This window comes from Festucalex cinctus, chromosome 19, assembly GCF_051991245.1.
Source record: "Festucalex cinctus isolate MCC-2025b chromosome 19, RoL_Fcin_1.0, whole genome shotgun sequence".
NCBI lineage: Eukaryota > Metazoa > Chordata > Actinopteri > Syngnathiformes > Syngnathidae > Festucalex > Festucalex cinctus.
In genome coordinates, this window is record NC_135429.1 from 21,548,196 (window position 1) to 21,620,284 (window position 72,089).

General features: G+C 43.2%; 6 non-coding genes across 6 annotated transcripts; all 6 read left to right on the forward strand.

Annotated features, from left to right (window-relative positions):
• The first annotated feature begins 22,393 nt into the window (after positions 1-22,393).
• Positions 22,394-22,466, forward strand: trnav-aac (transfer RNA valine (anticodon AAC)). The gene has a single exon. It is a non-coding gene; the product is annotated as a tRNA-Val (tRNA).
• A 4,797-nt stretch (positions 22,467-27,263) lies between these two features.
• trnai-aau (transfer RNA isoleucine (anticodon AAU)) lies at positions 27,264-27,336 on the forward strand. The gene has a single exon. It is a non-coding gene; the product is annotated as a tRNA-Ile (tRNA).
• A 1,865-nt stretch (positions 27,337-29,201) lies between these two features.
• On the forward strand, positions 29,202-29,274 carry trnai-aau (transfer RNA isoleucine (anticodon AAU)). The gene has a single exon. It is a non-coding gene; the product is annotated as a tRNA-Ile (tRNA).
• A 3,167-nt stretch (positions 29,275-32,441) lies between these two features.
• trnav-aac (transfer RNA valine (anticodon AAC)) lies at positions 32,442-32,514 on the forward strand. The gene has a single exon. It is a non-coding gene; the product is annotated as a tRNA-Val (tRNA).
• Positions 32,515-36,974: 4,460 nt separating this feature from the next.
• On the forward strand, positions 36,975-37,047 carry trnai-aau (transfer RNA isoleucine (anticodon AAU)). Its single transcript has one exon. It is a non-coding gene; the product is annotated as a tRNA-Ile (tRNA).
• A 1,865-nt stretch (positions 37,048-38,912) lies between these two features.
• trnai-aau (transfer RNA isoleucine (anticodon AAU)) lies at positions 38,913-38,985 on the forward strand. Its single transcript has one exon. It is a non-coding gene; the product is annotated as a tRNA-Ile (tRNA).
• Positions 38,986-72,089: the final 33,104 nt, after the last annotated feature.

A 72,089-nucleotide genomic window follows, 5' to 3' on the forward strand; every position in this document is an offset into this window, starting at 1 on the left:
ACTTTTCGAAATACTATATGATGAGGGCGTGGCATCAAAATTTGTGTTTCGCAATGAAAAAGGATATGCTTGATAACTCCCCGGTACATGCTCCAAAAAATCCCAAACTTGACATGTATGTTTATCGTCAAGGCCTGAAGTTATCTCTATGACAACATTCAGTTATATATGCAGCGCCACCTAGCCCTTGAGGCATAAAAAAAAAAATACCCCACATACGGTATTTTGTACAAAAAATGTAAACTCATTCTAAGTGTGATAACTCAGTCATTTATGAATATTCTTTTAGTTTCCACCACTCAAAATGTTCACTGGCATCAGACTTATCCAAACATATATATATTTTTATTTATTTTTGATAGCCTCTATGGACATTAAAAGCAATATCGTGAATGAAGGATATGCTTAATAACTCCACGGTACATGCTCCAAAAAAAATCCCACACTTGACATGTATGCTTATAATCAAGGCCTGAAGGTATCTCTATGACAACATTCAGTTATAAATACAGCGCCACCTAGCCCTTGAGGCTTATATAAAAAAATAAATAAATATCCCACATACGGTATTTTGTACAAAAAATGTACACTCATTCTAAGTGTGATAACTAAGTCATTTATGAATATTCTTTTAGTTTCCACCACTCAAATTGTTCACTGGCTTCACACCGATCCAAACGTATGTACGTTTCCATTTTGTTTTATTCATTTTTGATTGCCCCTTTGGACAATAAAAGTAACATTGTGCAATGAGTACAACGAGCGATGATGTGTATATACACTTTTACAAAAAAATACCAATCAGGGCAACTCATTGCCTAAAAATAAAAAAGGACGCTGATTTTTGCAGGTCTTAACAATCACCAAAACCCGTTGAGCTTGACACACACTGGCAAAAAAAATATTCTACATGTAAACGTTTATTATGCCATTTTCAAAGAAATTTTGCTTCAAATATGACAGTACCCCAATGTGCCAGTACCCCAACGTGGCCCGGGCTGCGAGGGCCCTTTATAGCTGCTCGCAGCTCTAGTTATTATTATTCTTCTTCTTCTTCTTCTTTATTCTCCGCAAACGATCGCGATTTTGGGTACCTAAACATTCACGAAAACTCACCGAACTTTGCAGACTCCTCAGGCCCGGCGAAAAATTTGATATTATTAAGTCGTCATAACAATGCGACTCGATAGCGCCCCCTAGCGTAGAAAAATAAAAACCAAGCCCGGCACGTTTGAGCTAGAGCAAGAAAAATTGGCAGGCACGTGTAGCACCCCGAGACGCACAAAAAAGTCTATTGGGACCATGTAGCTAAAATGTACAGGAAGTGAGCTATGAATTTTTTTATGTCCAATTTTGGCCTATTTTGGCACATTCACTGTGGTCATGCTTTTTCCCCCTTTGCAAACATTTTTCATCCAATTGACTTCAAACTTGGCATTTATCATCTCAAGACCTGAGAGAACAACTGGGCAAAACATCTTGCTTTTTTGAAATACTATATGACGGGGGCGGGGCATCAAATATTGCCTTTAAAATTTCATTTGTCCAGAAAGAGCAAATGCTTAATAACTCCCATGTTCAAGCTCCAAAAAATCTCAAACTTCTCAGGCAACGTAATAGTCACGGCCTGAAAACATCTATATGATAAAATTCAGTTATACATATAGCGCCACCTAGTGGTAACAATAAATGTCATACTTTACGTTTTTAGCTACTGTGCTGAGCTCGTTGAAGGGATCCATTTGAAAATTGGTCAGAAAAGCCTTAAGATGTTGATCATGCCCCACACCGAATATTGTAACTTTTCGCCAAAGGGCGTGGCCGCTACGGTGACGCAAAGTCTGAAGATCTTTCGTGAAAATAAAAGCTGCATTAACTTGACCGAGATGATCCTATCTTCTCAAAATTTCACACATTTGATGAGAGTCCAGCCCTAAAGACATCTACTGACTTATATTTCATCTAACTGATAGCACCACCTAGTGGCAATTTTTTTTTATTACGAATTTTCTTCTACGTTTTTCTCCAAACACGTTAACTGGACCTACCTCATATTTGCTCAGATGAGGGTTTCGGCCTTCATGATGTCACAACATGAAGTTTGTGAGTTTTCGCGAATTGCTGTGGGCGTGGCTAAGCGCTGTTCGCCAAGAAAACAACGCCAGTTTTGAGGGTCTAAACATGCACAGAAACTCCTGAAACTTGGCACACACATCTGGCCTGGTAAAATGAGCAATATTTTATTGTTGATTGTGCTATTTTTACAAAAATGACTCAATAGCGCCCCCTCGAAATTTTTAACGAAGCAGCCCCGGTTGTACGTTTAAGCAAGAACGACGAATATTTTTAGGTGTATGGGGGAGCCCAAGACCTACAAAAAAGTCTCTTGGACCCTTATGCTAAAATGAACAGGAAGTGAGCTACGAATTATTGAATGTCCCATTTTTGACAATTTTTGCACATTCACAGGGGGCAGACTTTTGCCCACTTCTCCTACACGTTTCATCTGACTGAGTTAAGACTTGACCTGGACCATGTCAAGACCTGAGCCAACGACAGGGGGGAAAATCTTGACCTTTCGAAATACTATATGATGAAGGCGGGGCATCAAAATTTGTGTTTCGCAATGAAAAAGGATATGCTTGATAACTCCCCGGTACATGCTCCAAAAAATCCCAAACTTGACATGTATGTTTATCGTCAAGGCCTGAAGTTATCTCTATGACAACATTCAGTTATATATGCAGCGCCACCTAGCCCTTGAGGCATGAAAAAAAAATACCCCACATACGGTATTTTGTACAAAAAATGTACACTCATTCTAAGTGTGATAACGAAGTCATTTATGAATATTCTTTTAGTTTCCACCACTCAAAATGTTCACTGGCATCAGACTTATCCAAACATATATATATTTTTATTTATTTTTGATAGCTTCTGTGGACATTAAAAGCAATATCGTGAATGAAGGATATGCTTAATAACTCCACGGTACATGCTCCAAAAAAAATCCCACACTTGACATGTATGCTTATAATCAAGGCCTGAAGGTATCTCTATGACAACATTCAGTTATAAATACAGCGCCACCTAGCCGTTGAGGCTTATATAAAAAAATTTAAAAAATACCCCACATACGGTATTTTGTACAAAAAATGTACACTCATTCTAAGTGTGATAACTAAGTCATTTATGAATATTCTTTTAGTTTCCACCACTCAAATTGTTCACTGGCTTCACACCGATCCAAACGTATGTACGTTTCCATTTTGTTTTATTCATTTTTGATTGCCCCTTTGGACAATAAAAGTAAACATTGTGCAATGAGTACAACGAGCGATGATGTGTATATACACTTTTACAAAAAAATACCAATCAGGGCAACTCATTGCCTAAAAATAAATAAGGACGCTGATTTTTGCAGGTCTTAACAATCACCAAAATCCGTTGAGCTTGACAGACACTGGCAAAAAAAATATTCTACATGTAAACGTTTATTATGCCATTTTCAAAGAAATTTTGCTTCCAATATGCCAGTACCCCAACGTGCCAGTACCCCAACGTGCAAGTACCCCAACGTGCAAGGACCCCAACGTGGCCCGGGCTGCGAGGGCCCTTTATAGCTGCTCGCAGCTCTAGTTATTATTCTTCTTCTTCTTCTTCTTCTTTATTCTCCGCAAACGATCGCGATTTTGGGTACCTAAACATTCACGAAAACTCACCGAACTTTGCACACTCCTCAGGCCCGGCGAAAAATTTGATATTATTAAGTCGTCATAACAATGCGACTCGATAGCGCCCCCTAGCGTAGAAAAATAAAAACCAAGCCCGGCACGTTTGAGCTAGTGCAACAAAAATTGGCAGGCACGTGTAGCACCCCGAGACGCACAAAAAAGTCTATTGGGACCATGTAGCTAAAATGTACAGGAAGTGAGCTATGAATTTTTTAATGTCCAATTTTGGCCGATTTTAGCACATTCACTGTGGTCATGCTTTTCCCCCCTTTGCAAACATTTTTCATCCAATTGACTTCAAACTTGGCATTTATCATCTCAAGACCTGAGAGAACAACTGGGCAAAACATCTTGCCTTTTTGAAATACTATATGACGGGGGCGGGGCATCAAATATTGCCTTTAAAATTTCATTTGTCGAGAAAGAGCAAATGCTTAATAACTCCCATGTTCAAGCTCCAAAAAATCTCAAACTTCTCAGGCAACGTAATAGTCACGGCCTGAAAACATCTATATGATAAAATTCAGTTATACATATAGCGCCACCTAGTGGTTACAATAAATGTCATACTTTACGTTTTTAGCTACTGTGCTGAGCTTGTTGAAGGGATCCATTTGAAAATTGGTCAGAAAAGCCTTAAGATGTTGATCATGCCCCACACCGAATATTGTAACTTTTCGCCAAAGGGCGTGGGCGCTACGGTGACGCAAAGTCTGAAGATTTTTCGTGAAAATAAAAGCTGCATTAACTTGACCGAGATGATCCTATCTTCTCAAAATTTCACACATTTGATGAGAGTCCAGCCCTAAAGACATCTACTGACTTATATTTCATCTAACTGATAGCGCCACCTAGTGGCAATTTTTTTCTTACGAATTTTCTTCTACGTTTTTCTCCAAACACGTTAACTGGACCTACCTCATATTTGCTCAGATGAGGGTTTCGGCCTTCATGATGTCACAACACGAAGTTTGTGAGTTTTCGCGAATTGCTGTGGGTGTGGCTAAGCGCTGTTCGCCAAGAAAACAACGCCAGTTTTGAGGGTCTAAACATGCACAGAAACTCATGAAACTTGGCACACACATCTGGCCTGGTAAAATGAGCCATATTTTATTGTTGATTGTGCTATTTTTACAAAAATGACTCAATAGCGCCCCCTAGACGTTTTTAACGAAGCAGCCCCGGTTGTACGTTTAAGCAAGAACGACGAATATTTTTAGGTGTATGAGGGAGCCCAAGACCTACAAAAAAGTCTCTTGGACCCATATGCTAAAATGAACAGGAAGTGAGCTACGAATTTTTGAATGTCCCATTTTTGACGATTTTTGCACATTCACAGGGGGCAGACTTTTGCCCACTTCTCCTACACGTTTCATCCGACTGAGTTAAGACTTGACCTGGACCATGTCAAGACCTGAGCCAACGACAGGGGGGAAAATCTTGACCTTTCGAAATACTATATGATGAAGGCGGGGCATCAAAATTTGTGTTTCGCAATGAAAAAGGATATGCTTGATAACTCCCCGGTACATGCTCCAAAAAATCCCAAACTTGACATGTATGTTTATCGTCAAGGCCTGAAGTTATCTCTATGACAACATTCAGTTATATATGCAGCGCCACCTAGCCCTTGAGGCATAAAAAAAAAAATACCCCACATACGGTATTTTGTACAAAAAATGTAAACTCATTCTAAGTGTGATAACTCAGTCATTTATGAATATTCTTTTAGTTTCCACCACTCAAAATGTTCACTGGCATCAGACTTATCCAAACATATATATATTTTTATTTATTTTTGATAGCCTCTATGGACATTAAAAGCAATATCGTGAATGAAGGATATGCTTAATAACTCCACGGTACATGCTCCAAAAAAAATCCCACACTTGACATGTATGCTTATAATCAAGGCCTGAAGGTATCTCTATGACAACATTCAGTTATAAATACAGCGCCACCTAGCCCTTGAGGCTTATATAAAAAAATAAATAAATATCCCACATACGGTATTTTGTACAAAAAATGTACACTCATTCTAAGTGTGATAACTAAGTCATTTATGAATATTCTTTTAGTTTCCACCACTCAAATTGTTCACTGGCTTCACACCGATCCAAACGTATGTACGTTTCCATTTTGTTTTATTCATTTTTGATTGCCCCTTTGGACAATAAAAGTAACATTGTGCAATGAGTACAACGAGCGATGATGTGTATATACACTTTTACAAAAAAATACCAATCAGGGCAACTCATTGCCTAAAAATAAAAAAGGACGCTGATTTTTGCAGGTCTTAACAATCACCAAAACCCGTTGAGCTTGACACACACTGGCAAAAAAAATATTCTACATGTAAACGTTTATTATGCCATTTTCAAAGAAATTTTGCTTCAAATATGACAGTACCCCAATGTGCCAGTACCCCAACGTGGCCCGGGCTGCGAGGGCCCTTTATAGCTGCTCGCAGCTCTAGTTATTATTATTCTTCTTCTTCTTCTTCTTTATTCTCCGCAAACGATCGCGATTTTGGGTACCTAAACATTCACGAAAACTCACCGAACTTTGCAGACTCCTCAGGCCCGGCGAAAAATTTGATATTATTAAGTCGTCATAACAATGCGACTCGATAGCGCCCCCTAGCGTAGAAAAATAAAAACCAAGCCCGGCACGTTTGAGCTAGAGCAAGAAAAATTGGCAGGCACGTGTAGCACCCCGAGACGCACAAAAAAGTCTATTGGGACCATGTAGCTAAAATGTACAGGAAGTGAGCTATGAATTTTTTTATGTCCAATTTTGGCCTATTTTGGCACATTCACTGTGGTCATGCTTTTTCCCCCTTTGCAAACATTTTTCATCCAATTGACTTCAAACTTGGCATTTATCATCTCAAGACCTGAGAGAACAACTGGGCAAAACATCTTGCTTTTTTGAAATACTATATGACGGGGGCGGGGCATCAAATATTGCCTTTAAAATTTCATTTGTCCAGAAAGAGCAAATGCTTAATAACTCCCATGTTCAAGCTCCAAAAAATCTCAAACTTCTCAGGCAACGTAATAGTCACGGCCTGAAAACATCTATATGATAAAATTCAGTTATACATATAGCGCCACCTAGTGGTAACAATAAATGTCATACTTTACGTTTTTAGCTACTGTGCTGAGCTCGTTGAAGGGATCCATTTGAAAATTGGTCAGAAAAGCCTTAAGATGTTGATCATGCCCCACACCGAATATTGTAACTTTTCGCCAAAGGGCGTGGCCGCTACGGTGACGCAAAGTCTGAAGATCTTTCGTGAAAATAAAAGCTGCATTAACTTGACCGAGATGATCCTATCTTCTCAAAATTTCACACATTTGATGAGAGTCCAGCCCTAAAGACATCTACTGACTTATATTTCATCTAACTGATAGCACCACCTAGTGGCAATTTTTTTTTATTACGAATTTTCTTCTACGTTTTTCTCCAAACACGTTAACTGGACCTACCTCATATTTGCTCAGATGAGGGTTTCGGCCTTCATGATGTCACAACATGAAGTTTGTGAGTTTTCGCGAATTGCTGTGGGCGTGGCTAAGCGCTGTTCGCCAAGAAAACAACGCCAGTTTTGAGGGTCTAAACATGCACAGAAACTCCTGAAACTTGGCACACACATCTGGCCTGGTAAAATGAGCAATATTTTATTGTTGATTGTGCTATTTTTACAAAAATGACTCAATAGCGCCCCCTCGAAATTTTTAACGAAGCAGCCCCGGTTGTACGTTTAAGCAAGAACGACGAATATTTTTAGGTGTATGGGGGAGCCCAAGACCTACAAAAAAGTCTCTTGGACCCTTATGCTAAAATGAACAGGAAGTGAGCTACGAATTATTGAATGTCCCATTTTTGACAATTTTTGCACATTCACAGGGGGCAGACTTTTGCCCACTTCTCCTACACGTTTCATCTGACTGAGTTAAGACTTGACCTGGACCATGTCAAGACCTGAGCCAACGACAGGGGGGAAAATCTTGACCTTTCGAAATACTATATGATGAAGGCGGGGCATCAAAATTTGTGTTTCGCAATGAAAAAGGATATGCTTGATAACTCCCCGGTACATGCTCCAAAAAATCCCAAACTTGACATGTATGTTTATCGTCAAGGCCTGAAGTTATCTCTATGACAACATTCAGTTATATATGCAGCGCCACCTAGCCCTTGAGGCATGAAAAAAAAATACCCCACATACGGTATTTTGTACAAAAAATGTACACTCATTCTAAGTGTGATAACGAAGTCATTTATGAATATTCTTTTAGTTTCCACCACTCAAAATGTTCACTGGCATCAGACTTATCCAAACATATATATATTTTTATTTATTTTTGATAGCTTCTGTGGACATTAAAAGCAATATCGTGAATGAAGGATATGCTTAATAACTCCACGGTACATGCTCCAAAAAAAATCCCACACTTGACATGTATGCTTATAATCAAGGCCTGAAGGTATCTCTATGACAACATTCAGTTATAAATACAGCGCCACCTAGCCGTTGAGGCTTATATAAAAAAATTTAAAAAATACCCCACATACGGTATTTTGTACAAAAAATGTACACTCATTCTAAGTGTGATAACTAAGTCATTTATGAATATTCTTTTAGTTTCCACCACTCAAATTGTTCACTGGCTTCACACCGATCCAAACGTATGTACGTTTCCATTTTGTTTTATTCATTTTTGATTGCCCCTTTGGACAATAAAAGTAAACATTGTGCAATGAGTACAACGAGCGATGATGTGTATATACACTTTTACAAAAAAATACCAATCAGGGCAACTCATTGCCTAAAAATAAATAAGGACGCTGATTTTTGCAGGTCTTAACAATCACCAAAATCCGTTGAGCTTGACAGACACTGGCAAAAAAAATATTCTACATGTAAACGTTTATTATGCCATTTTCAAAGAAATTTTGCTTCCAATATGCCAGTACCCCAACGTGCCAGTACCCCAACGTGCAAGTACCCCAACGTGCAAGGACCCCAACGTGGCCCGGGCTGCGAGGGCCCTTTATAGCTGCTCGCAGCTCTAGTTATTATTCTTCTTCTTCTTCTTCTTCTTTATTCTCCGCAAACGATCGCGATTTTGGGTACCTAAACATTCACGAAAACTCACCGAACTTTGCACACTCCTCAGGCCCGGCGAAAAATTTGATATTATTAAGTCGTCATAACAATGCGACTCGATAGCGCCCCCTAGCGTAGAAAAATAAAAACCAAGCCCGGCACGTTTGAGCTAGTGCAACAAAAATTGGCAGGCACGTGTAGCACCCCGAGACGCACAAAAAAGTCTATTGGGACCATGTAGCTAAAATGTACAGGAAGTGAGCTATGAATTTTTTAATGTCCAATTTTGGCCGATTTTAGCACATTCACTGTGGTCATGCTTTTCCCCCCTTTGCAAACATTTTTCATCCAATTGACTTCAAACTTGGCATTTATCATCTCAAGACCTGAGAGAACAACTGGGCAAAACATCTTGCCTTTTTGAAATACTATATGACGGGGGCGGGGCATCAAATATTGCCTTTAAAATTTCATTTGTCGAGAAAGAGCAAATGCTTAATAACTCCCATGTTCAAGCTCCAAAAAATCTCAAACTTCTCAGGCAACGTAATAGTCACGGCCTGAAAACATCTATATGATAAAATTCAGTTATACATATAGCGCCACCTAGTGGTTACAATAAATGTCATACTTTACGTTTTTAGCTACTGTGCTGAGCTTGTTGAAGGGATCCATTTGAAAATTGGTCAGAAAAGCCTTAAGATGTTGATCATGCCCCACACCGAATATTGTAACTTTTCGCCAAAGGGCGTGGGCGCTACGGTGACGCAAAGTCTGAAGATTTTTCGTGAAAATAAAAGCTGCATTAACTTGACCGAGATGATCCTATCTTCTCAAAATTTCACACATTTGATGAGAGTCCAGCCCTAAAGACATCTACTGACTTATATTTCATCTAACTGATAGCGCCACCTAGTGGCAATTTTTTTCTTACGAATTTTCTTCTACGTTTTTCTCCAAACACGTTAACTGGACCTACCTCATATTTGCTCAGATGAGGGTTTCGGCCTTCATGATGTCACAACACGAAGTTTGTGAGTTTTCGCGAATTGCTGTGGGTGTGGCTAAGCGCTGTTCGCCAAGAAAACAACGCCAGTTTTGAGGGTCTAAACATGCACAGAAACTCATGAAACTTGGCACACACATCTGGCCTGGTAAAATGAGCCATATTTTATTGTTGATTGTGCTATTTTTTACAAAAATGACTCAATAGCGCCCCCTAGAAGTTTTTAACAAAGCAGCCCCGGTTGTACGTTTAAGCAAGAACGACGAATATTTTTAGGTGTATGAGGGAGCCCAAGTCCTACAAAAAAGTCTCTTGGACCCATATGCTAAAATGAACAGGAAGTGAGCTATGAATTTTTGAATGTCCCATTTTTTACGATTTTTGCACATTCACAGGGGGCAGACTTTTGCCCACTTCTCCTACACGTTTCATCCGACTAAGTTAAGACTTGGCCTGGACCATGTCAAGACCTGAGCCAACGACAGGGGGAAAAATTTTGACTTTTCGAAATACTATATGATGAGGGCGGGGCATCAAATTTTGTGTTTCGCAATGAAAAAGGATATGCTTGATAACTCCCCGGTACATGCTCCAAAAAATCCCAAACTTGACATGTATGTTTATCGTCAAGGCCTGAAGTTATCTCTGTGACAACATTCAGTTATATATGCAGCGCCACCTAGCCCTTGAGGAATAAAAAAAAAATACCCCACATACGGTATTTTGTACAAAAAATGTACACTCATTTTAAGTGTGATAACGAAGTCATTTCTGAATATTCTTTTAGTTTCCACCACTCAAAATGTTCACTGGCATCAGACATCCAAACATATATATATTTTTATTTATTTTTGATAGCCTCTTTGGACATTAAAAGCAATATCGTGAATGAAGGATATGCTTAATAACTCCACGGTACATGCTCCAAAAAAAAATCCCACACTTGACATGTATGCTTATAATCAAGGCCTGAAGGTATCTCTATGACAACATTCAGTTATAAATACAGCGCCACCTAGCCCTTGAGGCTTATATAAAAAAAAATAAAAAATACCCCACATACGGTATTTTGTACAAAAAATGTACACTCATTCTAAGTGTGATAACTAAGTCATTTATGAATATTCTTTTAGTTTCCACCACTCAAATTGTTCACTGGCTTCACACCGATCCAAACGTATGTACGTTCCCATTTTGTTTTATTCATTTTTGATTGCCCCTTTGGACAATAAAAGTAACATTGTGCAATGAGTACAACGAGCGATGATGTGTATATACACTTTTACAAAAAAATACCAATCAGGGCAACTCATTGCCTAAAAATAAAAAAGGACGCTGATTTTTGCAGGTCTTAACAATCACCAAAACCCGTTGAGCTTGATACACACACTGGCAAAAAAATATTCTACATGTAAACGTTTATTATGCCATTTTCAAAGAAATTTTGCTTCCAATATGCCAGTACCCCAATGTGCCAGTACCCCAACGTGCAAGTACCCCAACGTGCAAGGACCCCAACGTGGCCCGGGCTGCGAGGGCCCTTTATAGCTGCTCGCAGCTCTAGTTATTATTATTCTTTATTCTCCGCAAACAATCGCGATTTTGGGTACCTAAACATTCACGAAAACTCACCGAACTTTGCACACTCTTCAGGTCCGGCGAAAAATTTGATATTATGAAGTCGTTATAACAACGCGACTCTATAGCGCCCCCTAGCGTAGAAAAATAAAAACCAAGCCCGGCACGTTTGAGCTAGAGCAACGAAAATTGGCAGGCACGTGTAGCACCCCGAGACGCACAAAAAAGTCTATTGGGACCATGTAGCTAAAATGTACAGGAAGTGAGCTATGAATTTTTTTATGTCCAATTTTGGCCTATTTTGGCACATTCACTGTGGTCATGCTTTTTCCCCCTATGCAAACATTTTTCATCCAATTGACTTCAAACTTGGCATTTATCATCTCAAGACTTAAGAGAAAAACTAGGCAAAAAATCTTGCGTTTTCGAAATACTATATGACGGGGGCGGGGCATCAAATATTGCCTTTAAAATTTCATTTGTCCAGAAAGAGCAAATGCTTAATAACTCCCATGTTCAAGCTCCAAAAAATCTCAAACTTCTCAGGCAACGTAATAGTCACGGCCTGAAAACATCTATATGATAAAATTCAGTTATACATATAGCGCCACCTAGTGGTAACAATAAATGTCATACTTTACGTTTTTAGCTACTGTGCTGAGCTCGTTGAAGGGATCCAGTTGAAAATTGGTCAGAAAAGCCTTAAGATGTTGATCATGCCCCACACCGAATATTGTAACTTTTCGCCAAAGGGCGTGGCCGCTACGGTGACGCAAAGTCTGAAGATCTTTCGTGAAAATAAAAGCTGCATTAACTTGACCGAGATGATCCTATCTTCTCAAAATTTCACACATTTGATGAGAGTCCAGCCCTAAAGACATCTACGAACTTATATTTCATCTAACTGATAGCGCCACCTAGTGGCAATTTTTTTTCTTACGAATTTTCTTGTACATTTTTCTCCAAACACGTTAACTGGACCAACCTCATATTTGCTCAGATGGGGGTTTCGGCCTTCATGATGTCACAACACGAAGTTTGTGAGTTTTCGCGAATCGCTGTGGGCGTGGCTAAGCACTGTTCGACAAGAAAACAACGCTAGTTTTGATGGTCTAAACATGCGCAGAAACTCATGAAACTTGGCACACACATCTGGCCTGGCAAAATGAGCAATATTTTATCATGTATTGTCCTATTTTTACAAAAATGACTCAATAGCGCCCCCTAGAAATTTTTAACGAAGCAGCCCCGATTGTACGTTTAAGCAAGATCTACGAAAATTTTTAGGTGTATGAGGGAGTCCAAGACCTACAAAAAAGTCTCTTGGACCCATGTGCTAAAATGAACAGGAAGTGAGCTATGAATTTTTGAATGTCCCATTTTTGACGATTTTTGCACATTTTCAGGGGGCATACTTTTGCCCACTTCTCCTACACATTTCATCCGACTGACTTTAGACTTGACCTGGACCATGTCAAGACCTGAGCCAACTACAGGCAGAAAAATCTTGACTTTTGGAAATACTATATGATGAGGGCGGGGCATCAAATTTTGTGTTTCGCACTGAAAAAGGATATGCTTAATAACTCCCCGGTACATGCTCCAAAAAATCCCAAACTTGACATGTATGTTTATAGTCAAAGCCTGAAGGTATCTCTATGACAAAATTCAGTTATATATGCAGCGCCACCTAGCCCTTCAGGCGTGAAAAAAAAATACCCCACATACGGTATTTTGTACAAAAAATGTCAACTCATTCTAAGTGTGATAACTCCCATGTTCAAGCTCCAAAAAATCTCAAACTTCTCAGGCAACGTAATAGTCACGGCCTGAAAGCATCTATATGATAAAATTCAGTTATACATATAGCGCCACCTAGTGGTAACAATAAATGTCATACTTTACGTTTTTAGCTACTGTGCCGAGCTCGTTGAAGGGATCCAGTTGAAAATTGGTCAGAAAAGCCTTAAGATGTTGATCATGCCCCACACCGAATATTGTAACTTTTCGCCAAAGGGCGTGGCCGCTACGGTGACGCAAAGTCCGAAAATTTTTCGTGACAATAAAAGCTGCATGAACTTGACCGAGATGATCCTATCTTCTCAAAATTTCACACATTTGATGAGAGTCCAGCCCTTAAGACATCTACGAACTTATATTTCATCTTACTGATAGCGCCACCTAGTGGCAATTTTTTTTCTTACGAATTTTCTTGTACATTTTTCTCCAAACACGTTAACTGGACCAACCTCATATTTGCTCAGATGAGGGTTTCGGCCTTCATGATGTCACAACACGAAGTTTGTGAGTTTTCGCGAATCGCTGTGGGCGTGGCTAAGCACTGTTCGCCAAGAAAACAACGCCAGTTTTGAGGGTCTAAACATGCGCAGAAACTCATGAAACTTGGCACACACATCTGGCCTGGTAAAATGAACAATATTTTATTGTTGATTGTACTATTTTTACAAAAATGACTCAATAGCACCCCCTAGAAATTTTTAACGAAGCAGCCCCGATTCTACGTTTAAGCAAGATCTACGAAAATGTTTACGTGTATGAGGGAGCCAAAGACCTACAAAAAAAGTCTCTTAGACCCATATGCTAAAATGAACAGGAAGTGAGGTACGAATTTTTGAATGTCCCATTTTTGACGATTTTTGCACATTTTCAGGGGGCATACTTTTGCCCACTTCTCCTACATGTTTTATCCGACTGACTTATGACTTGACCTGGACCATGCCAAGACCTGAGCCAACAACAGACGGAAAAATCCTGACTTTTGGAAATACTATATGATGAGCGCGGGGCATCAAAATTTGTGTTTCGCACTGAAAAAGGATATGCTTAATAACTCCCCGATACATGCTCCAAAAAATCCCAAACTTGACATGTATGTTTATCGTCAAGGCCTGAAGGTATCTCTATGACAACATTCAGTTATATATGCAGCGCCACCTAGCCCTTGAGGCATGAAAAAAAAATACTCCACTTACGGTATTTTGTACAAAAAATGTAAACTCATTCTAAGTGTGATAACTAAGTCATTTAGGAATATTCTTTTACCTTCCACCACTCAAAATATTCACTGGCATCAGACCTAACCAAACATACATATTTTTGTTATTTAGTTTTATGTATTTTTGATAGCCTCTATGGACATTAAAAGCAATATCGTGAATGAAGGCTATGCTTAATAACTCCCAGGTACATGCTCCAAAAAATCCCATATTTGAAATGTATATTTAGAGTCAAGGCCTGAAGGTATCTCTATGACAAAATTCAGTTATAAATACAGCGCCACCTAGTCCTTGAGGCATAAAAAAAAATGCCTCACTTACGGTATTTTTGCAAAAATTGTAAACTCATTGTAAGTGTGATAACTAAGTCATTTATGAATATTCTTTTACTTTCCACCACTCAATATGTTCACTGGTATCAGACCGATCCAAACATACGTATTTTTTATTTAGTTTTATTTATTTTTTTTATCGCCTCTATGGACAATAAAAGCAACATTGTGCAATGAGTACGAGCGATGATGTGTGTATATATACTTTTACGAAAAATACCAATCAGAGCAACTCATTGCCTAAAAATAAAAAAAAGACGCTGATTTTTGCAGATCTTAACAATCACCAAAACCCATTGAGCTTGACACACTCATCACACCTGGCAAAAAAAAAAAAAAAGTCCACATGTTTATCATGCCATTTTCAAAGAAATTCTGCTTCCAATGTGCCAGTACCCCAATGTGCAAGTTCCCCAACGTGCAAGTACCCCAACGTGGCCCGGGCTGCGAGGGCCCTTTATAGCTGCTCGCAGCTCTAGTTATTAGGGCCCGAGCAGCGACCGCTGCGAGGTCCCTATTGTTTTTCGTTCGAATTATTATTATTAGGGCCCGAGCAGCGACCGCTGCGAGGTCCCTATTGTTCCTGAAGGAATTCTTATTATTCTTCTTCTTCTTCTTCTTTTTCTTTGTTATTATTCTTTTCCGCAAACAACCACATTTTTGAGGCACTAAACATGAACGAAAACTCACCAAACTTTACACGCAGATCGGGTCTGGCGAAAAATTTGATATTTTAAAGTCGCCATACATGATAACAGAAAAATGGCTCTGTAGCGCCACCTACATAGGTTTAACGGATCCCTGTCCCGCTACGATTGTCCTATGGCTACGAAAATTGTGTGGCACCTGTAGCACATCCAGATGAACAAAAACCTCTTTGATATGTGTACCCTAAAATAGACAGGAAGTGAGGTATGAGTATTTGAATGTCCAATTTTGGCCCATTTTTGCACATTTACAGGGGTCATACTTTTGCCCGCTTCTCCTACACGGTTAACCCGATTGACTTCAAACTTGGGCTGTACAATCTCAACACCTGGGACAACATCATGGTAAAAAAATCTAAAGTTTTTGACATACTATATGACGGTGGCGGGGCATCAAATTTACAGTTTCAAAATTCTTACTTAACGAAGCATTGCCGGTGGTACGTTTAATCTAGAGCTACGAAAATTGGTACACATATGTAACAGACTATGATCTACAAAAAAGCCTGTTGGTGCCATATGCTAAACCTAACAGGAAGTCCGCCAGAGGCGAGGCATCAAATTTTGTGTTTCAAAATTCTAACTTAATGAAGCATTCCCGGCTGTACATTTCACCTAGAGTTACCAATATTTGAAGACATATGTAACAGCCCTCAAGGTACAAAAAACTCTTTTTGAACCATATGCTAAACCGAACAGGAAGTCCGCCATTTTGATTTACTTTGGAACGTGTTGCCATTTTTTGGGCCATTTCATAGGGGTCTTATTTTAACGAACTCCTCCTACAGAGTTTATCCGATCATCTCCAAACTTGGTGTGATTCATCTTAAGATGTTGAAGATGAAAAGTTATTGAAAGCTTTTTATTTTGTCGCACGCTGTTGCCGTGGCATGCACAGTTTGCAAAGGAAAAAATTCCTTCTTAATGAAGCATTCCCAGTTGTACGAAGCAGCTAGAGCTACGAAAATTTGGAGACAAATGTAACAGCCCACGATGTACAAAAAAGTCTCTTGGTGCCATGTGCTAAACCCAACAGGAAGTCCCGTAGGGGCCGGGCATCACATTTTGAGCTAAAAACTCCTCTTTAACGAAGCATTCCCGGTTGTACGTTTCACCTAGCGCTATGATAATTTAGAGGCATACATAAGAGCCCACGATGTACAAAAAAGTCTCTTGGAACCATGTGCTAAACCAAACAGGAAGTCCGCCATTTTGATTTATGATGGGATTTGTAGCCTTTTTTGTGGCCTTTTTTAGGGGTCATATTTTAACTCCTCCTACAAAATTCATCCGACCGTGTTCAAACTTGGTGTGTTTCATCTTAAGATGTTTAAGATGCAAATTTATCGAAAGTTTTTTATTTTGTCGCACGCTGCTGCTATAGCGATGCATTGGTTGCCAAGTAAAGTGCTGCTTTGTTTTTTTTTATCTATACATGTGTGAAAACTCGTGAAACTTTGCACACACATCAGACTTGTCATTAACATGAATTTTTAGAGATTTCTTGTGCAATTTGCAATAAATCGCACCCTCTATACATTTTTTATGGAGCATTTCCGATTGGATGATTCAAGCGCGAAATAACTAAAGATGACTTGACTTGACCTAGATTTGTGAAAACTCAGAGGCATACCTATTATATTATTATTATTTTTTGTACCTTACAAGATTATCTCTTGTGCCACATTAAACCCCTTTGCAGGCCTGAGCCAAACCACGGTCCATACATTTGATACCACTGCTTTATTTCAATGGTCAAGTACTTCATAACCACACCTACTTATGCTTGTCCTTGCATATATAGTAGACAACAAAGAGCTCTTTCAACAAAAGACATTTCCATCTACAAAGTCATACAAGGTAAGCACTCTATAAATTCTGCATCCACTACACTTCTATTCCTAAATTATCACTTCAAATACCAACAATGGTTAATACAGCTACAAATTTCTTGTATGTTTATGAAGTATGATACTGTATTTATTTCTACTCCTTTGCTTTTCTACAGAACATGAACAAATCACCAAGCAAATTCTCTTTTGATAAAGACCCTCTAATCATCTCCATACGCAAAGATTGCCAACTTTTTTCCGTAAGTATACAATACATAAACTAAACAGGACAACTTTCTCAATCATTTACAGTATGCCATACATATATGTATTAAGTTCTCATTTATTAACAGGTTTGTTAAAGGCACCTTTAGTGTGTTTTTCTGTTTGTAATGTTTCTCCACGAGCACGTCTAGCCATTGATATCATGTAGAACACATATGCTAACCTTTTAGAGACAATTGAAGCTTACTTGCACAGTAGCCACTATCTTAACCACTTAATTCACATGTCTACTTGACAACTTATTACATGTAGTGAAATGGTACTTTGTGCGTCTTATGCTTTTTTCTGAACACTGCTTTTCAACTCTTTCCTTAAAACCAATACATGCGGTACTGTTATACTGTATAAATATATATGTCCGTGTGTATATATTTGTATATTCTTTCAAATAAACTCGTTTTGACACACACAGCCATTGAGTAACATGCAACACGACCACAACGTTTTGCACCAACACGTTACCTCTGCTATTTAGAATCATGGAATCTAACATGACTGATTTTATACATATAGCGCCACCTAGTGGTTATTTTTTTATTTTTCGTGACAATAAAAGCTGCATGAACTTGACCGAGATGATCCTATCTTCTCAAAATTTCACACATTTGATGAGAGTCCAGCCCTAAAGACATCTACGAACTTATATTTCATCTTACTGATAGCGCCACCTAGTGGCAATTTTTTTTCTTACGAATTTTCTTGTACATTTTTTCTCCAAACACGTTAACTGGACCAACCTCATATTTGCTCAGATGAGGGTTTCGGCCTTCATGATGTCACAACACGAAGTTTGTGAGTTTTCACGAATCGCTGTGGGCGTGGCTAAGCACTGTTCGCCAAGAAAACAACGCCAGTTTTGAGGGTCTAAACATGCGCAGAAACTCATGAAACTTGGCACACACATCTGGCCCGGTAAAATGAACAATATTTTATTGTTGATTGTGCTATTTTTACAAAAATGACTCAATAGTGCCCCCTAGAAATTTTTAACGAAGCAGCCCCGATTGTACGTTTAAGCAAGATCTACGAAAATTTTTACGTGTATGAGGGAGCCAAAGACCTACAAAAAAGACTCTTGGACCCATATGCTAAAATGAACAGGAAGTGAGCTACGAATTTTTGAATGTCCCATTTTTTGCGATTTTTGCACATTTTCAGAGGGCATACTTTTGCCCACTTCTCCTACACGTTTTATCCGACTGACTTATGACTTGACCTGGACCATGCCAAGACCTGAGCCAACAACAGATGGAAAAATCTTGACTTTTGGAAATACTATATGATGAGGGCGGGGCATCAAAATTTGTGTTTCGCACTGAAAAAGGATATGCTTAATAACTCCCCGATACATGCTCCAAAAAATCCCAAACTTGACATGTATGTTTATCGTCAAGGCCTGAAGGTATCTCTATGACAACATTCAGTTATATATGCAGCGCCACCTAGCCCTTGAGGCATGAAAAAAAAATACCCCACTTACGGTATTTAGTACAAAAAATGTAAACTCATTCTAAGTGTGATAACTAAGTCATTTAGGAATATTCTTTTACCTTCCACCACTCAAAATATTCACTGGCATCAGACCTAACCAAACATACATATTTTTGTTATTTAGTTTTATGTATTTTTGATAGCCTCTATGGACATTAGAAGCAATATCGTGAATGAAGGCTATGCTTAATAACTCCCAGGTACATGCTCCAAAAAATCCCATATTTGAAATGTATATTTAGAGTCAAGGCCTGAAGGTATCTCTATGACAAAATTCAGTTATAAATACAGCGCCACCTAGTCCTTGAGGCATAAAAAAAAATGCCTCACTTACGGTATTTTTGCAAAAATTGTAAACTCATTGTAAGTGTGATAACTAAGTCATTTATGAATATTCTTTTACTTTCCACCACTCAATATGTTCACTGGTATCAGACCGATCCAAACATACGTATTTTTTATTTAGTTTTATTTATTTTTTTTATCGCCTCTATGGACAATAAAAGCAACATTGTGCAATGAGTACGAGCGATGATGTGTGTATATATACTTTTACGAAAAATACCAATCAGAGCAACTCATTGCCTAAAAATAAAAAAAAGACGCTGATTTTTGCAGATCTTAACAATCACCAAAACCCATTGAGCTTGACACACTCATCACACCTGGCAAAAAAAAAAAAAAAGTCCACATGTTTATCATGCCATTTTCAAAGAAATTCTGCTTCCAATGTGCCAGTACCCCAATGTGCAAGTTCCCCAACGTGCAAGTACCCCAACGTGGCCCGGGCTGCGAGGGCCCTTTATAGCTGCTCGCAGCTCTAGTTATTCTTCTTCTTCTTTATTCTCCGCAAACAATCGCGATTTTGGGTACCTAAATATTCACGAAAACTCACCGAACTTTGCACACTCCTCAGGTCCGGCGAAAAATTTGATATTATGAAGTCGTTATAACAACGCGACTATATAGCGCCCCATAGCGTAGAAAAATAAAAACCAAGCCCGACACGTTTGAGCTAGAGCAACGAATATTGGCAGGCACGTGTAGCACCCCGAGACGCACAAAAAAGTCTATTGGGACCATGTAGCTAAAATGTACAGGAAGTGAGCTATGAATTTTTTTATGTCCAATTTTGGCCTATTTTGGCACATTCACTGTGGTCATGCTTTTTCCCCCTCTGCAAACATTTTTCATCCAATTTACATCAAACTTGGCATTTATCATCTCAAGACCTGAGAGAACAACTGGGCAAAAAGTCTTGCCTTTTCGAAATACTATATGATGGGGGCGGGGCATCAAATATTGTCTTTAAAATTTCATTTGTCCAGAAAGAGCAAATGCTTAATAACTCCCATGTTCAAGCTCCAAAAAATCTCAAACTTCTCAGGCAACGTAATAGTCACGGCCTGAAAACATCTATATGATAAAATTCAGTTATACATATAGCACCACCTAGTGGTAACAATAAATGTCATACTTTACGTTTTTAGCTACTGCGCTGAGCTCGTTGAAGGGATCCAGTTGAAAGTTGGTCAGAAAAGCCTTAAGATGTTGATCATGCCCCACACCGAATATTGTAACTTTTCGCCAAAGGGCGTGGCCGCTACGGTGCCGCAAAGTCTGAAGATTTTTCGTGACAATAAAAGCTGCATGAACTTGACCGAGATGATCCTATCTTCTCAAAATTTCACACATTTGATGAGAGTCCAGCCCTAAAGACATCTACGAACTTATATTTCATCTTACTGATAACGCCACCTAGTGGCAATTTTTTTTCTTACGAATTTTCTTGTACATTTTTCGCCAAACACGTTAACTGGACCAACCTCATATTTGCTCAGATGAGGGTTTCGGCCTTCATGATGTCACAACACGACGTTTGTGAGTTTTCGCGAATCGCTGTGGGCGTGGCTAAGCACTGTTCGCCAAGAAAACAACGCCAGTTTTGATGGTCTAAACATACGCAGAAACTCATGAAACTTGGCACACACATCTGGCCTGGCAAAATGAGCAATATTTTATCATGTATTGTCCTATTTTTACAAAAATGACTCAATAGCGCCCCCTAGAAATTTTTAACGAAGCAGCCCCGATTGTACGTTTAAGCAAGATCTACGAAGATTTTTAGGTGTATGAGGGAGCCAAAGACCTACATAAAAGTCTCTTGGACCATGTGCTAAAATGAACAGGAAGTGAGCTACGAATTTTTGAATGTCCCATTTTTGACGATTTTATGTCACTAAAATCGGGAATGCCAGACAGCTATGCTGTTTGCCAATCCTGCCAACAGGGTAAACGCCAGTGTCTGTTTCCATGGTGTAGTGGTTGTCACATTCGCCTCACATGCGAAAGGTTCTAAACCGGGATTAGAAACCGGGTGGGAAACAGGGCAATTTTCTTTGTATTTGCAATGAAAACTGAGTATCCAAAAAGTTAATTGCACCTGCACTCACCTCCCTGTCAGGGAATCTAACCCCAGTCTTGCACGTGGCAGGCGGAGATACTATCTACTATACTAACGAGGAAAGGACTCTGCGCTTGCTACCTGGACAGGCGTAGAGGGAAAACTGTCACTAAAATCGGGAATGCCAGACAGCTATGCTGTTTGCCAATCCTGCCAACAGGGTAAATGCCAGCGTCTGTTTCCATGGTGTAGTGGTTATCACGTTTGCCTCACGCGCGAAATGTCCCCAGCTCGAAACCGGGTAGAAACAGGGCAATTTTCTTTGTATTTGCAATGAAAACTGAGTATCCAAAAAGCAAACAGCACAGGCACTACCTCCCCGTTGGGGAATCGAACCCCAGTCTTCCGCATGACATGCGGAGATACTATACACTATACTAACGAGGAAAGGACTCTGTGCTTGCTACCTGGACGGGCGTAGAGGTAAAACTGTCACTAAAATTGTGAATGCCAGACAGCTATGCTGTTTGCCAATCCTACCAACAGGGTAAACGCCAGCGTCTGTGTCCATAGGTGTAGTGGTTATCACATTTGCCTCACATGCAAAAGGTCCCCAGCTCGAAACCGGGTGGAAACAGGGCAGTTTTCTGTGTATTTGCAGTGAAAACTGAGTATCCAAAAGTTGAATTGCAAATGCACTCACCTCCCCGTCAGATAATCGAACCCCAGTCTTCCGCATGACAGGGGGGGACACTATCCTCTATACTACCGAGGAAAGGACTCAGTGTTTGCTTCCTGGACAGGCGTAGAGGGAAAACTGTCACTAAAATCGGGAATGCCAGCCAGCTATGCTCTTTGCCAACCCTGTCAGCACGTGAAACTCCAGTGGCTGTTTCCATGGTGTAGTGGTTATAACATTCGCCTAACATGCGAAAGGTCCCTGGCTCGAAACCGGGTGGAAACAGGGCAATTTTCTTTGTATTTGCAATGAAAACTGAGTATCCAAAAAGCAAACAGAATAGGCAGAAACTCCCCGTTGGGTAATCGAAACTCTTCCGCGTGACAGGAGGAGATTCTTCCCACTATACTAACGAGGAAAGAACTCTGTGTTTGCTACCTGGACAGGCATATAGGGAAAACTGTCGCTAAAATCGGGAATGCCAGACAGCTATGTTGTTTGCCAATCCGGCCAACAGAATAAATGCCAGTGTCTGTTTACATGGTGTAGTGGTTATCACATTCGCCTAACACGAGAAAGGTCCCTGGCTCGAAACCGGGTGGAAACCGGGCAATTTTCTTTGAATTTGCAATGAAAACTGAGTATCCAAAAAGCAAACAGCACAGGTACCACCTCCCCATTGGGGAATCGAAACCCAGTCTTCCATGTGACAGGCGGAGATACTATCCACTATACTAACGAGGAAAGGATTCTGTGCTTGCTACCTGGACAGGCGTAGAGGGAAAACTGTCACTAAAATCGGGAATGCCTGACAGCTATGCTGTTTGCCAATCCTGCCAACAGGGTAAAAACCAGCATCTGTTTCCATGGTGTAGTGGTTATCACATTCGCCTCACGCGTGAAAGTTCCCCAACTCGAAACCGGTTGGGAAACAGGGCAATTTTCTTTGTATTTGCAATGAAAACTGAGTATCCAAAATTGGATTGCACCTGCACTCACCTCCCCGTCAGGGAATTGAACCCCAGTCTTGTGCGTAACAAGATACTATCCACTATACTAACGAGGAAAGACTGTGCTGCCGACCTGGACAGGTGTAGAGGGAAAACTGTCACTAAAATCGGGAATGCCAGCCAGCTATGCTCTTTGCCAACCCTGTCAGCACATGAAACTCCACTGTCTGTTTCCATGGTGTAGTGGTTATCACATTTGCCTAACACGCGAAGGTACCTGACTCGAAACCGGGTGGAAATATGGCAATTTTCTTTGAATTTGCAATGAAAACTGGGTATCCAAAAATACAATTGCACAGGTACCAAGTCCCCGTTGGGGTATCGAACCCCAGTCTTCCGCGTGACAGGAGAACGTACTATCCACTATTCTAACGAGGAAAGGACTCTGTGTTTGCTACCTGGACAGGCATAGAGGGAAAACTGTCACTAAAATCGTGAATGCCAGACAGCTATGCTGTTTGCCAATCCTGCCAACAGGATAAACGCCAGTGTCTGTTTCCATGGTGGAGTTGTTATCACATTCGCCTCACACCCGAAAGGTTCCCAACTCGAAACCGGGTGGGAAACATGGCAATTTTCTTTGTATTTGCAATGAAAACTGAGTATCCAAAAAGCAAATAGAACATGCAGCAACTCCACGTTGGGGAATCAAAACCCAGTCTTCCACGTGAGAGGCGGTTATACTATCCACTATACTAACGAGGAAAGGATTCTGTGTTTGCTTCCTGGAGAGGCGTAGAGGGAAAACTGTCACTAAAATCGGGAATGCAAGACAGCCATGCTGTTTGCCAATCCTGCCAACAGGGTTAACACCAGCGTCTGTTTCCATGGTGTAGTGGTTATCACATTTGCCTCACACGCGAAAGGTCCCCAACTCGAAACCAGGTGGGAAACAGGGCAATTTTCTTTGTATTTGCAATGAAAACTGAGTATCCAAAATTGGATTGCACCTGCACTCACTTCCCCGTCAGGGAATCAAACCCCAGTCTTGCGCGTAACAAGCGAAGATACTATCCACTATACTAACGAGGAAAGGACTCTGTGCTGCCGACCTGGACAGGCGTAGAGGGAAAACTGTCACTAAAATCGGGAATGCCAGCCAGCTATGCTCTTTGCCAACCCTGTCAGCACATGAAACTCCAGTGTCTGTTTTCATGGTGTAGTGGTTATCACATTCGCCTAACATGAAAAAGGTCCCGGGCTCGAAACCGGGTGGAAACAGGGCAATTTTCTTTGAATGTGCAATGAAAACTGAGTATCCATAAAACAAACAGCAAAGGCACCACCTCCCCTTTGGGGAATCAAAACCCAGTTTTCCACGTGATAGGCGGATATACTATCCACTATACTAACGAGGAAAGGATTCTGTGTTTGCGACCTGGAGAGGCGTAGAGGGAAAACTGTCACTAAAATCGGGAATGCCAGACAGCTATGCTGTTTGCCAATCCTGCCAACAGGGTAAACGCCAGCGTCTGTTTCCATGGTGTCGTTATCACATTCGCCTCACACGCGAAAGGTCCCCAGCTCGAAACAGGGCAATTTTCTTTGTATTTGCAATGAAAACTGAGTATCCAAAAATTTAATTGCACCTGCACTCACCTCCCTGTCAGGGAATCGAATCCCAGTCTTGCACGTGACAGGCGGAGATACTATCTACTATACTAACGAGGAAAGGACTCTGCGCTTGCTCCCTGGACAGGCGTAGAGGGAAAACTGTCACTAAAATCGGGAATGCCAGACAGCTATGCTGTTTGCCAATCCTGCCAACAGGGTAAATGCTAGCGTCTGTTTCCATGGTGTAGTGATTATCACGTTTGCCTCATGCGAGAAAAGTCCCCAGCTCGAAACCGGGTGGAAACAGGGCAATTTTCTTTGTATTTGCAATGAAAACTGAGTATCCAAAAATTGAATTGCAAATGCACTCACCTCGCCGTCAGGTAATCAAACCCCAGCCTTCCACGTGACAGGCAGAGATACTATCCACTATACTAACGAGGAAAGGACTCTGTGGTGGCTACCTGGACAGGCGTAGAGGGAAAACTGTCGCTAAAATCAGGAATGCCAGACAGCTATGCTGTTTCCCAATCCTGCCAACAGGCTAAACCCCAGCGTCTGTTTCCATGGAGTAGTGGTTATCACATTCGCCTCACATGCGAAAGGTCCCCAGCTCGAAACCGGGTGGAAACAGGGCAGTTTTCTTTGTATTTGCAATGAAAACTGAGTATCCAAAAATTTAATTGCACCTGCACTCACTCACCTCCCTGTCAGGGAATCGAACCCCAGTCTTGCACGTGACAGGCGGAGATACTATCTACTATACTAACGAGGAAAGCACTCTGCGCTTGCTACCTGGACAGGCGTAGAGGGAAAACTGTCACTAAAATCGGGAATGCCAGACAGCTATGCTGTTTGCCAATCCTGCCAACAGGGTAAATACCACCGTCTGTTTCCATGGTGTAGTGATTATCACGTTTGCCTCATGCGAGAAAAGTCCCCAGCTCGAAACCGGGTGGAAACAGGGCAATTTTCTTTGTATTTGCAATGAAAACTGAGTATCCAAAAATTGAATTGCAAATGCACTCACCTCGCCGTCAGGTAATCAAACCCCAGCCTTCCACGTGACAGGCAGAGATACTATCCACTATACTAACGAGGAAAGGACTCTGTGGTGGCTACCTGGACAGGCGTAGAGGGAAAACTGTCGCTAAAATCAGGAATGCCAGACAGCTATGCTGTTTCCCAATCCTGCCAACAGGCTAAACCCCAGCGTCTGTTTCCATGGAGTAGTGGTTATCACATTCGCCTCACATGCGAAAGGTCCCCAGCTCGAAACCGGGTGGAAACAGGGCAGTTTTCTTTGTATTTGCAATGAAAACTGAGTATCCAAAAATTTAATTGCACCTGCACTCACTCACCTCCCTGTCAGGGAATCGAACCCCAGTCTTGCACGTGACAGGCGGAGATACTATCTACTATACTAACGAGGAAAGCACTCTGCGCTTGCTACCTGGACAGGCGTAGAGGGAAAACTGTCACTAAAATCGGGAATGCCAGACAGCTATGCTGTTTGCCAATCCTGCCAACAGGGTAAATACCACCGTCTGTTTCCATGGTGTAGTGGTTATCACGTTTGCCTCACGCGCCAAAGGTCCCCGGGTGGAAACAGGGCAATTTTCTTTGTATTTGCAATGAAAACTGAGTATCCAAAATTGGATTGCACCTGCACTCAATTCCCCGTCAGGGAATCAAACCCCAGTCTTGCGCGTAACAAGCGAAGATACTATCCACTATACTAACGAGGAAAGGACTCTGTGCTGTCGACCTGGACAGGCGTAGAGGGAAAACTGTCACTAAAATCGGGAATGCCAGACAGCTATGCTGTTTGCCAATCCTGCCAACAGGGTAAATGCCAGCGTCTGTTTCCATGGTGTAGTGATTATCACGTTTGCCTCATTCGTGAAAGGTCCCCAGCTCGAAACCGGGTGGAAACAGGGCAATTTTCTTTGTATTTGCAATGAAAACTGAGTATCCAAAAATTGAATTGCAAAGGCACTCACCTCGCCGTCAGGTAATCAAACCCCAGTCTTCCACGTGACAGGCAGAGATACTATCCTCTATACTACCGAGGAAAGGACTAGTTGTTTGCTACCTGGACAGGCGTAGAGAGAAAACTGACACTAAAATCGGGAATGCCAGCCAGCTATGCTCTTTGCCAACCCTGTCAGCACGTGAAACTCCAGTGTCTGTTTCCATGGTGTAGTGGTTATAACATTCGCCTAACATGCGAAAGGTCCCTGCCTCGAAACCGGGTGGAAACAGGGCAATTTTCTTTGTATTTGCAATGAAAACTGAGTATCCAAAAATTGAATTGCAAAGGCACTCACCTCGCCGTCAGGTAATCAAACCCCAGTCTTCCACGTGACAGGCAGAGATACTATCCTCTATACTACCGAGGAAAGGACTAGTTGTTTGCTACCTGGACAGGCGTAGAGAGAAAACTGACACTAAAATCGGGAATGCCAGCCAGCTATGCTCTTTGCCAACCCTGTCAGCACGTGAAACTCCAGTGTCTGTTTCCATGGTGTAGTGGTTATAACATTCGCCTAATATGCGAAAGGTCCCTGGCTCGAAACCGGGTGGAAACAGGGCAATTTTCTTTGTATTTGCAATGAAAACTGAGTATCCAAAAATTGAATTGCAAATGCACTCACCTCTCCGTCAGATAATCAAACTCCAGTCTTCCGCATGACAGGCGGGGATACTATCCTCTATACTACCGAGGAAAGGACTCGTTGTTTACTTCCTGGACAGGCGTAGAGGGAAAACTGTCACTAAAATCGGGAATGCCAGCCAGCTATGCTCTTTGCCAACCCTGTCAGCACGTGAAACTCCAGTGTCTGTTTCCATGGTGTAGTGGTTATAACATTCGCCTAACATGCGAAAGGTCCCTGCCTCGAAACAGGGCAATTTTCTTTGTATTTGCAATGAAAACTGAGTATCCAAAAAGCAAACAGAAAAGGCAGCAACTCCCCGTTGGGTAATCGAAACCCAGTCTTCCGCGTGACAGGAGGAGATTCTACCCACTATACTAACGAGGAAAGAACTCTGTGTTTGCTACCTGGACAGGCATATAGGGAAAACTGTCACTAAAATTGGGAATGCCAGACAGCTATGTTGTTTGCCAATCCGGCCAACAGAGTAAATGCCAGTGTCTGTTTACATGGTGTAGTGGTTATCACATTTGCCTCATGCGCGAAAGGTCCCCAGCTCGAAACCGGGTGGAAGCAGGGCAATTTTCTTTGTATTTGCAATGAAAACTGAGTATCCAAAAATTGAATTGCAAATGCACTCACCTCGCCGTCAGGTAATCAAACCCCAGTCTTCCACGTGACAGGCAGAGATACTATCCACTATACTAACGAGGAAAGGACTCTGTGGTGGCTACCTGGACAGGCGTAGAGGGAAAACTGTCGCTAAAATCGGGAATGCCAGACAGCTATGCTGTTTCCCAATCCTGCCAACAGGGTAAACCCCAGCGTCTGTTTCCATGGAGTAGTGGTTATCACATTCGCCTCACATGCGAAAGGTCCCCAGCTCGAAACCGGGTGGAAACAGGGCAGTTTTCTTTGTATTTGCAATGAAAACTGAGTATCCAAAAATTTAATTGCACCTGCACTCACCTCCCTGTCAGGGAATCGAACCCCAGTCTTGCACGTGACAGGCGGAGATACTATCTACTATACTAACGAGGAAAGGACTCTGCGCTTGCTACCTGGACAGGCGTAGAGGGAAAACTGTCACTAAAATCGGGAATGCCAGACAGCTATGATGTTTGCCAATCCTGCCAACAGGGTAAATGCCAGCGTCTGTTTCCATGGTGTAGTGGTTATCACGTTTGCCTCACGCGCCAAAGGTCCCCGGGTGGAAACAGGGCAATTTTCTTTGTATTTGCAATGAAAACTGAGTATCCAAAACTGGATTGCACCTGCACTCACTTCCCCGTCAGGGAATCAAACCCCAGTCTTACGCGTAACAAGCGAAGATACTATCCACTATACTAACGAGGAAAGGACTCTGTGCTGTCGACCTGGACAGGCATAGAGGGAAAACTGTGACTAAAATCGGGAATGCCAGACAGCTATGCTGTTTGCCAATCCTGCCAACAGGGTAAATGCCAGCGTCTGTTTCCATGGTGTAGTGATTATCACGTTTGCCTCATGCGTGAAAGGTCCCCAGCTCGAAACCGGGTGGAAACAGGGCAATTTTCTTTGTATTTGCAATGAAAACTGAGTATCCAAAAATTGAATTGCAAATGCACTCACCTCGCCGTCAGGTAATCAAACCCTAGTCTTCCACGTGACAGGCAGAGATACTATCCTCTATACTACCGAGGAAAGGACTCGTTGTTTGCTACCTGGACAGGCGTAGAGAGAAAACTGACACTAAAATCGGGAATGCCAGCCAGCTATGCTCTTTTCCAACCCTGTCAGCACGTGAAACTCCAGTGTCTGTTTCCATGGTGTAGTGGTTATAACATTCGCCTAATATGCGAAAGGTCCCTGGCTCGAAACCGGGTGGAAACAGGGCAATATTCTTTGTATTTGCAATGAAAACTGAGTATCCAAAAATTGAATTGCAAATGCACTCACCTCCCCGTCAGATAATCGAACTCCAGTCTTCCGCATGACAGGCGGGGATACTATCCTCTATACTACCTAGGAAAGGACTCATTGTTTACTTCCTGGACAGGCGTAGAGGGAAAACTGTCACTAAAATCGGGAATGCCAGCCAGCTATGCTCTTTGCCAACCCTGTCAGCACGTGAAACTCCAGTGTCTGGTTCCATGGTGTAGTGGTTATAACATTCGCCTAACATGCGAAAGGTCCCTGCCTCGAAACCGGGTGGAAACAGGGCAATTTTCTTTGTATTTGCAATGAAAACTGAGTATCCAAAAAGCAAACAGAAAAGGCAGCAACTCCCCGTTGGGTAATCGAAACCCAGTCTTCCGCGTGACAGGAGGAGATTCTACCCACTATACTAACGAGGAAAGAACTCTGTGTTTGCTACCTGGACAGGCATATAGGGAAAACTCTCACTAAAATTGGGAATGCCAGACAGCTATGTTGTTTGCCAATCCGGCCAACAGAGTAAATGCCAGTGTCTGTTTACATGGTGTAGTGGTTATCACATTCGCCTAACACGAGCAAGGTCCCTGGCTCGAAACCGCGTGGAAACCGGGCAATTTTCTTTGAATTTGCAATGAAAACTGAGTATCCAAAAAGCAAACAGCACAGGTACCACCTCCCCATTGGGGAATGGAAACCCAGTATTCCACGTGACAGGCGGAGATACTCTCCACTATACTAACGAGGAAAGGATTCTGTGCTTGCTACCTGGACAGGCGTAGAGGGAAAACTGTCACTAAAATAGTGAATGCCTGACAGCTATGCTGTTTGCCAATCCTGCCAACAGGGTAAAAGCCAGCGTCTGTTTCCATGGTGTAGTGGTTATCACATTCGCCTCACGCGTGAAAGTTCCCCAACTCGAAACCGGGTGGGAAACAGGGCAATTTTCTTTGTATTTGCAATGAAACCTGAGTATCCAAAATTGGTTTGCACCTGCACTCACCTCCCCGTCAGGGAATCGAACCCCAGTCTTGCGCGTAACAAGCGGGGATACTATCCACTATACTAACGAGGAAAGGACTCGTTGTTTACTTCCTGGACAGGCGTAGAGGGAAAACTGTCACTAAAATCGGGAATGCCAGCCAGCTATGCTCTTTGCCAACCCTGTCAGCACGTGAAACTCCAGTGTCTGTTTCCATGGTGTAGTGGTTATAACATTCGCCTAACATGCGAAAGGTCCCTGCCTCGAAACCGGGTGGAAACAGGGCAATTTTCTTTGTATTTGCAATGAAAACTGAGTATCCAAAAAGCAAACAGAAAAGGCAGCAACTCCCCGTTGGGTAATCGAAACCCAGTCTTCCGCGTGACAGGAGGAGATTCTACCCACTATACTAACGAGGAAAGAACTCTGTGTTTGCTACCTGGACAGGCATATAGGGAAAACTGTCACTAAAATTGGGAATGCCAGACAGCTATGTTGTTTGCCAATCCGGCCAACAGAGTAAATGCCAGTGTCTGTTTACATGGTGTAGTGGTTATCACATTTGGCTCATGCGCGAAAGGTCCCCAGCTCGAAACCGGGTGGAAACAGGGCAATTTTCTTTGTATTTGCAATGAAAACTGAGTATCCAAAAATTGAATTGCAAATGCACTCACCTCGCCGTCAGGTAATCAAACCCCAGTCTTCCACGTGACAGGCAGAGATACTATCTACTATACTAACGAGGAAAGGACTCTGTGGTTGACCCCTGGACAGGCGTAGAGGGAAAACTGTCACTAAAATCGGGAATGCCAGCCAGCTATGCTCTTTGCCAACCCTGTCAGCACGTGAAACTCCAGTGTCTGTTTCCATGGTGTAGTGGTTATAACATTTGCCTAACATGCGAAAGGTCCCTGCCTCGAAACCGGGTGGAAACAGGGCAATTTTCTTTGTATTTGCGATGAAAACTGAGTATCCAAAAAGCAAACAGAAAAGGCAGCAACTCCCCGTTGGGTAATCGAAACCCAGTCTTCCGCGTGACAGGAGGAGATTCTACCCACTATACTAACGAGGAAAGAACTCTGTGTTTGCTACCTGGACAGGCATATAGGGAAAACTGTCACTAAAATTGGGAATGCCAGACAGCTATGCTGTTTGCCAATCCTGCCAACAGGGTAAATGCCAGCGTCTGTTTCCATGGTGTAGTGGTTATCACGTTTGCCTCACGCGCCAAAGGTCCCCGGGTGGAAACAGGGCAATTTTCTTTGTATTTGCAATGAAAACTGAGTATCCAAAATTGGATTGCACCTGCACTCACTTCCCCGTCAGGGAATCAAACCCCAGTCTTGCGCGTAACAAGCGAAGATACTATCCACTATACTAACGAGGAAAGGACTCTGTACTGTCGACCTGGACAGGCATAGAGGGAAAACTGTCACTAAAATCGGGAATGCCAGCCAGCTATGCTCTTTGCCAACCCTGTCAGCACATGAAACTCCAGTGTCTGTTTTCATGGTGTAGTGGTTATCACATTCGCCTAACACGAGAAAGGTCCTGGGCTCGAAACCGGGTGGAAACAGGGAAATTTTCTTGGAATGTGCAATGAAAACTGAGTATCCAAAAAACAAACAGCACAGGCACCACCTCCCCTTTGGGGTATCAAAACCCAGTTTTCCACATGATAGGCGGATATACTATCCACTATACTAACGAGGAAAGGATTCTGTGTTTGCGACCTGGAGAGGCGTAGAGGGAAAACTGTCACTAAAATCGGGAATGCCAGACAGCTATGCTGTTTGCCAATCCTGCCAACAGGGTAAACGCCAGCGTCTGTTTCCATGGTGTAGTTGTTATCACATTCGCCTCACGCGAAAGGTCCCCAGCTCGAAACAGGGCAATTTTCTTTGTATTTGCAATGAAAACTGAGTATCCAAAAATTGAATTGCAAATGCACTCACCTACCTGTCAGATAATCGAACCCCAGTCTTCCGTATGACAGGCGGGGATACTATCCTCAATACTACCGAGGAAAGGACTTGTTGTTTGCTACCTGGACAGGCGTAGAGGGAAAACTGTCACTAAAATCGGGAATGCCAGCCAGCTATGCTCTTTGCCAACCCTGTCAGCACGTGAAACTCCAGTGTCTGTTTCCATGGTGTAGTGGTTATAACATTCGCCTAACATGCGAAAGGTCCCTGGCTCGAAACCGGGTGGAAACAGGGTAATTTTTTTTCTTTGTATTTGCAATGAAAACTGAGTATTCAAAAATTGAATTGCAAATGCACTCACCTCCCCGTCAGATAATCGAACCCCAGTCTTCCGCATGACAGACGGGGATACTATCCTCTATACTACCGAGGAAAGGACTCGTTGATTACTTCCTGGACAGGCGTAGAGGGAAAACTGTCACTAAAATCGCGAATGCCAGCCAGCTATGCTCTTTGCCAACCCTGTCAGCACGTGAAACGCCAGTGTCTGTTTCCATGGTGTAGTGGTTATAACATTCGCCTAACATGCGAAAGGTCCCTGGCTCGAAACCGGGTGGAAATAGGGCAATTTTTCTTTGTATTTGCAATGAAAACTGAGTATCCAAAAAGCCAACAGAAAAGGCAGCAACTCCCCGTTGGGTAATCGAAACCCAGTCTTCCGCGTGACAGGAGGAGATTCTATCCACTATACTAACGAGGAAAGGATTCTGTAATTGCTACCTGGACAGGTGTAGAGGTAAAACTGTCACTAAAATCGTGAATGCCAGACAGCTATGCTGTTTGCCAATCCTGCCAACAGGATAAACGCCAGTGTCTGTTTCCATGGTGGAGTTGTTATCACATTCGCCTCACACCCGAAAGGTTCCCAACTCGAAACCGGGTGGGAAACAGGGCAATTTTCTTTGTATTTGCAATGAAAACTGAGTATCCAAAATTGGACTGCACCGGCACTCACCTCCCCGTCAGGGAATCGAACCCCAGTCTTGCGCGTGACAGGCGGAGATACTATCTACTATAATAACGAGGAAAGGACTCTGTGCTGCCGACCTGGACAGGCGTAGAGGGAAAACTGTCACTAAAATCGGGAATGCCAGCCAGCTATGCTCTTTGCCAACCCTGTCAGCACATGAAACTCTAGTGTCTGTTTCCATGGTGTAGTGGTTATCACATTCGCCGAACACGTGAAAGGTCCCCAACTCAAAACCGCGTGGAAACAGGGCAATTTTCTTTGTATTTGCAATGAAAACTGAGTATCCAAAAAGCAAATAGAACATGCAGCAACTCCCCGTTGGGGAATCGAAACCCAGTCTTCCACGTGAGAGGCGGTTATACTATCCACTATACTAATGAGGAAAGGAATCTGTTTTTGCTACCTGGAGAGGCGTAGAGGGAAAACTGTCACTAAAATCGGGAATGCAAGACAGCCATGCTGTTTGCCAATCCTGCCAACAGGGTTAACGCCAGCGTCTGTTTCCATGTTGTAGTGGTTATCACATTCGCCTCACATGCGAAAGGTCCCCAACTCGAAACCGGGTGGGAAACAGGGAAATTTTCTTTGTATTTGCAATGAAAACTGAGTATCCAAAATTGGATTGCACCTGCACTCACTTCCCCGTCAGGGAATCGAACCCCAGTCTTGCGCGTGACAGGCGGAGATACTATCCACTATACTAACGAGGAAAGGACTCTGTCCTGCCGACCTGGACAGGCGTAGAGGGAAAACTGTCACTAAAATCGGGAATGCCAGCCAGCTATGCTCTTTGCCAACCCTGTCAGCACATGAAACTCCAGTGTCTGTTTCCATGGTGTAGTGGTTATCACATTCGCCGAACATGCAAAAGGTCCCGGGCTCGAATCCGGGTGGAAACAGGGCAATTTCTGTGAATGTGCAATGAAAACTGAGTATCCAAAAAACAAACAGCACAGGCACCACCTCCCCTTTGGGTAATCAAAACCCAGTCTTCCACGTGATAGGCGGATATACTATCCACTATACTAACGAGGAAAGGATTCTGTATTTGCGACCTGTAGAGGGAAAACTGTCACTAAAATCGTGAATGCCAGACAGCTATGCTGTTTGCCAATCCTGCCAACAGGATAAACGCCAGTGTCTGTTTCCATGGTGGAGTTGTTATCACATTCGCCTCACACCCGAAAGGTTCCCAACTCGAAACCGGGTGGGAAACATGGCAATTTTCTTTGTATTTGCAATGAAAACTGAGTATCCAAAAAGCAAATAGAACATGCAGCAACTCCACGTTGGGGAATCAAAACCCAGTCTTCCACGTGAGAGGCGGTTATACTATCCACTATACTAACGAGGAAAGGATTCTGTGTTTGCTTCCTGGAGAGGCGTAGAGGGAAAACTGTCACTAAAATCGGGAATGCAAGACAGCCATGCTGTTTGCCAATCCTGCCAACAGGGTTAACACCAGCGTCTGTTTCCATGGTGTAGTGGTTATCACATTTGCCTCACACGCGAAAGGTCCCCAACTCGAAACCGGGTGGGAAACAGGGCAATTTTCTTTGTATTTGCAATGAAAACTGAGTATCCAAAATTGGATTGCACCTGCACTCACTTCCCCGTCAGGGAATCAAACCCCAGTCTTGCGCGTAACAAGCGAAGATACTATCCACTATACTAACGAGGAAAGGACTCTGTGCTGCCGACCTGGACAGGCGTAGAGGGAAAACTGTCACTAAAATCGGGAATGCTAGCCAGCTATGCTCTTTGCCAACCCTGTCAGCACATGAAACTCCAGTGTCTGTTTTCATGGTGTAGTGGTTATCACATTCGCCTAACATGAAAAAGGTCCCGGGCTCGAAACCGGGTGGAAACAGGGCAATTTTCTTTGAATGTGCAATGAAAACTGAGTATCCATAAAACAAACAGCAAAGGCACCACCTCCCCTTTGGGGAATCAAAACCCAGTTTTCCACGTGATAGGCGGATATACTATCCACTATACTAACGAGGAAAGGATTCTGTGTTTGCGACCTGGAGAGGCGTAGAGGGAAAACTGTCACTAACATCGGGAATGCCAGACAGCTATGCTGTTTGCCAATCCTGCCAACAGGGTAAACGCCAGCGTCTGTTTCCATGGTGTCGTTATCACATTCGCCTCACACGCGAAAGGTCCCCAGCTCGAAACAGGGCAATTTTCTTTGTATTTGCAATGAAAACTGAGTATCCAAAAATTTAATTGCACCTGCACTCACCTCCCTGTCAGGGAATCGAATCCCAGTCTTGCACGTGACAGGCGGAGATACTATCTACTATACTAACGAGGAAAGGACTCTGCGCTTGCTCCCTGGACAGGCGTAGAGGGAAAACTGTCACTAAAATCGGGAATGCCAGACAGCTATGCTGTTTGCCAATCCTGCCAACAGCGTAAATGCTAGCGTCTGTTTCCATGGTGTAGTGATTATCACGTTTGCCTCATGCGAGAAAAGTCCCCAGCTCGAAACCGGGTGGAAACAGGGCAATTTTCTTTGTATTTGCAATGAAAACTGAGTATCCAAAAATTGAATTGCAAATGCACTCACCTCGCCGTCAGGTAATCAAACCCCAGCCTTCCACGTGACAGGCAGAGATACTATCCACTATACTAACGAGGAAAGGACTCTGTGGTGGCTACCTGGACAGGCGTAGAGGGAAAACTGTCGCTAAAATCGGGAATGCCAGACAGCTATGCTGTTTCCCAATCCTGCCAACAGGCTAAACCCCAGCGTCTGTTTCCATGGAGTAGTGGTTATCACATTCGCCTCACATGCGAAAGGTCCCCGGGTGGAAACAGGGCAGTTTTCTTTGTATTTGCAATGAAAACTGAGTATCCAAAAATTTAATTGCACCTGCACTCACCTCCCTGTCAGGGAATCGAACCCCAGTCTTGCACGTGACAGGCGGAGATACTATCTACTATACTAACGAGGAAAGGACTCTGCGCTTGCTACCTGGACAGGCGTAGAGGGAAAACTGTCACTAAAATCGGGAATGCCAGACAGCTATGCTGTTTGCCAATCCTGCCAACAGGGTAAATACCACCGTCTGTTTCCATGGTGTAGTGGTTATCACGTTTGCCTCACGCGCCAAAGGTCCCCGGGTGGAAACAGGGCAATTTTCTTTGTATTTGCAATGAAAACTGAGTATCCAAAATTGGATTGCACCTGCACTCAATTCCCCATCAGGGAATCAAACCCCAGTCTTGCGCGTAACAAGCGAAGATACTATCCACTATACTAACGAGGAAAGGACTCTGTGCTGTCGACCTGGACAGGCGTAGAGGGAAAACTGTCACTAAAATCGGGAATGCCAGACAGCTATGCTGTTTGCCAATCCTGCCAACAGGGTAAATGCCAGCGTCTGTTTCCATGGTGTAGTGATTATCACGTTTGCCTCATGCGTGAAAGGTCCCCAGCTCGAAACCGGGTGGAAACAGGGCAATTTTCTTTGTATTTGCAATGAAAACTGAGTATCCAAAAATTGAATTGCAAAGGCACTCACCTTGCCGTCAGGTAATCAAACCCCAGTCTTCCACGTGACAGGCAGAGATACTATCCTCTATACTACCGAGGAAAGGACTAGTTGTTTGCTACCTGGACAGGCGTAGAGAGAAAACTGACACTAAAATCGGGAATGCCAGCCAGCTATGCTCTTTGCCAACCCTGTCAGCACGTGAAACTCCAGTGTCTGTTTCCATGGTGTAGTGGTTATAACATTCGCCTAATATGCGAAAGGTCCCTGGCTCGAAACCGGGTGGAAACAGGGCAATTTTCTTTGTATTTGCAATGAAAACTGAGTATCCAAAAATTGAATTGCAAATGCACTCACCTCTCCGTCAGATAATCGAACTCCAGTCTTCCGCATGACAGGCGGGGATACTATCCTCTATACTACCGAGGAAAGGACTCGTTGTTTACTTCCTGGACAGGCGTAGAGGGAAAACTGTCACTAAAATCGGGAATGCCAGCCAGCTATGCTCTTTGCCAACCCTGTCAGCACGTGAAACTCCAGTGTCTGTTTCCATGGTGTAGTGGTTATAACATTCGCCTAACATGCGAAAGGTCCCTGCCTCGAAACAGGGCAATTTTCTTTGTATTTGCAATGAAAACTGAGTATCCAAAAAGCAAACAGAAAAGGCAGCAACTCCCCGTTGGGTAATCGAAACCCAGTCTTCCGCGTGACAGGAGGAGATTCTACCCACTATACTAACGAGGAAAGAACTCTGTGTTTGCTACCTGGACAGGCATATAGGGAAAACTGTCACTAAAATTGGGAATGCCAGACAGCTATGTTGTTTGCCAATCCGGCCAACAGAGTAAATGCCAGTGTCTGTTTACATGGTGTAGTGGTTATCACATTTGCCTCATGCGCGAAAGGTCCCCAGCTCGAAACCGGGTGGAAACAGGGCAATTTTCTTTGTATTTGCAATGAAAACTGAGTATCCAAAAATTGAATTGCAAATGCACTCACCTCGCCGTCAGGTAATCAAACCCCAGTCTTCCACGTGACAGGCAGAGATACTATCCACTATACTAACGAGGAAAGGACTCTGTGGTGGCTACCTGGACAGGCGTAGAGGGAAAACTGTCGCTAAAATCGGGAATGCCAGACAGCTATGCTGTTTCCCAATCCTGCCAACAGGGTAAACCCCAGCGTCTGTTTCCATGGAGTAGTGGTTATCACATTCGCCTCACATGCGAGAGGTCCCCAGCTCGAAACCGGGTGGAAACAGGGCAGTTTTCTTTGTATTTGCAATGAAAACTGAGTATCCAAAAATTTAATTGCACCTGCACTCACCTCCCTGTCAGGGAATCGAATCCCAGTCTTGCACGTGACAGGCGGAGATACTATTTACTATACTAACGAGGAAAGGACTCTGCGCTTGCTCCCTGGACAGGCGTAGAGGGAAAACTGTCACTAAAATCGGGAATGCCAGACAGCTATGCTGTTTGCCAATCCTGCCAACAGGGTAAATGCCAGCGTCTGTTTCCATGGTGTAGTGGTTATCACGTTTGCCTCACGCGCCAAAGGTCCCCGGGTGGAAACAGGGCAATTTTCTTTGTATTTGCAATGAAAACTGAGTATCCAAAACTGGATTGCACCTGCACTCACTTCCCCGTCAGGGAATCAAACCCCAGTCTTACGCGTAACAAGCGAAGATAGTATCCACTATACTAACGAGGAAAGGACTCTGTGCTGTCGACCTGGACAGGCATAGAGGGAAAACTGTGACTAAAATCGGGAATGCCAGACAGCTATGCTGTTTGCCAATCCTGCCAACAGGGTAAATGCCAGCGTCTGTTTCCATGGTGTAGTGATTATCACGTTTGCCTCATGCGTGAAAGGTCCCCAGCTCGAAACCGGGTGGAAACAGGGCAATTTTCTTTGTATTTGCAATGAAAACTGAGTATCCAAAAATTTAATTGCAAATGCACTCACCTCGCCGTCAGGTAATCAAACCCTAGTCTTCCACGTGACAGGCAGAGATACTATCCTCTATACTACCGAGGAAAGGACTCGTTGTTTGCTACCTGGACAGGCGTAGAGAGAAAACTGACACTAAAATCGGGAATGCCAGCCAGCTATGCTCTTTTCCAACCCTGTCAGCACGTGAAACTCCAGTGTCTGTTTCCATGGTGTAGTGGTTATAACATTCGCCTAATATGCGAAAGGTCCCTGGCTCGAAACCGGGTGGAAACAGGGCAATTTTCTTTGTATTTGCAATGAAAACTGAGTATCCAAAAATTGAATTGCAAATGCACTCACCTCCCCGTCAGATAATCGAACTCCAGTCTTCCGCATGACAGGCGGGGATACTATCCTCTATACTACCGAGGAAAGGACTCATTGTTTACTTCCTGGACAGGCGTAGAGGGAAAACTGTCACTAAAATCGGGAATGCCAGCCAGCTATGCTCTTTGCCAACCCTGTCAGCACGTGAAACTCCAGTGTCTGGTTCCATGGTGTAGTGGTTATAACATTCGCCTAACATGCGAAAGGTCCCTGCCTCGAAACCGGGTGGAAACAGGGCAATTTTCTTTGTATTTGCAATGAAAACTGAGTATCCAAAAAGCAAACAGAAAAGGCAGCAACTCCCCGTTGGGTAATCGAAACCCAGTCTTCCGCGTGACAGGAGGAGATTCTACCCACTATACGAACGAGGAAAGAACTCTGTGTTTGCTACCTGGACAGGCATATAGGGAAAACTCTCACTAAAATTGGGAATGCCAGACAGCTATGTTGTTTGCCAATCCGGCCAACAGAGTAAATGCCAGTGTCTGTTTACATGGTGTAGTGGTTATCACATTCGCCTAACACGAGCAAGGTCCCTGGCTCGAAACCGCGTGGAAACCGGGCAATTTTCTTTGAATTTGCAATGAAAACTGAGTATCCAAAAAGCAAACAGCACAGGTACCACCTCCCCATTGGGGAATGGAAACCCAGTATTCCACGTGACAGGCGGAGATACTCTCCACTATACTAACGAGGAAAGGATTCTGTGCTTGCTACCTGGACAGGCGTAGAGGGAAAACTGTCACTAAAATAGTGAATGCCTGACAGCTATGCTGTTTGCCAATCCTGCCAACAGGGTAAAAGCCAGCGTCTGTTTCCATGGTGTAGTGGTTATCACATTCGCCTCACGCGTGAAAGTTCCCCAACTCGAAACCGGGTGGGAAACAGGGCAATTTTCTTTGTATTTGCAATGAAAACTGAGTATCCAAAATTGGTTTGCACCTGCACTCACCTCCCCGTCAGGGAATCGAACCCCAGTCTTGCGCGTAACAAGCGGGGATACTATCCACTATACTAACGAGGAAAGGACTCGTTGTTTACTTCCTGGACAGGCGTAGAGGGAAAACTGTCACTAAAATCGGGAATGCCAGCCAGCTATGCTCTTTGCCAACCCTGTCAGCACGTGAAACTCCAGTGTCTGTTTCCATGGTGTAGTGGTTATAACATTCGCCTAACATGCGAAAGGTCCCTGCCTCGAAACCGGGTGGAAACAGGGCAATTTTCTTTGTATTTGCAATGAAAACTGAGTATCCAAAAAGCAAACAGAAAAGCCAGCAACTCCCCGTTGGGTAATCGAAACCCAGTCTTCCGCGTGACAGGAGGAGATTCTACCCACTATACTAACGAGGAAAGAACTCTGTGTTTGCTACCTGGACAGGCATATAGGGAAAACTGTCACTAAAATTGGGAATGCCAGACAGCTATGTTGTTTGCCAATCCGGCCAACAGAGTAAATGCCAGTGTCTGTTTACATGGTGTAGTGGTTATCACATTTGGCTCATGCGCGAAAGGTCCCCAGCTCGAAACCGGGTGGAAACAGGGCAATTTTCTTTGTATTTGCAATGAAAACTGAGTATCCAAAAATTGAATTGCAAATGCACTCACCTCGCCGTCAGGTAATCAAACCCCAGTCTTCCACGTGACAGGCAGAGATACTATCTACTATACTAACGAGGAAAGGACTCTGTGGTTGACCCCTGGACAGGCGTAGAGGGAAAACTGTCACTAAAATCGGGAATGCCAGCCAGCTATGCTCTTTGCCAACCCTGTCAGCACGTGAAACTCCAGTGTCTGTTTCCATGGTGTAGTGGTTATAACATTCGCCTAACATGCGAAAGGTCCCTGCCTCGAAACCGGGTGGAAACAGGGCAATTTTCTTTGTATTTGCGATGAAAACTGAGTATCCAAAAAGCAAACAGAAAAGGCAGCAACTCCCCGTTGGGTAATCGAAACCCAGTCTTCCGCGTGACAGGAGGAGATTCTACCCACTATACTAACGAGGAAAGAACTCTGTGTTTGCTACCTGGACAGGCATATAGGGAAAACTGTCACTAAAATTGGGAATGCCAGACAGCTATGCTGTTTGCCAATCCTGCCAACAGGGTAAATGCCAGCGTCTGTTTCCATGGTGTAGTGGTTATCACGTTTGCCTCACGCGCCAAAGGTCCCCGGGTGGAAACAGGGCAATTTTCTTTGTATTTGCAATGAAAACTGAGTATCCAAAATTGGATTGCACCTGCACTCACTTCCCCGTCAGGGAATCAAACCCCAGTCTTGCGCGTAACAAGCGAAGATACTATCCACTATACTAACGAGGAAAGGACTCTGTACTTTTTTTTTTTTTCTCAGAATTGTTCATTCGGTAGTCTTACCGATTCAACGTCTTGTCATCATTGCTCTTTTTTTTTTTTTTTTTTTTTTTTGTGTATGTGTGCGTGCGTTTGCGTGCGTGCGTGCGTTTGCGTGTGTGCGTTTGTGTGCGTTTGCGTGCGTGCGTGTGCGTGCGTGCAAATACGTATAAATTTATACTCATTCATTCACCTAAAACCTTATAAATATCCCATTACCCTTCGCCTTAACCAGGTACTTCAGAATCTTGCCAGAGTCGTGAGATTTAAATGGTCAGGAGACCAGAGAAAAGGTCAGAAAAAAAAAGAAATAAAGAGAAAAGAAAGGTAAATCAAAGTGACATCCAGCACCGACCAAACACTTCCTGCCTTCCCCATGATTACAAAATCAAAGTCTTACGCCAACCCCGGAAGCCTCTAAATTCCAGCAAATTTAGCGAGATCTCAAGAGCCCAGAGGAAAAACTAAAGAGAGGAAGGAGGGAAGGATCGATAAGGCAGAGTGAGATCAATAGAAGCCAGTACATCCAATCCATCAAAGTGAAGTCCAGCACCAACAAGACCCCTCCTGCGTGGTTACAAAACCGGAGTCTTATGCCAACCCCAGAAACCTCATACTTCTAATAAATTAAGATCTCAAGTGACCAGAGGAAAAACTAAAGAGAGGAAGGAGGGAAGGATAGATAAAGCAAAGTGAGAACCACAGACACCAGCACCAACTGATTCAAGGGGCTGTGGGAGGGAGAGGGTACTTCTGTTGAGTTTCAGTAGATGCTGGTGCGACGGATCTGGCATGCATAAGGACCACCACCAAAGAAAGAAGCCGTCAACCGCGGTCCAGCAAAGCGAGCACCCCCCAAGGAATCCCCAGGCCGCGGCAGCACCAAGGCCACCCCCAAGCCACCCGAGCGGACACCGGTCGGCGAGCCGACCCAGACACCCGGAACACCCCCGCCCCAGCCCCGGCCCACACCCCCGAGCCCAAGGCCGCAGAACGAGGCCCAGCGGGCCCCCACAGCGCCCCACCGGTCCCCAGCCCCCATCCCCCCACGACCCCCCCGCACCCCACCCAAACCCGCCATCCACCACGACCCAGGCCCCACCACCCCCGACCCCCAAACCCCCGAACACACCCCGACCCCCAGCACCCAACCCCCCACCCACCCATACCTCCACCCCCCCCCAAACAAGCCGCCCCCCCCCGACGGCCGCCACCCCCCCCCCGCGAACCCGGCCCCCCGCGAGAACCCCCCACCCCACCCCGGAAACCGGCACCGGGCAGCAGCGCAGAGAGGGAAGATGTGCCCACCCCACCTCCAGCCGCGCGAGATTTGCACAGCGGCGGGAGGGGGGAAGCAGAGGAGGAAGCACCAGGGGAGAAGGCGGAACACCAGAACACCGAGCCCGGTGGGGAGAGGCCCCGGTCGTCACGCCAGAGTACTAGTGACACCTAACCCTGTTACTGAGTCCGCCAGCTCGCCGACTGGCGAGCTCTACCCTTACACCGTGAATGTGGCCCCACCCAGTGTATATAAAAGTGTGTGCGTGTGGTGCATTAAAATTGGGAGCAGGTGAGTCGGAGCAGAGGGAAAAAATTTCCCCTACTCCGACACACCCGTATCCCCCCCAAAAAAATGAATATGTATATGTGTGGTGCATTAAAAAAGGGAATGGAGGGACAAAGTGGTGGGGCAGGGACACAAATGGGGGGGACCACAGCGCTGCCAGGCACTGCAGTCCATCCCCTCTGATGGCTCCCCGCCCCAACTCACCCCTCCCCTTGGACGTGAGGTGCATTAAAATTGGAGGGGAGTTGAAGGGTGAAGACGGTGTTTCCACCCTTCCCCACCCCACCAAGAAATGTGTTGTGTGCCCTATGTGTATATTTACAAAGTGTATAGTGCAAGCTAGTGAAGTGAGTAAGAGGAGCGACCAGCGGGGCCTCACCCAACCCGGCGGGTGTAGGTGGCACGCCCGCCCCCCAGCACCCCCACCCCCTGCCGCCCCCCACCTCATCCACCCGGCACCACAATGGGCGGACAGCCAGCGCAGCAGGGCTACCGGACAGCCCACCGGCCACCGGAGCCCGCCCGGGGCGCCAGGAGTTATACCGGAGTGGGGCAGGCCCCAAACCCTCGCCCGGCCCCCGGAGCCCGACGCCCGGGCCGGGGAGGGAGCCCCAGGCCCAGGGAGAGGGAGGGGGAGGGGCCGCAGGGCAGACAGGGAAGGGGGGGGGGGGGCGGGGGAAGCGGGGAGAAGACGACAAGAAGGCGAAAGGGCGGCTGCAGGGCAGGAGGCGGGGGGGGGAGAGGAGGAGGGAGGGCGACAAGGGAAAAGGGAACGGGAGGCAGAGGAGGATGGGCGGGAGGAGGCGAGGAGGGAGAGGCGACGGGGGGGAGGAAGGGGGAGGGGAGAGGGAACCACGGGGCACACCGGAGGCCCACCCACCCCGAACCGCGCCGCCGGGCACGGAGCAGCGGACCGCGCCGGGACGGCACCGCCCCGGGCACCAGGGGAAGCACCCCAACACCGCACCCCACAGGGGGCCCAGGGAGCGGCCAAGACGCAACCGCCACCGAGCAGACAACGGGGGGGGGGGGCAGAACCACCCCCGCCCGACCACAGGGGACGGCGTCAAGAAAATTGACTAATTAGCATGCAGTAACACCAAGTGTTGATGCTTAGTGCCCACTAGAAATAGATCTTAAGGAGTTATTGAGTATAGTGTCGTATAGTGTGGTATGCTCGAGCCCACTAGCAGCAACTAGGTTCCTGACTATATAAAAATAAAAACAATCAGATACAAAATACCAAATACAGGAGCAGCGAAAACAGAAGTTGTAACGATGTGGTGGCTCTCGTTAACAGGCAGAATCTTGGCAGGATTAAGTTGCCAAATTGAGATTAAAATATTCTATGTACATAGACCATATTTGTTTAAATCTTGATACTTGATTTTTATTTAAGGCAGAGATTTTTTCCATTGAGATATAATTTATTAGTAAGTTTAACCAGTGGTCGATATTTAGAGATTGTTTATTTTTCCAATTGACAAGGATTATTTTTTTAGCAATAGTAAGGGCTATAAATATAGATTGAGATTGTTTACATGGTAGCTCAGTTATTGTTAAGTCACCTAGTAAACACAATCTTGGAGATAAAGGAAGCCTACAGTTTAATATATCAGCGAGCTTTTCCAAGATTTTAGTCCAGAAATGCAGCACTGGAGTACATGACCATAAAGCATGAAGATAAGTATCGGCAGTGTTTTGTGAGCACTGGAGACAAATGTCGGAGTCAGAGAGTCCCATTTTTTTCATCATATATTGTGTAATATATGTTCTATGAAGTATCTTATATTGGATAAGTTGCACATTTGTCTGTTTGGTCATTTTAAATACATTTTCACAGATTTGGGTCCAAAAGTCTGGTTCCGGAACTATAGACAAGTCTTTTTCCCATTTTAAAGTCGGTAAATACGTTTTATTTGTGTATAAAAATAACTTATATATTTTTGATATTTTCTTTATTGTTGTTGGAGAAAGCTTTATAATATCTTTAGCTAAGACAGGCAGTTGGAGCGTATCCTGAAGTGTTGGGATTTGTTTCTTAACCATATTTTTAACTTGCAGATAATGTAAGAAATTTCCCTTTTTTATTTCATATTTCTGGACCAAGTTTGTATACGATATAAACTTATTATCTGAGAAAAGATGATGAAGGTGTGTAATTCCTTTCTGCTCCCATAGGCTTAAATGGAACGACTGATTATTAAGTTGAAAGTCGGGGTTATGCCAAATGGGAGAGAGCCCACAGGGCGCAAATTGGGAGTTTGTAATTTCTAATGCCTTCCACCAGGCAGTCAGGGTGGCGGCTATCATTGGGTTTTTAAAACAATTATGTCGTCTTATTGATTTTGTAATAAAGAGTAAATCTGACAGTCTAAGATTATTACAATCCTTCTGCTCCAATTCCAACCAACAGTTAGTATCTCTGTTGGGTTGTGTCCATAGCACAAGATATTGTAGTTGATTAGCTAAATAATAGTACATAAAGTTTGGTGCCTCTAAACCTCCTTTAGATTTACTTTCCTGAAGAGTAGATAGACTAATTTTGGCTTTTTTTTTATTCCAATAGAATTTTATGATAGCAGAGTCCAGCGATTGGAACCAGTTAGACGTAGGTTTAAATGGAATCATTGAAAATAAATAATTAATCTTTGGTAAAACTTTCATTTTTATAGTAGCTATCCGTCCTATTAAAGAGATCGGAAGATTATTCCAGCGCTCCAGGTCACTACGGATACTATCCAATAATGGTGAAAAATTTAAAGAAGTTAATTCAGTTAACTTAGGTGAAATTTTAACACCTAAGTATTTTAAATTACCTGTAGGAAAGGAGTAGTGTGGATCCTGACTTGTAGGATTCCATGAATTTTCTGTAATAGGTAATAATGTTGATTTTGTCCAGTTAATCGAGTAATCTGATAAGTGAGAGAATTTAGTTATTAATTTAAATGCTTCCCCTAGCGAGATAGCAGGTTCTTCTAAATAGAGTAATATATCATCGGCATATAGATTAATTTTATGTTCTATTGTCCCGGAGTGGATTCCTTGGATCCGTCCATCCTGACGTATAGCTAATGCAAGCGGCTCAATAAATATAGCAAATAATAAAGGAGAAATTGGGCACCCTTGTCTTGTTCCCCTTTGTAAAGTAAAACTCTGTGATGTAATCCCATTAGTAGTAACTGTAGCTTTAGGAGAATCATATAATATTGAGACCCATTGAATGAATGACTCCCCGAAGCCGAATTTATTTAAGACAGCAAAGAGGAAGGACCAGTTAACTTTATCGAATGCTTTTTCTGCATCCAGCGAAATAACAACTGCCTTTTTATCATACCGCTGTGACATACTAATCAAGTTAAAGAGTCTCCTAATATTATTAGTAGAATGACGACCTTTAATAAAACCTGTTTGATCACTATGAATAATTGTCGAGATTACCGTCTCTAATCGAGATGCCAAGGCCTTAGCGATAATTTTAATATCGGTATTAATTAGTGATATCGGTCGGTAACTTGACGGGAGGGTAGGGTCTTTTTCTGGCTTTAATAAAAGTTTAATTGCTGCTATATTCATATCTTGACGTATATCACCTTTACTTTTAATTTCAGTTACTACTCTTAGAAATAATGGAGCAAACATTAACCAGAAATGTTTAAAAAATATAGCCGGAAAGCCGTCTGGACCAGGTGCTCTGCCATTAGGCATACTGTCTAAAGCACGATACAACTCATCTATAGTAAGCGGGGTATCGAGAATATCTTTATGTTCAATAGATAACTGAGGTATATTTAAGCTGTTTAGGAATTCCTCAATATATTCAGGGTTAGGTCTATTAATTTCTGTGTATAGATTTCGATAATAGTTATAAAAAATATGGTTAATTTCTTCTGGTGATTGTGTGCATACACCATTTATATCTTTAATAGCCGTTATAAGAGATTTTTCCCGATTCCGTTGAAGTTGATTTGCCAGGAATTTACCTGATTTATTATTATGTTCAAAATTATTATATCTCAACTGTTGTATTATAAACTCTGTCTTTTTAGATAACATGTTATCTAACTGTATTTTTATATTCTGTAGTTCTATCCATATTTGATTATTTGGGTTTAATACATATTCATCCGTTAGTTGTTTAATTTTATCTTCCAGGTATTTTTCTAATTTTTGATCCTGTTTCTTTTTATAAGTTGAAAGGACTCTGTACTGTCGACCTGGACAGGCATAGAGGGAAAACTGTCACTAAAATCGGGAATGCCAGCCAGCTATGCTCTTTGCCAACCCTGTCAGCACATGAAACTCCAGTGTCTGTTTTCATGGTGTAGTGGTTATCACATTCGCCTAACACGAGAAAGGTCCTGGGCTCGAAACCGGGTGGAAACAGGGAAATTTTCTTTGAATGTGCAATGAAAACTGAGTATCCAAAAAACAAACAGCACAGGCACCACCTCCCCTTTGGGTTATCAAAACCCAGTTTTCCACATGATAGGCGGATATACTATCCACTATACTAACGAGGAAAGGATTCTGTGTTTGCGACCTGGAGAGGCGTAGAGGGAAAACTGTCACTAAAATCGGGAATGCCAGACAGCTATGCTGTTTGCCAATCCTGCCAACAGGGTAAACGCCAGCGTCTGTTTCCATGGTGTAGTTGTTATCACATTCGCCTCACGCGAAAGGTCCCCAGCTCGAAACAGGGCAATTTTCTTTGTATTTGCAATGAAAACTGAGTATCCAAAAATTGAATTGCAAATGCACTCACCTACCTGTCAGATAATCGAACCCCAGTCTTCCGTATGACAGGCGGGGATACTATCCTCAATACTACCGAGGAAAGGACTCGTTGTTTGCTACCTGGACAGGCGTAGAGGGAAAACTGTCACTAAAATCGGGAATGCCAGCCAGCTATGCTCTTTGCCAACCCTGTCAGCACGTGAAACTCCAGTGTCTGTTTCCATGGTGTAGTGCAGGGGTGTCAAACTCATATTAGCTCAGGGGCCGCATGGACGAAAATATATTACTAAGCGGGCCGAATTGGTAAAATAATGGTATATAACTTAAAAACAATTGCTGTCAATTATACGCAGATTTTTTTTTAAGACCTAAATTATGGAGCTCAACTGTAATCTATTGTTTAAAAAAATAACGCAAATGCAAAAGAAACGCGGCAACACTTTGTCTGTATGGGTTCCGGACGTGTTAAATCGACCTGTTTTGCATATATATAGTTCCCAGAATGCATTGTGTGGCACAGTTAATGAAGTTATAAGGACTTTAATCCCTGTCATATGTATTGGTGTTACCAGAAATTGAATTTTGTGTCGTATTTAACAGGTTTATGTTGGTCTATGATTAAAAAAAAAAAAAAAAAAAAAAAAATTTTTTTTTTTTTTTTTTTTAAACAAACCATAACTTTAAGTTGTGTGGAAAATAATGACTTCCACAGCGATTCCGTGTACTATTTCCGTTACTCATCTGAGAACTGCTTGTGAAATTACAAATTTATATATTTGATTGTGGCTGGTTGATTAATTGGTCCGACATTACAATTTTTTTTTTTTAACTTTACAAAGTCTTGCGGGCCGGATTAAACCCCTCTGCGGGCCTGATCCGGCCCGCGGGCCGTATGTTTGACACCACTGGTGTAGTGGTTATAACATTCGCCTAACATGCGAAAGGTCCCTGGCTCGAAACCGGGTGGAAACGGGGAAATTTTCTTTGTATTTGCAATGAAAACTGAGTATCCAAAAAGCAAACAGAACAGGTACCACCTCCCCATTGGGGAATGGAATCCCAGTCTTCCACGTGACAGGCGGAGATACTATCCACTATACTAACGAGGAAAGGATTCTGTGCTTGCTACCTGGACAGGCGTAGAGGGAAAACTGTCACTAAAATCGGTAATGCCTGACAGCTATTTTGTTTGCCAATCCGGCCAACAGAGTAAATGCCAGTGTCTGTTTACATGGTGTAGTGGTTATCACATTCGTCTAACACGAGAAAGGTCCCTGGCTCGAAACCGCGTGGAAACCGTGTGGAAACCGGGCAATTTTCTTTGTATTTGCAATGAAAACGGAGTATCCAAAAAGCAAACAGCACAGGCACCACCTCCCCGTTGGGGAATTGAACCCCAGTCTTCCGCGTGACAGGCAGCGATACTATCCACTACACTAAAGAGCAAAGGATTCTGTGTTTGCTACCTGGACAGGTGTAGAGGTAAAACGGTCACTAAAATCGTGAATGCCAGACAGCTACGCTGTTTGCCAATCCTGCCAACAGGATAAACGCCAGTGTCTGTTTCCATGGTGGAGTTGTTATCACATTCGCCTCACCCCCGAAAGGTTCCCAACTCGAAACCGGGTGGGAAACAGGGCAATTTTCTTTGTATTTGCAATGAAAACTGAGTATCCAAAATTGGATTGCACCTGCACTCACCTCCCCGTCAGGGAATCGAACCCCAGTCTTGCGCGTGACAGGCGGAGATACTATCCACTATACTAACGAGGAAAGGACTCTGTGCTGCCGACCTGGACAGGCGTAGAGGGAAAACTGTCACTAAAATCGGGAATGCCAGCCAGCTATGCTCTTTGCCAACCCTGTCAGCACATGAAACTCCAGCGTCTGTTTTCATGGTGTAGTGGTTATCACATTTGCCTAACACGCGAAGGTCCCTGACTCGAAACCGGGTGGAACTAGGGCAATTTTCTTTGTATTTGCAATGAAAACGGAGTATCCAAAAAGAAAACAGCACAGGCACCACCTCCCCGTTGGGGAATCGAACCCCAGTTTTCCGCATGACAGGCGGAGATACTATCCACTACACTAAAGAGGAAAGGATTCTGTGTTTGCTACCTGGACAGGCGTAGAGGTAAAACGGTCACTAAAATTGTGAATGCCAGACAGCTATGCTGTTTGCCAATCCTGCCAACAGGATAAACGCCAGTGTCTGTTTCCATGGTGGAGTTGTTATCACATTCGCCTCACCCCCGAAAGGTTCCCAACTCGAAACCGGGTGGGAAACAGGGCAATTTTCTTTGTATTTGCAATGAAAACTGAGTATCCAAAATTGGATTGCACCTGCACTCACCTCCCCGTCAGGGAATCGAACCCCAGTCTTGCGCGTGACAGGAGGAGATACTATCCACTATACTAACGAGGAAAGGACTCTGTGCTGCCGACCTGGACAGGCGTAGAGGGAAAACTGTCACTAAAATCGGGAATGCCAGCCAGCTATGCTCTTTGCCAACCCTGTCAGCACATGAAACTCCAGCGTCTGTTTTCATGGTGTAGTGGTTATCACATTTGCCTAACACGCGAAGGTCCCTGACTCGAAACCGGGTGGAAATAGGGCAATTTTCTTTGTATTTGCAATGAAAACGGAGTATCCAAAAAGAAAACAGCACAGGCACCACCTCCCCGTTGGGGAATCGAACCCCAGTTTTCCGCATGACAGGCGGAGATACTATCCACTACACTAAAGAGGAAAGATTTCTGTGTTTGCTACCTGGACAGGCATAGAGGGAAAACTGTCACTAAAATTGGGAATGCCAGACAGCTATGCTGTTTGCCAATCCTGCCAACAGGGTAAACGCCAGCGTCTGTTTCCATGGTGTAGTGGCTATCACATTCGCCTCACACGCGAAAGGTCCCCAGCTCGAAACAGGGCAATTTTCTTTGTATTTGCAATGAAAACTGAGTATCCAAAAATTGAATTGCATATGCACTCACCTCCCCGTCAGGTTGACCCCATATCACCAAACTACACAGACTTAGATGATCAATTTGTGGAATATGCCTTGAACGATCCAAATGGAATATTTGACCCGGACAAAAACTTCTACAACAACAAAGCGGACAAGTGCCACTACTATACTGAAGAACAATTCTACAAATCAATTAATCTCATTGGTAAGCTCTCAATAATTCATTTCAACAGCAGGAGCCTATATACAAACTTTGGACATATTAAAGAATACCTGCAGAAGTTCAACAATTAAATAAATATTATTGCAATCTCAGAAACATGGATGAAAGAAAACAAGGACTTGGATATTGATTTACCTGGATATAATTCTGGTATGTACAAATCGAATTGGTAAAGGAGGTGGAGGGGTGGCCTTGTTTGTGGATAGCAACATTAAGTTTGATATACTACATAATATGTCGATACAGGTTGACAATCTCATGTAATGTATTACGATTGAAATTAATGTGATAAAAGGTAAAAATATAATTGTAAGCTGTATCTATCTCACACCGGACTCTAAGGTGGAAATGTTTACCGAATGTATATAAAAACGTTTGTCAACAATCCACAACAAACAAATATTCTTTTGTGGTGACATGAATATAGATCTGTTAAACCCCAACAAAAACATACATATTGAAGACTTCACTGATACAATGTACTCACTAGGTCTGCATCCATTAATTACATGTCCTACAAGAATTACGACCCATAGTGCTACTCTAATAGATAATATCTATACAAATATTTTGTTAAATGAAATCAATTGTGGTATACTGATTAATGATATAACGGATCATCTTCCAATATTTGCTAATTATACATGGTATCAAAATGGTATTAGACAAGTACAAGCTATATATAAAAGATTTAGGACAGAGGAGAATATTATTGCATTAAGAAATGAACTGTTGACTCAAAACTGGAGTTGTGTTTATGTTGCAATAAATGTGAATATGGCTTATGGCTACTTTATAAACAAACTTGAACAATTGTATGATAAACACTGTCCAGTAAAGAAGGTTTATCTGAAACAACATTTACAATCTAAACCATGGATGAGTAAGTCATTAATAAATGCTTGTAGAAAAAAGAACAATTTATACAAGATATTTATTAAACAAAGAACCAAACAGGCAGAGGACAGATAGAAAAGATATAGAAATAAGCTAAATTCTATTTTAAGGGACTGTAAAAAACAGGATTATACTAAATTATTAGATGAAAACAAAAACTTTACTTGTAAATTATGGGATATTATGAATGAAGTTATAAGAAAGAATAAAAAGGATAAACTATCTTATCCTGAATATTTTAATGTCATTAATAAAAAGTAGTGAATACAGAAGTTATTGCAAACAATTTTAATGAGTTTTTTTTGTAACTGTAGGAGCTGATCTCGCCAAGAAAATTCGAGAATCCTCTCACTATGATAACAGTTATACAGGAAACCTACACTCCATGTTTTTGGAGCCAGTCATGGACACTGAGATAAGACACCTGGTTGCTAAATGCACAGCAAAAAACTCTTGTGACACAAACGGTTTTGATATGAAGTTAATCAAGAATATAATAAATGAAATCCTACATCCACTAACTTATATATGTAATTTATCATTTCAGACTGGGACATTCCCAGATGAAATGAAAATTGCAAAAATTATTCCTATATACAAAACTGGTGATGTTCATGATTATGGTAATTATAGACCCATCTCAATTTTGCCACAGTTGTCAAAAATATTAGAAAAACTCTTCAATAATAGACTTGATAAATTTATAACTAAACATAAATTGGTAGATGATAGTCAATATGGTTTTAGAAAAGAACATTCTACGGCCCAAGCCCTGACTGAATCCATGGAAATAATCACAGATGCTATTGACCGAAAATTATATACTATTGGAATATTTCTTGATCTAAAAAAAAGCATTTGACACTGTAAATCACAAAATATTATTGAATAAATTAGAGAGAATGGGGATTAGGGGCACTGTATTAGATTGGTTACGAAGCTATCTATCCAAAAGATTTCAGTATGTGACATTTGGAGGGAGTACTTCTAATAAAATGGAAGTTTTATGTGGTGTACCTCAGGGCTCGGTTTTGGGCCCTAAATTGTTTATACTGTATATAAACGATATATGTAAAGTCTCTACTGTGTTAAAGATGGTACTCTTTGCTGATGATACAAACATTTTCTGTACAGGTGAGGATATACAGAAGCTAGTGCAAATAATAAATGAGGAATTATATAAACTACAACAATGGCTTCATGCCAATAAATTGTCTATTAATCTTAACAAGACTAATTTTATGTTATTTGGTAAAAAAGGAACTAAAGAAAATATCAGCATACAAATTTCTAATGTAAATATTGAACGGGTAAGCCAACACAATGTGTTGGGAATAATTATTGACGAGATGCTTACATGGATTCCTCAGATAACACAGTTAATAAAAAAAAAACTGGCAAGAAGTATATCCACGAAGTCTGACTATGTTGTTGAAGTGCAAGGACATTTAATCTTGAATCATTTGAAAACAGCATCTGTGCTGAGTGCTGATAAAAGGACACTCTGCTCCAAAAACTTTCGACAAACCAGTATGGATCTAATTAGCTGGTCTCTAAGTGCGTTTGACAAAATCTTTTCTACGATGAGACCTGGACCTACTCAGCGTTCATGTCCAAGTGGAACTCACATGTCTGGATATGCTGAAGATTCCTGGGCTAAGTGGAGACCATTGTGTCTGACCAGTCTGGATTTGGAGGACGTGGAAGATTTGTACCTGCTTGCTGTGCTGGTGGTTATGCTGATGCTGCTTGGGATTGGATTCCACTGGCTGTTTCGTACGCTACGAAAAATGTCTGATCGCCAGAAGAATGCAGAGGAAATGGCTGCGGCCACCCTGAGAGCCATCACTGGCGTGCAAGCCGGCCGAACTAAGGCCTGTGATGACACTTCTCTGGTGAAAAACGACCTTGCAGCACTCAACCTTGCCATGAACAGAGTGAGGAGAGACATGGCCACAAGGTTGCTTGGACTGGAGAAAAAAGTCGGACTGGAAACTGCGATGAACCGAAATCGTGATGAAGACGGATCTGACTGAAGGAGGTGTCGGACACATAGCTTTCACTATGCCCAGTTATCTAAAGCTACTGGACTGAGACAATCTACATGGTACTAATCAACAAGATCAACAAACTATTGGAACGAATCTACTGTCATGAGCTACATGTGATCAGATCACTGGTGAAGATGAACTGATTGAACATTTAATAATCCATTTGCCTGAATCAAAAGACTCCGAATGTAATCAACTGGATAACTAACTTCATGGACACGATGAACTGAGTGAAATTTTATCATCTCTGCTGACTTTTAACTATAATTGTTTTATTTTCTGCGTCCTAGTATAGGATGGGGGCGGGAATTTATAAGCTTTATGCTTCTTCCTGCCAGCCCTTTTTCTTTTCGGTTATTATATGTTAAAATTGTATGATGAAATGTTTGATTGTCACAATGCTGTCCGAAAGGAAAAATGAACAAATAAAATCAAAATCAAATACAAATAAAAATTTTATTGGAAATGAATAAGAAGTAGATGTGTAAAAAATTATCCATATATGAACATAAAATAAATCAGACACCTTAAAATGATACAAAGTAAACCAAATAACTTAAAAATTAATAAATACCATAAGTAGGTAAATATTCAATTCAATTCAAAAACACTTTATTTGTCCCCAAGGGGCAATTCAATGCCATACGAGCAAGTAAAAAAAACAAAAACAAAAAAACAAAACAGGCATTAAACCAATGAACATAAAAAAACATAATAAATACTAAAAATAATAAATAAATAAATACTAAAAACAATTCCAGCTAACTAACAATAAAAAACCAAAGAAAGTGCTCTGGGGACAAATGTAGTCGTCCTCCGCTGTGTTCGGCAGCGTGGGAAATTCAGCCTGTTGAGAGGATGGAAGCCACTCAAACATTGGATGAAGTGAGTGAGAGGGATCGAGCAGGATTCGGTGGGCAGAGCGTAAAGTTTGTCGGTCACGAAAGTGTCATGTTTTGGTTCTGTTTGGGGTACGTTTGCTTTGTTTTTGTTGGGTTTCTAGTTTAGAGTTTGTCATGTTTATGTTCTGCTTTCCTTGTCTTCCCTAGTCTTGTTAAGCCTTGCCATGTCCACCTGTGTTTGCCTGCCCTTCCTCATGTGTCAACCAATCAGCACCCCCTTCCACTTGTGTCTTGCCCAGCTGTGTCTCATCATGCTCAATTAGTGTGTGTACTTAGTTATCGGTTTTCGCTTCAGTTCTTGTTGGTTCATTGTTCTTGTTTCCACACGTCCATGCTGCCATTGTTAAGTCTTGTCTTGTATAGTTTTTTCCCTTCTGTATTTTGTTATTTTGTTATTTTTTTATTTATTTTTATTTTTTTTATTTAACCTTTATTTAACCAGGATAGTCCCGTTGAGATTAAGAACCTCTTTTTCAAGGGAGTCCTGGCCAAGAGGCAGCAAAACAGTTTTCATTACAGTTACAAATAAAAGTTTCACTTACAATCACATAAAAATTATATAAAACAGTTACAAATCAATGAGGCCGTCTCAAGTGCTCTTAATCTGGATCTAAAATCGTTCAATGAAACAAGTTCCGTTAGTTTCCAGTCCTTTTGCAACATGTTCCATGCAGAAGGGGCAGAGAAAACAAAAGCCTTTTTCCCCAGCTCAGTGCGGGCAAATGGAACAGAGAGTAACAAAAGATCATTGGAACGCAAAGCATAAGAATCAACACTTTTCAATGTGATCAAATTACAAATATAAGAGGGCAGCAGTCCAAGCATAGCCTTGTAAATAAAAATGTACCAGTGAGTCAACCTCCTGGTGGACAAAGGAGGCCATCCCACTCGAGAGTACAGTTCACAGTGATGGGTCAAGGCTCTACAATTTGTAACAAACCTCAAAGCAGCATGATATACAGAGTCAATCTTACTCAAACACTGAGCTGAAGCATTCATATACAACACATCCCCATAATCTAAAACAGATAAAAAAGTTGCAGTGACAAGACGCTTTTTGACCTCAAAATAAAAACAACATTTATTCCGAAATAAGAAACCCAGTTTTAGTTTTAGTTTCTTCACGAGGTTCTCAACATGGGGTTTAAAAGTCAAAGTGTCGTCAAGCAAAATACCAAGATACCAAAATACCAAGAACCACCTCTATTTCATTTCCCTCCAGAGTGGACACTTTGGGGGAAAATTGTGGGCTTTTCCTGGAATTTGAAAACAACATCAGTTTAGTTTTGTCCGCATTAAGGACTAGTTTTAGTTGCAGAAGTGTGTGCTGCACAACATTAAAAGCTTTCTGCAACGAAGCAACAGCAGCAGCTGAGCATGAGCCAAAGGAGTAAATTATTGTGTCATCAGCATAAAAATGCATATTGGCGTCCAACACGCTTTGTCCCAGATCATTAATGTACATAATGAACAGGAGGGGTCCGAGCACAGAGCCCTGCGGCACCCCGTTGTGAACACTCAAGAATTCAGAACATAAACCATCATGTTTAATACATTGGGTCCTGTCACTCAAATAATTTGTGAACCACGAGACTACATCATCTGACAGACCAAGACTGATGAGCCTTTGCTTTAAAACTGTGTGGTCCACAGTGTCAAATGCCTTTGACAGATCAATAAAAAGTGCAGCACAGTATTGCTTTTTATCAAGAGCAACAAGTATATCATTAACCACTTTTGTAGCAGCAGTCATTGTGCTGTGCTTTTTCCTAAAGCCTGATTGCAAATTTGAGAACAGTTCATTTGAGTAGAGAAACTCTTTAAGTTGATCACACACAAGAGATTCAAAAATTTTAGATAAGACACACAAGTTTGATATTGGTCTGTAGTTTGTTAAAACAGCTGGGTCACCTCCTTTTAAGAGAGGAACCACAAAAGCTGACTTCCATACTGCAGGGATTACTTTGTTTTCAATTAAAATTCGATTAAAAAGTACTGTAAGAGGCATTGCAATAAAATCAGCAGCCATTTTCAAAAAGTAAGGCTCTATCAAATCTGGTCCTGGAGGTTTTCGGTGATTCAGAATTTTGAGAGCCTTATGAACTTGCTGTACAGTAAAAGGTACAAATCTAAAATGTTCTCCAGAAAACATTTGAGAATTTGTGCAGTAAGGCAAAGAGGCAGCTCCTGTGGAGTCAAACAAAGAACCAGATGACACAAAATGCTTATTAAAGCAGTTTAAGATCTCAGTTCTGTCATAAACTGTAATTGAATCCTTCAAAACAAAAGTAGGAAGAACTTGAGGGCCTTTGTTCACAGAAAAACCCTTGATCACTTTCCAAAATTTTTGTGGATTATTGAGGCTCTCAGAGGTAACAGCTAAGTAGTATTCAGACTTAGCCTTTTTAATAAAAGAAGTACATTTATTTCTCAGTTGTTTAAAAATAGACCAATCACGAACAGAATTACTTTTCCTGGCTTTGGCCCATGCCATATTACGCTGATGAATGACATCAGACAACTCTGGAGAGAACCAGGGGTTTTCTCGCCCCTTTACTCTGAATTTCCTTATGGGGGCATGTTTATTTACAATTTTTTCAAAATTTTCTTTAAAAAATGTCCAAGCTAACTCGACATCTGGCAACAGATTTATATGTTCCCAATTTACAAAGGACAAATCATGATGATAGGCTTGTTCATTAAAATTCTTTAAGTTCCGCTTAAAAATAATACGTGGTTTAGATTTGGGGATTTTTGTATCCCTGCACGCTGCAACAACACAATGATCACTCAGGTCATTACAAAAAACACCCACAGATGAAAATTTATGTGGATCGTTTGTAAGAATTAAATCAATCAAGGTAGACTTCTCAGGACTTTTAATGTTTGGCCGAGTTGGATGATTGATCAACTGGCTTATATTAACAGAGTCACAGAAAGATTTAAATTCTTCAGAAGAAGTGTTTAACCAATCCCAATTCATGTCTCCTGCCATTAAAAGCTCATTGTAGTTTAATTTAGATAAAAGATATTTTAAAGATGATAATGTCTCCTTGGTGGCAGATGGAGGTCTATAACAACCAACAACAGTTATAGAAAGGGATTTGGCTATTACCAAATTCAAGGCCAGAAACTCCATCTGCTTAGGAATTGACTTAGACAAGACAACTAAAACATCAAATCTTGATTTAACATAGATGGCTACACCACCACCTTTTTTAGGCCAGTACGATAGACATTGTAGTCATTTATGTTGATGTCATCATCTGTGATGCGTCTTGTCAGCCACGTTTCAGAGATGATCGCAATGTCTGCATCTGTTGATCTAATCCAGATTTTGACTGTATCCATTTTAGGTAGTAAACTACGCACGTTAAGATGAACAATTTTAAGGCCAGACACTGAATTAAAATCAGAAGGAGTCTGGATACATTGCAGATCAGGTCCAGGGTTTGGTTGCACATTTCCAGATAGTAGTAAAAGTAGATGGTGGGGTGGGGAAGGGTGGAAACACCGTCTTCACCCTTCAACTCCCCTCCAATTTTAATGCACTTCATGTCCAAGGGGAGGGGTGAGTTGGGGCGGGGAGCCATCAGAGGGGATGGACTGCAGTGCCTGGCAGCGCTGTGGTCCCCCCCATCTGTGTCCCTGCCCCACCACTTTGTCCTTCCATTTCCTTTTTTAATGCACCACACATATACATATTCATTTTTTGGGGGGGATGCGGGTGTGTCGGAGTAGGGGAAATTTTTTCCCTCTGCTCCGACTCACCTGCTCCCAATTTTAATGCACCACACGCACACACTTGTATATACACTGGGTGGGGGCCACATTCACGGTGTAAGGGTAGAGCTCGCCATTCGGCGAGCTGGCGGACTCAGTAACAGGGTTAGGTGTCACTAGTACGCTGGCGTGACGACCGGGGCCTCTCCCCGGGCTCGGTGTTCTGGTGTTCCGCCTTTTCCCCTGGTGCTTCATCCTCCGCTTCCCCCCTCCCACCGCTGGGCTACTCTCGCACGGCTGGAGGTGGGGTGGGCACGTTTTCCCTCTCTGCGCTGCTGCCCGGTGCCGGTTTCCGGGGGTGGGGGGGGGGCTCGCGGGGGGCCGGGTTCGCGGGGGGGGGCTTGTTTGGGGGGGTGGAGGTATGGGTGGGTGGGGGGTTGGGTGTTGGGGGTCGGGGTGTGTTCGGGGGTTTGGGGGCCGGGGGGGGTGGGGCCTGGGTCGTGGCGGGTGGCGGGTTTGGGTGGGGTGCGGGGGGGTCGTGGGGGGATGGGGGCTGGGGACCGGTGGGGCGCTGTGGGGGCCCGCTGGGCCTCGTTCTGCGGCCTTGGGCTCGGGGGTGTGGGCCGGGGCGGGGGCGGGGGTGTTCCGGGCGTCTGGGTCGGCTCGCCGACCGGTGTCCGCTCGGGTGGCTTGGGGGTGGCCTTGGTGCTGCCGCGGCCTGGGGGTTTCGGGGGGGGGCGGTGCTCGCTTTGCTGGACCGCGGTTGACGGCTTCTTTCTTTGGTGGTGGTCCTTATGCATGCCAGATCCGTCGCACCAGCATCTACTGAAACTCAACAGAAGTAGCCTCTCCCTCCCACAGCCCCTTGAATCAGTGGGTGCTGGGTCTGTGGATCTCACTTTGCTTTATCTATCCTTCCCTCCTTCCTCTCTTTAGTTTTTCCTCTGGTCACTTGAGATCTCAATTTATTGGAAGTTTGAGGTTTCTGGGGTTGGCATAAGACTCTGGTTTTGTAACCACGCAGGAGGGGTTTTGTTGGTGCTGGATTTCACTTTGATGGATTGGATGTACTGGCTTCTATGGATCTCACTCTGCCTTATCGATCCTTCCCTCCTTCCTCTCTTTAGTTTTTCCTCTGGTCTCTTGAGATCTCGCTAAATTTGCTGGAATTTAGAGGCTTCCGGGGTTGGCGTAAGACTTTGATTTTGTAATCATGGGGAAGGCAGGAAGTGTTTGGTCGGTGCTGGATTTCACTTTGATTTATCTTTCTTTTCTCTTTATTTTTTTCTGACCTTTTCTCTGGTCTCCTGACCATTTAAACTTCACGACTCTGGCAAGATTCTGAAGTACCTGGTTAAGGCGAAGGGTAATGGGATATTTATAAGGCTTTAGGTGAATTAATGAGTGTAAATTTATACGTATTTGCACGCACACGCACGCACGCACGCACGCAAACGCACGCACGCAAACGCACACACGCAAACACACGCACACACACACACAGGAAGGCAGGAAGTGTTTGGTCGGTGCTGGATTTCACTTTGATTTATCTTTCTTTTCTCTTGGGGGTTTCGGGGGGGGGGGGGCGGTGCTCGCTTTGCTGGACCGCGGTTGACGGCTTCTTTCTTTGGTGGTGGTCCTTATGCATGCCAGATCCGTCGCACCAGCATCTACTGAAACTCAACAGAAGTAGCCTCTCCCTCCCACAGCCCCTTGAATCAGTGGGTGCTGGGTCTGTGGATCTCACTTTGCTTTATCTATCCTTCCCTCCTTCCTCTCTTTAGTTTTTCCTCTGGTCACTTGAGATCTCAATTTATTGGAAGTTTGAGGTTTCTGGGGTTGGCATAAGACTCTGGTTTTGTAACCACGCAGGAGGGGTTTTGTTGGTGCTGGATTTCACTTTGATGGATTGGATGTACTGGCTTCTATGGATCTCACTCTGCCTTATCGATCCTTCCCTCCTTCCTCTCTTTAGTTTTTCCTCTGGTCTCTTGAGATCTCGCTAAATTTGCTGGAATTTAGAGGCTTCCGGGGTTGGCGTAAGACTTTGATTTTGTAATCATGGGGAAGGCAGGAAGTGTTTGGTCGGTGCTGGATTTCACTTTGATTTATCTTTCTTTTCTCTTTATTTTTTTCTGACCTTTTCTCTGGTCTCCTGACCATTTAAACTTCACGACTCTGGCAAGATTCTGAAGTACCTGGTTAAGGCGAAGGGTAATGGGATATTTATAAGGCTTTAGGTGAATTAATGAGTGTAAATTTATACGTATTTGCACGCACACGCACGCACGCACGCACGCAAACGCACGCACGCAAACGCACACACGCAAACACACGCACACACACACACAGGAAGGCAGGAAGTGTTTGGTCGGTGCTGGATTTCACTTTGATTTATCTTTCTTTTCTCTTGGGGGTTTCGGGGGGGGGGGGGGGGGCGGTGCTCGCTTTGCTGGACCGCGGTTGACGGCTTCTTTCTTTGGTGGTGGTCCTTATGCATGCCAGATCCGTCGCACCAGCATCTACTGAAACTCAACAGAAGTAGCCTCTCCCTCCCACAGCCCCTTGAATCAGTGGGTGCTGGGTCTGTGGATCTCACTTTGCTTTATCTATCCTTCCCTCCTTCCTCTCTTTAGTTTTTCCTCTGGTCACTTGAGATCTCAATTTATTGGAAGTTTGAGGTTTCTGGGGTTGGCATAAGACTCTGGTTTTGTAACCACGCAGGAGGGGTTTTGTTGGTGCTGGATTTCACTTTGATGGATTGGATGTACTGGCTTCTATGGATCTCACTCTGCCTTATCGATCCTTCCCTCCTTCCTCTCTTTAGTTTTTCCTCTGGTCTCTTGAGATCTCGCTAAATTTGCTGGAATTTAGAGGCTTCCGGGGTTGGCGTAAGACTTTGATTTTGTAATCATGGGGAAGGCAGGAAGTGTTTGGTCGGTGCTGGATTTCACTTTGATTTATCTTTCTTTTCTCTTTATTTTTTTCTGACCTTTTCTCTGGTCTCCTTACCATTTAAACTTCACGACTCTGGCAAGATTCTGAAGTACCTGGTTAAGGCGAAGGGTAATGGGATATTTATAAGGCTTTAGGTGAATTAATGAGTGTAAATTTATACGTATTTGCACGCACACGCACGCACGCACGCACGCAAACGCACGCACGCAAACGCACACACGCAAACACACGCACACACACACACAAAAAAAAAAAAAAAAAGAGCAATGATGATAAGACGTTGAATCGGTAAGACTACCGAATGAACAATTCTGAGCTCTTAAAAAAAAAAAAAAAAAAAAAAAAAAAAAAAGTAAAAGTAGAACAATCATCAATCTTTGTTTCACATTACATTTTGACACAAAGTTTTTGTATGTTGAAGTAGAGCAATTCTTTTCACAAAGCGAAAGCGTGAGGTCATATAAAGCGAGAGCATTTTGGAGTTTAAGTAATTCCTTGGGTACCTCAGTCCAGCAGTTTAAGACCCAGACCAAATGAATCTGAGGTTGCTCATAAGCAACATTAGAGTCAGTGCCACCATAATAAATGTCCCGAAAAGACAACACATTGTGATGGGTACTCACCCAGGGAACATTGTTGAGTCTCATGTCCCAAGTTGCCAACAAACATATTAAAATAATAAAAAACGCCATTATCCTTCACTGCAAAGAAATATTGCAAGCCCAAGCTGATCAGCTCAGCTCCAGGAGGGGCGTGGGCCTCCAAGCCCAGTCTCCAGGGGGATGTTGCGGGCTCAAGCCAGCTAGCTCAGCTCAAGGAGGGGCGTGGGCCTCCGGGCCCAGTCTCCAGGGGGATGTTGCAAGCCCAAGCTGATCAGCTCAGCTCCAGGAGGGGCGTGGGCCTCCAAGCCCAGTCTCCAGGGGGATGTTGCAGGCTCAAGCTAATTAGCTTAGCTCCAGGAGAGATGTGGGCCTCCAAGCCCAGTCTCAATTATTCTTAGTCACCAAACCCTGTTTGCCACTTTAGTTTTGTTTGATTAAATTTACTCCTTTTGAGCACCTCTGCCTCCCAGACTCGTCCGCCTCCTGCACTTGGGTCCTCCACCCCACTTCATAGCCCTGACAGAATGAACCGACCAAAAAAGGACCTAGCAGGGAGCATCCGGTGCCGACCGGCAAGACGTCGGCCAGCTTCCAGACGCCATCAGCCTGTTGACCAACCCCGTTCCCTCTGTGTAGGTTCAGCTTTCTTTTCTGGTACTTGTGTCTCCGTGTCCTCCTCACCTGTTAAAGCATATTTACCCAGTTCACCACCTTGTGATTCACTTTACAGTTTTTTAAGTGATTCTGATTTTGAGCTCACAGACACAGAGTTAAACGATTCTGATTTGGACACCAGTTTTTGTTCACCTTGTAGTTCCCCCAGTGCACTTCCTTATGACACAATTTTGCCACCCCACGTTTTTGTTGACCCTGTTCCCGAGTTAGATTTTGATTCTGATTTAGAGGATGAATGTGAAGTGAGTGAGCACACTGATTTTGGTTTGAGTGCGAGTGAAAGCTTTTATAGTTTTTTGTTTTCACGTTCCCCGTCACGTCAATTAGAACCTGTTTCCGCGTCACCTTGTTCCCCGTTGTCTCAGTCACCCCGGTCAAAGTCACTTACACCCCTTCCTAGTCTTGTTTCGTCTGGTTATGCACCCCTTAACTTAGTCCCTAGTGTGTCTCGAGTTCCCCGGTCCCTTGGTCAGCAGGCTGGTGTGACTACAGCCCCAGCTCCCCGAAGACAAAGGAGGAGGCAGAGGCGACCCATGCCGCCGCAGCCCCTGGCCGCTTCGCCTGTGCCGCTGCAGCCCCTGGCCGCTTCGCCTGTGCCGCTGCCGCCGCAGCCCCTGGCCGCTTCGCCTGTGCCGCTGCCGCCGCAGCCCCTGGCCGCTTTGCCTGTGCCGCTGCCGCCGCAGCATGGCCGCTTCGCCTGTGCCGCTGCCGCCGCAGCCCCTGGCCGCTTCGCCTGTGCCGCTGCCGCCGCAGCCCCTGGTCGCTTCGCCTGTGCCGCTGCCGCAGCAGCCCCTGGCCGCTTCGCCTGTGCTGGCTCCACGGCGGCCTCGGCCACAAGTCCCAGTCTCTGCTCCAGCGGCGCCCGCCCTGTGCCCTCCACCTCCTGCGACCGCCACCTCTTGTTCCTCGTCAGGCGGCGCATGGAATGCGGCCGCCACCTCCTGTTCTTCGTCAGGTGGCGCATGGAATGCGGCCGCCACCTCCAGCTCCTCGCCCGGCGGCGTACGCCCTGCCGCCACCTCTGCTCCTCGTCGGGCGTCAAGGACGCCCTCCTGACTGGCCCCGCCGGGCCCTCCTCGTCGGGCGTCGAGGACGCTCTCCGGACTGGCCCCGCCGGGTCCTCCTTGTCGGGCGTCGAGGACGCCCTCCTGACCGGCTCCGACGGAACTCTCTCGTCTGGCGTCCGGGACGCCCACCTGACTGGCCCCTCTGGGCACTCCTCGTCTGGCGTCCGGGACGCCCACCTGACTGGCCCCTCTGGGCACTCCTCGACTGGGCACCTCTTGTTTTGGCATTTTGTATGCTATTTTGGACTGCCCCTGATAGTGGGCCGTGCACCCTCCCGCCCTTTTTTGTTGTTTGTGGACCTTGTGGTACATCTGGGAGCTGTCCCTTGAAGGGGAGGTACTGTCATGTTTTGGTTCTGTTTGGGGTAGGTTTTGCTTTGTTTTTGTTGGGTTTCTAGTTTTGAGTTTGTCATGTTTATGTTCTGCTTTCCTTGTCTTCCCTCGTCTTGTTAAGCCTTGCCTGTGTTTGCCTGCCCTTCCTCATGTGTCAACCAATCAGCACCCCCTTCCACTTGTGTCTTGCCCAGCTGTGTCTCATCATACTCAATTAGTGTGTGTACTTAGTTATCGGTTTTCGTTTAGTTCTTGTCGGTTCATTAGGGCCCGAGCAGCGACCGCTGCGAGGCCCCTATTGTTTTTGTAAAAATTATTATTATTAGGGCCCGAGCAGCGACCGCTGTGAGGTCCCTCTTGTTTTTGTAAGAATTATTATTATTAGGGCCCGAGCAGCGACCGCTGCGAGGTCCCTATTGTTTTTGTAAAAATTATTATTAGGGCCAGAGCAGCGACCGCTGCGAGGTCCCTATTGTTCCTGAAGGAATTCTTATTAGGGCCCGAGCAGCTACCGCTGCGAGGTCCCTATTGTTTTTCGATCGGATTATTATTATTATTATTATTAGGGCCCGAGCAGCGACCGCGGCGAGGTCCCTATTGTTTTTGTAAAAACTATTATTATTATTATTATTATTAGGGCCCGAGCAGCGACCGCTGCGAGGTCCCTATTGTTTTTGTAAAAATTATTATTATTATTATTATTATTATTATTATTATTAGGGCCCGAGCAGCGACCGCTGCGAGGTCCCTATTGTTCCTGAAGGAATTCTTATTATTATTCTTCTTCTTCTTCTTCTTCTTTTTCTTTGTTATTATTCTTTTCCGCAAACAACCACATTTTTGAGGCACTAAACATGAACGAAAACTCACCAAACTTTACACGCAGATCGGGCCTGGCGAAAAATTTGATATTTTAAAGTCGCCATACATGATAACAGAAAAATGGCTCTGTAGCGCCACCTACATAGGTTTAACGGATCCCTGTCCCGCTACGATTGTCCTATGGCTACGAAAATTGTGTGGCACCTGTAGCACATCCAGATGAACAAAAACCTCTTTGATATGTGTACCCTAAAATAGACAGGAAGTGAGGTATGAGTATTTGAATGTCCAATTTTGGCCCATTTTTGCACATTTACAGGGGTCATACTTTTGCCTGCTTCTCCTACACGGTTAACCCGATTGACTTCAAACTTGGGCTGTACCATCTCAACACCTGGGACAACATCATGGTAAAAAATCTAAAGTTTTTGACATACTATATGACGGTGGCGGGGCATCAAATTTACAGTTTCAAAATTCTTACTTAACTAAGCATTGCCGGTGGTACGTTTAATTGAGAGCCACGAAAATTGGTACACATATGTAACAGACTATGATCTACAAAAAAGCCTGTTGGTGCCATATGCTAAACCTAACAGGAAGTCCGCCAGAGGCGAGGCATCAAATTTTGTGTTTCAATATTCTTATTTAATGAAGCATTCCCGGCTGTACATTTCACCTAGAGTTACCAACATTTGAAGACATATGTAACAGCCCTCAAGGTACAAAAAACTCTTTTTGAACCATATGCTAAACCGAACAGGAAGTCCGCCATTTTGATTTACTTTGGAACGTGTTGCCATTTTTTGGGCCATTTCATAGGGGTCTTATTTTAACGAACTCCTCCTACAGAGTTTATCCGATCATCTCCAAACTTGGTGTGATTCATCTTAAGATGTTGAAGATGAAAATTTATTGAAAGCTTTTTATTTCGTCGCACGCTGTTGCCGTGGCATGCACAGATTGCGAAGGAAAAAATTCCCTCTTAATGAAGCATTCCCAGTTGTACGAAGCAGCTAGAGCTACGAAAATTTGGAGACAAATTTAACAGCCCACGATGTACAAAAAAAGTCTCTTGGTGCCATGTGCTAAACCCAACAGGAAGTCCCGTAGGGGCCGGTCATCACATTTTGAGGTAAAAAAACTCCTCTTTAACGAAGCATTCCCGGTTGTACGTTTCACCTAGCGCTATGATAATTTAGAGGCATACATAAGAGCCCACGATGTACAAAAAAGTCTCTTGGAACCATCTGCTAAACCAAACAGGAAGTCCGCCATTTTGATTTACGTTGGGATTTGTAGCCATTTTTTGTGGCCTTTTTTAGGGGTCATTTTTAACGAACTCCTCCTACAAAATTTATCCGACTGTCTTCAAACTTGGTGTGCTTCATCTTAAGATGTTTAAGATACAAAGTTATCGAAAGTTATTTATTTTGTCGCACGCTGTTTCATGGCGATGGATTGTTTTCCAAGTAAAATGCTGCTTTTTTTTTTTTTTGGTCTAAACATGTGCAAAAACTCATGAAACTTTACACACACATCAGGCTTGTCATAAGCATGAATATTTTAGAGATTTCTTATTAAATTTGCAATAAATGCTTCAATAGCGCCCTCTAGACATTTTTATGAAGTCTTTCCGATTATATGATTCAGCTAGATGTGTGAATATTGGCAGGCATGCCTAATATATTCAAAAAGTATTCTATATAGCCATGTGCCAATCCATTTTGATTTTATTTTGTTAATTGTGCATCATTTTTGGCCTTTCCATGAAACTTTACAAACACAAAGCATGGCAAAAACGTTTAAAATTTAGATGGTTTCCTATTTGACAGTACCCCAACATGCCAGTACCCCGACGTGCAAATACCCCAACGTGGCCCGGGTTGCGAGGGCCCTTTATAGCTGCTCGCAGCTCTAGTTATTATTATTCTTTATTCTCCGCAAACAATCGCGATTTTGGGTACCTAAATATTCACGAAAACTCACCGAACTTTGCACACTCCTCAGGTCCGGCGAAAAATTTGATATTATGAAGTCGTTATAACAACGCGACTCTATAGCGCCCCCTAGCATAGAAAAATAAAAACCAAGCCCGGCACGTTTGAGCTAGAGCAACGAAAATTGGCAGGCACGTGTAGCACCCCGAGACGCACAAAAAAGTCTATTGGGACCATGTAGCTAAAATGTACAGGAAGTGAGCTATGAATTTTTTAATGTCCAATTTTGGCCTATTTTGGCACATTCACTGTGGTCATGCTTTTTCCCCCTATGCAAACATTTTTCATCCCATTGACTTCAAACTTGGTATTTATCATCTCAAGACCTAAGAGAACAGCTGGGCAAAAAGTCTTGCCTTTTCGAAATACTATATGACGGGGTTGGGGCATCAAATATTGCCTTTAAAATGTCATTTGTCCAGAAAGAGCAAATGCTGAATAACTCCCATGTACAAGCTCCAAAAAATCTCAAACTTCTCAGGCAACGTAATAGTCACGGCCTGAAAACATCTATATGACAAAATTCAGTTATACATATAGCGCCACCTAGTGGTTACAATAAATGTCATACTTTACGTTTTTAGCTACTGTGCTGAGCTCGTTGAAGGGATCCAGTTGAAAATTGGTCAGAAAAGCCTTAAGATGTTGATGATGCCCCACACCGAATATTGTAACTTTTCGCCAAAGGGCGTGGCCGCTACGGTGACGCAAAGTCTGAAGATTTTTCGTGACAATAAAAGCTGCATTAACTTGACCGAGATGATCCTATCTTCTCAAAATTTCACACATTTGATGAGAGTCCAGCTCTAAAGACATCTACTAACTTACATTTCATCTAACTGATAGCGCCACCTAGTGGCAATTTTTTTTCTTACGAATTTTCTTCTACGTTTTTCTCCAAACACGTTAACTGGACCTACCTCATATTTGCTCAGATGAGGGTTTCGGCCTTCATGATGTCACAACACGAAGTTTGTGAGTTTTCGCGAATTGCTGTGGGCGTGGCTAAGCGCTGTTCGCCAAGAAAACAACGCCAGTTTTGAGGGTCTAAACATGCACAGAAACTCCTGAAACTTGGCACACACATCTGGCCTGGTAAAATGAGCAATATTTTATTGTTGATTGTGCTATTTTTACAAAAATTACTCAATAGCGCCCCCTAGAGGTTTTTAACTAAGCAGCCCCGGTTGTACGTTTAAGCAAGAACGACGAATATTTTTAGGTGTATGAGGGAGCCCAAGACCTACAAAAAAGTCTCTTGGACCCATATGCTAAAATGAACAGGAAGTGAGCTACGAATTTTTGCATGTCCCATTTTTTACAATTTTTGCACATTCACAGGGGGCAGACTTTTGCCCACTTCTCCTACACGTTTCATCTGACTGAGTTAAGACTTGACCTGGACCATGTCAAGACCTGAGCCAACGACAGGGGGAAAAATCTTGACCTTTCGAAATACTATATGATGAAGGCGGGGCATCAAAATTTGTGTTTCGCACTGAAAAAGGATATGCTTAATAACTCCCCGGTACATGCTCCAAAAAATCCCAAACTTGACATGTATGTTTATCGTCAAGGCCTGAAGCTATCTCTATGACAACATTCAGTTATATATGCAGCGCCACCTAGCCCTTGAGGCATAAAAAAAAAATACCCCACATACGGTATTTTGTACAAAAAATGTAAACTCATTCTAAGTGTGATGACGAAGTCATTTCTGAATATTCTTTTAGTTTCCACCACTCAAATTGTTCACTGGCTTCACACCGATCCAAACGTATGTACGTTTCCATTTTGTTTTATTCATTTTTGATTGCCCCTTTGGACAATAAAAGTAACATTGTGCAATGAGGACAACGAGCGATGATGTATATATACACTTTTACAAAAAATACCAATCAGGGCAACTCATTGCCTAAAAATAAAAAAGGACGCTGATTTTTGCAGGTCTTAACAATCACCAAAACCCGTTGAGCTTGACACACACTGGCAAAAAAAATATTCTACATGTAAACGTTTATTATGCCATTTTCAAAGAAATTTTGCTTCCAATATGCCAGTACCCCAACATGCCAGTACCCCAACGTGCCAGTACCCTAACGTGCAAGTACCCCAACGTGCAAGGACTCCAACGTGGCCCGGGCTGCGAGGGCCCTTTATAGCTGCTCGCAGCTCTAGTTATTATTCTTCTTCTTCTTCTTCTTCTTCTTCTTCTTCTTCTTCTTTATTCTCCGCAAACGATCGCGATTTTGGGTACCTAAACATTCACGAAAACTCACCGAACTTTGCACACTCCTCAGGCCCGGCGAAAAATTTGATATTATTAAGTCGTCATAACAATGCGACTCGATAGCGCCCCCTAGCGTAGAAAAATAAAAACCAAGCCCGGCACGTTTGAGCTAGAGCAACAAAAATTGGCAGGCACGTGTAGCACCCCGAGACGCACAAAAAAGTCTATTGGGACCATGTAGCTAAAATGTACAGGAAGTGAGCTATGAATTTTTTTATGTCCAATTTTGGCCTATTTTGGCACATTCACTGTGGTCATGCTTTTTCCCCCTTTGCAAACATTTTTCATCCAATTGACTTCAAACTTGGCATTTATCATTTCAAGACCTGAGAGAACAACTGGGCAAAACATCTTGCCTTTTTGAAATACTATATGACGGGGGCGGGGCATCAAATATTGCCTTTAAAATTTCATTTGTCCAGAAAGAGCAAATGCTTAATAACTCCCATATTCAAGCTCCAAAAAATCTCAAACTTCTCAGGCAACGTAATAGTCACGGCCTGAAAACATCTATATGATAAAATTCAGTTATACATATAGCGCCACCTAGTGGTTACAATAAATGTCATACTTTACGTTTTTAGCTACTGTGCTGAGCTTGTTGAAGGGATCCATTTGAAAATTGGTCAGAAAAGCCTTAAGATGTTGATCATGCCCCACACCGAATATTGTAACTTTTCGCCAAAGGGCGTGGCCGCTACGGTGACGCAAAGTCTGAAGATTTTTCGTGAAAATAAAAGCTGCATTAACTTGACCGAGATGATTCTATCTTCTCAAAATTTCACACATTTGATGAGAGTCCAGCCCTAAAGACATCTACTGACTTATATTTCATCTAACTGATAGCGCCACCTAGTGGCAATTTTTTTTCTTACGAATTTTCTTCTACGTTTTTCTCCAAACACGTTAACTGGACCTACCTCATATTTGCTCAGATGAGGGTTTCGGCCTTCATGATGTCACAACACGAAGTTTGTGAGTTTTCGCGAATTGCTGTGGGTGTGGCTAAGCACTGTTCGCCAAGAAAACAACGCCAGTTTTGAGGGTCTAAACATGCACAGAAACTCATGAAACTTGGCACACACATCTGGCCTGGTAAAATGAGCCATATTTTATTGTTGATTGTGCTATTTTTACAAAAATTACTCAATAGCGCCCCCTAGAAGTTTTTAACGAAGCAGCCCCGGTTGTACGTTTAAGCAAGAACGACGAATATTTTTAGGTGTATGAGGGAGCCCAAGACCTACAAAAAAGTCTCTTGAACCCATATGCTAAAATGAACAGGAAGTGAGCTACGAATTTTTGAATGTCCCATTTTTGACAATTTTTGCACATTCACAGGGGGCAGACTTTTGCCCACTTCTCCTACACGTTTCATCTGACTGAGTTAAGACTTGACCTGGACCATTTCAAGACCTGAGCCAACGACAGGGGGAAAAATCTTGACCTTTCGAAATACTATATGATGAAGGCGGGGCATCAAAATTTGTGTTTCGCACTGAAAAAGGATATGCTTAATAACTCCCCGGTACATGCTCCAAAAAATCCCAAACTTGACATGTATGTTTATCGTCAAGGCCTGAAGCTATCTCTATGACAACATTCAGTTATATATGCAGCGGCACCTAGCACTTGAGGCATAAAAAAAAAATACCCCACATACGGTATTTTGTACAAAAAATGTAAACTCATTCTAAGTGTGATAACTAAGTCATTTATGAATATTCTTTTAGTTTCCACCACTCAAAATGTTCACTGGCATCAGACTTATCCAAACATATATATATTTTTATTTATTTTTGATAGCCTCTGTGGACATTGAAAGCAATATCGTGAATGAAGGATATGCTTAATAACTCCACGGTACATGCTCCAAAAAAAATCCCACACTTGACATGTATGCTTATAATCAAGGCCTGAAGGTATCTCGATGACAACATTCAGTTATAAATACAGCGCCACCTAGCCCTTGAGGCTTATATAAAAAAAAAAACCCACATACGGTATTTTGTACAAAAAAATGTAAACTCATTCTAAGTGTGATGACTAAGTCATTTCTGAATATTCTTTTAGTTTCCACCACTCAAATTGTTCACTGGCTTCACACCGATCCAAACGTATGTACGTTTCCATTTTGTTTTATTCATTTTTGATTGCCCCTTTGGACAATAAAAGTAACATTGTGCAATGAGTACAACGAGCGATGATGTGTATATACACTTTTACAAAAAATACCAATCAGGGCAACTCATTGCCTAAAAATAAAAAAGGACGCAGATTTTTGCAGGTCTTAACAATCCCCAAAACCCGTTGAGCTTGACACACACTGGCAAAAAAAAATATTCTACATGTAAACGTTTATTATGCCATTTTCAAAGAAATTTTGCTTCCAATATGCCAGTACCCCAACGTGCCAGTACCCTAACGTGCAAGTACCGCAACGTGCAAGGACTCCAACGTGGCCCGGGCTGCGAGGGCCCTTTATAGCTGCTCGCAGCTCTAGTTAGGGCCCGAGCAGCGACCGCTGCGAGGTCCCTATTGTTTTTGTAAAAATTATTATTATTATTATTAGGGCCCGAGCAGCGACCGCTGCGAGGTCCCTATTGTTTTTGTAAAAATTATTATTATTATTATTATTATTATTCTTTATTCTCCGCAAACAATCGCGATTTTGGGTACCTAAATATTCACGAAAACTCACCGAACTTTGCACACTCCTCAGGTCCGGCGAAAAATTTGATATTATGAAGTCGTTATAACAACGCGACTCTATAGCGCCCCCTAGCGTAGAAAAATAAAAACCAAGCCCGGCACGTTTGAGCTAGAGCAACGAAAATTGGCAGGCAC